The sequence below is a fragment of the Bubalus kerabau genome, chromosome 19 (genome assembly GCF_029407905.1).
Source record: "Bubalus kerabau isolate K-KA32 ecotype Philippines breed swamp buffalo chromosome 19, PCC_UOA_SB_1v2, whole genome shotgun sequence".
NCBI lineage: Eukaryota > Metazoa > Chordata > Mammalia > Artiodactyla > Bovidae > Bubalus > Bubalus kerabau.
In genome coordinates this window covers 39,719,990-39,788,549 of record NC_073642.1, presented here as the reverse complement: position 1 = coordinate 39,788,549, position 68,560 = coordinate 39,719,990, and the positions used below count along the sequence as shown (strand labels likewise).

Below are 68,560 nucleotides of genomic sequence, written 5' to 3'. Positions count from 1 at the left end.
TACAACACTGTGTTTATGTACTCCCCAAAGTGTATCAAAGCTCAGATCCAGAGAAATAAAAGAAAAGTCAAACAAAACAAGCATTAGACTGCGTAAAATAAGGTATGGACAAGGCAAACAGGTGAGGCATTGTTTAGGTGGCTAAGGTAGATCAATATCTATTCTTGCAAGCCAGGAATCCTGCCTGCTTTCCTCTGGTGCTCTGCAGATCATCTTACGGCTTGCAGACAGACTGTCGCCTAAAGCCAACTGACAGACAACCTATTTCACCCTTGTAAAAATCATACCCATCTTCTTTCTTTGTGGTTCACTAAGGACAGAAAAAAAATACAACTGCCAAAATAATTATCAAATTAGCTTTACCACGCTTTAGCATCCCTTTCATTAACTTACTTACAAAAGACTGGTTCCTAATATTTTATCATATATAATTTTAATCTACTCAATAAAAGGTAAGTATGTTATGAGCATAACAAAGTGTGCATGTGTGTTTGTGTGTGTATGTTTGTATGTGTAAGGCCACCAAATTCATTGAAATAGTAAACATATATAAAGTTGTACAAAATAACCACTCTATTATCATTAGCTAATATCAATATTCCTATCATAGTTTTTAAAACATAACAGAGGTATGCAAAAAGTATCAATTAGAAACTGAGGATATCAGTGTTTGTCATTGTAATTCATAGGTTAAAGGGGTACTGTTTCAGTAATTTTGAAAACATTTAACCAGCTCACCATAGCTCAACTTTGAGTAAATAACAGAAAGTCAGATTATGTTTTGTGACATAGTACCATTAATTTTCATTCTTCTGACAAACTACAAGTTGAGGCATAACTGTTAGTTAGCTTTCCTATGTAAAGTTTTAGTTCTGAAATCAGGTTTTAGTTCTGATTTAGTTTAGAAAATCAAAACTAGAAATATTTGCTTAAAAGTAAGTATTACACTTTAGTTATATCAAAAATAACCAAAATATAAAACCTGTCTTCTGGTGCCATAGGACTCTAAAAGGTTATACAAACTTCCTTGCAAATTGAGCATTTTATAAAATTTTTACTTCACATATATTTTTTAAATTTTTTTCTACTTCATAAGTTTAACCAAAAAGTTCAGTTCAGTTCAGTCGCTCAGTCATGTCCGACTCTTTGTGACCCCATGAATCGCAGCACACCAGGCCTCCCTGTCCATCACCAACTCCCGGAGTTCACTCAAACTCACGTCCATCGAGTCAGTGATGCCATCCACCCATCTCATCCTCTGTTGTCCCCTTCTCCTAGAATACCTTTACTGAAGTAAAAATAATGTAATTGCTATAATAACAAAATCTATGTGTAGATGAGAAATTAAAACAAAGGCTCCTTAACAAAATATAAACTATAAAAAAGATACACAGTCCTCTTAATTCTGCTTTGGCAAACAGGAGATATTTCATATATTTGACTCCCGAGTATAGCATTTACTGAGACTTGTTCCTTTCATATGTGTATAATAACTTACAGATTTCATTTTAAACAGATTTTTATATCAAAACTCATCCTGCTTTATTTTTGCCCACTGGGTTGACTAATGAAAGGAGTGACAATTTTAATAAAATATTTAAAATACCAAAAATTAAGACAAATCTCTATTGTAGTGGTTATAGAGATTTTGTCTTAATCTTGAAAGTGGAAAAAGTCATATTTTGTAGGCTGTTGCATATCATATCTCTGAATAATAAGAATATGTCTTTTCATCGCTTGCTACAGTTTTCTGCTTACCTCTTTATGGTGGAAGAAATGTAATTTACTTGTCAGATTGAAAGGTTTGATATAAATTTTTATCCTACCTTTAGAACTAGCATTTCTGAAACTCTACATTGTAAACAAATGGCATGTTTAATTAAACAACTACTAACAAGAGTATGTAGTAAAGAGAATACGTGAACAAGAGAGTATGATTAGATTAATTTAATAGCAAGCTCTGTGACTAGAATTTAAAGAAACCATTTTTAATTCAGCAGGGATATATGATTATACTAATTTAAAATCAAGATGTAGTTGGAATGTAAACAAAGTATTTTAAGTCCCTCTCCAGAATATCAAAAGAGTTTTCTTTAAAAGTTAAAACTAACATGATTTAGAAGATATTAGTTTACATTAAAATTTCTTCTGTAACCTACTAATCTACATAAAAAGCTAAATTTAAAGTCAACTGATAGTTTACTGTGATGCTAAAAACTCATTTTAAATAAAAACAGTTGTGATTTTTCCAAGGGATTCATTTTACTTTTCTATAGGATTGCTTTTTCACAGCAACAGGTTAGCAATTCTGAAATATACTAGCTCTCTGTTCTAATAAAGAGTGAAAACATAGTGAGGTAAATTCAGCTGAATAGTTAGGCATACTATAATGTACATGATAACATATATGCATACGCATGTGTGCTTCTGTGTGTATGTAAATACATATTTAATATATAATATCTATAATTTTCTGAAACCCAAGAATTACTTTTACCTTCAAATTTCAAAATATTAAATAGATTTGCTGTAATCATTCACAGGCACTTGATGCTGAAGGTCAGTCCATTTTTACTCATTTGTAAGAACAAAGAAAAATAAAAAACCATTGGGTTCTGACCTATTTAAAGCCATAAATTGTTTTTTAAAACATGCATTGTCAGGATCATAATTGTCTTATTTGTGTTTGTTTAGATAGATAAACAGATGAAACATTTCGATGCAGATGTGACAGTCTCAGTGCTGTCATTTACCTTTCAAGGATCATAGAATTTTTGCTTTTAACACATTCCCTCGAGTACCTACATGTTTTCATTTTAAACCAGTAGTTGAGAAAACATGTCAGATGCTAAATTCAAAATCCACCATGCAGGAAACACAGGGAAATGTAACAACTGTTTTGGGAGAAAATGTCTTGAAGTCAACTTACATAAAATGTTTAATGGTTTGCCAATGAATTATAATTAGCATTTATGTTACAACTGAAAATGCTAAACAATTTCTGCTTAACTACTATAGGGCTGAAGTTATTTCTGTCAAATATATAAAATCTTAAAATATCTACATTCTATAATATACAAGTTTAGTGATACAAAAGCAGAATTTGTAATATCAATTTATGAAACAAAAGGAACAAAATAGTTTGAAGTCTAGAGCACTTAAACCTTTTTAATACTTAATACATTACATGAAATCTTATACAGAATATGTGGAACTCAAAGTAATAATTTCTGATATTAATATTCAATAACTTGTATGTCCAAGTAGACTGAAAACTTAGAAATTCTCTGAAAGGCTCATATTCAGTAGAGTAAGAGAAATTAAAGCTTTAGGATGCTTGTGTAAAGGTTAAAATAATTCAAGTTCTTTTCTCAGTAAATGCTTCCCTATCTTCATCAATTATGATTCTAAATAATAAAGAAAATGAACTGTATAATACAAACAATATAATCAATGAAATGTTATATGCAAAGATAGATAATGCAAGACAACTGAGCTTAGAATGCATAACACTTAAAATATTTAATCATGGCTTTATGTGACTACACACAATTTATTTCTACTTAATAAAATAATAAAAATGCTTTTTTCCTACTTTTTAATGTATATTTGCAAACATTTCCTCTCATAGAACTGTTCAATTAAATACTATGCATTTCCAATTAAGAACTAATGTATTTATGGATATTCATTTTTCAACATTTATTTATTTAATAAAGGCTAAAGCTGGTTAGGCTAACATGGAAACAAAAATTATTATGTTATTTTGAACTCTATGGCCTCTTTCAATTTGCAAACAGGTAATTATATGAAAAATTGTAGAATACACTAAAAAAGCAGTTGGAAAACAACAAATATTTCATAAAAGAATTATTAATTAGTGTTATAACCACTTAGAACAGAAATATGTGCATGAATATATAATCACCTAAAGAATTTCAGTCTTTAACTTCATTTAATTACTAAAACAGTCATTTAAGAATGTGCCTTGATGAGTATCACAAACATATCCTTTGGTTAAATATGAATAAAAGGAATAGTTTGATTTCTAATAAAAATAACAAAATATAAGACCAACTTAATATATGCATATCAATTATGAGAAAATGATTACATTATTTATACCTTCCAAAACAGTATCAATATAATTAAAAGTACTCTTATTGGAAATAAACCCATTAATATACATAGCCAATCTTTAGCAGATTATTGGTATTACTACAATGTGAGTGTTAAATGCTAGTTGCTAACATTTGCGCCTTGTTGGATAAAGTGTAAAATAAGCAGGAAGTTTTAATCTATTTCTTTAACCATGATGAAAACCATCATGAAACATTAAAAGGCTGTCTTTTGGAGAGTGTCTTTTTGGAATCCCTGTGCTAAATGGGTTCTAATATAAGGAATCCTCTCATCAGTAAATGGAACTATAGAGAAAGTCATATTTGGAGAATCATAGCAAAGTTTGCACAGGGCATAGCTTACTGTCATAGCTTTTCTTCGTTGGAAAAATTCTTAAATCTAAGGTTGTCAATTTGCCACTTTTTGAGTACTGTAGTTACTTAGAAATAGCAGTTAACAAAAAAAAAACTTAAAAGCATTGACTTTTATACTTCATTCTAACAAAACAATTCACTATTTACTTATTTTACAGTTAATATCCATGCTAAATCTGAAAGTATGCTCTCCATAACAACTGTAATAAAAGAACATCAGGATAATGACACAAGATGATAAAAGCAAGGAAAATGTTCATTTGAGGATATAATCTCTTTTACATATACAAGCTTTTTTTCCCCACATATACAAGTTTTAAGTAAAAATAAAGTAGGATAAATGCTCCAAAAAAAAGTTATCCAGAGAATATCTATACAACAAAATTTATCAAAAAGTGGTAGAAAGTCTTCCTAGACATCGATCCCTGTTGATAAAGGATTTCTAACAGGGGATACAAAGCTCTATAAAATTATGTGCAAATAAATTTTGTAAGCAAGAGTTTCTACCATTTTCAACTAATTGATAAAAAAATAGAGCAGAATCATAAAACAGTTTTGTTGGTAAGGAAGAGATACTGCAATGTATTCAGCAAACCCATTTATTATTCCTTCTAAACATAACTAAATTATATTCTCAAACCTTCACTGCAATTACATTGGGCCTCACATGACTGATTTCAGGCCAATAGTATACGCATTACCTTTTGGAATTGTCAACAAGATTTCTTCCCTTCCTACCCAATGCAGAATACCCAGAGGAGGACTCCAGGGTTCTAGTACATGGCAGAGCCATTCTTGGGCCCCTGAATGACTGAATGGAGCTGGATGGAACAAAGACCCACTCTCCCTCTCTACCTGACCCACACAGGAATATGACATAAAAGAGTAATAGATCTTGCTGGCATTAAGCCACTAAGACTTGAGAAAGGCTAGATTACTCATTCATTTTTATCTATTTCTCAAATATTATGAATAATAAAGAAGGATATCAAAATAAAATTTGGTACTTCAGAGGAAAGCAAAAGTGGTAATTGTACTGGATCTAAATGTTAAGTGAAGGGATAGTTCTTAGAAACTATATGATTTCAAGTATTCTGCAATTGGTCCCTGTCAGTCTTGCCTCCCCAGTCATATGCTGAACTTGTATCATCTTATTATGATAATAATAATTTATCTTAGTGACAAAAGCTTAAAGCATTAGCTACCATTCATTTCATTTCATACCATACTTCAGAATGAGTGCTAAGCACTTTATATGAATTATCTCATTTAAGTTCAAAGTCACTATATAAGGAAGTTTTGACAATACATTTACAATGTAAAATTTCCTCATTTTACAGAGGAAACTGATGTCTATAAAAGTTAAGATAATCTTATAGCTAGTAAGAAAGAACTCAGAAAGTTTTTGACTCATATTAACGAAGATCATGGCATCTGGTCCCATCACTTCATGGGAAATAGATGGGGAAACAGTAGAAACAGTGTCAGACTTTATTTTTGGGGGCTCCAAAATCATTGCAGATGGTGACTACAGCCATGAAATTAAAAGATGCTTATTCCTTGGAAGAAAAGTTATGACCAACCTAGATAACATTTTGAAAAGCAGAGACATTACTTTGCCAACAAAGGTCCGTCTAGTCAAGGCTATGGTTTTTCCAGTGGTCATGTATGGATGTGAGAGTTGGACTGAAGAAAGCTGAGCACCGAAGAATTGATGCTTTTGAACTGTGGAGTTGGAGAAGACTCTTGAGAGTCCCTTGGACTGCAAGGAGATCCAACCAGTCCATTCTGAAGGAGATCAGCCCTGGGATTTCTTTGGAAGAAATGATGCTAAAGCTGAAACTTCAGTACTTTGGCCACTTCATGCAAAGAGCTAACTCCTTGGAAAAGACTCTGATGCTGGGAGGGATTGGGGGCAGGAGGAGAAGGGGACGACAGAGGATGAGAAGGCTGGATGGCATCACCTACACGATGGACATGAGTTTGAGTGAACTCTGGGAGTTGGTGATGGACAGGGAGGCCTGGCGTGCTGCGATTCATGGGGTCGCAAAGAGTTGGACACGACTGAGCGACTGAACTGAACTGAAATGAACTGAATATGTATAATATTACATTGGTGGTAATATTTGGTCCCAACCAAATATTGTTTGAGCAATTGTAATTCACTTCAACTACTAGCCTTTTTACACGTAGAATCATGCAGTTGTATGTTCATTTTGTAGGTCACAGGAAAGACTGACAGAAAGGGTTGACCTTTACAAACATAATTCTGTATCTGTCCCTCCTAGTAGAAACCTTATACTCTAATTTTATCAACATGCCAAAAATGTCTTCATCTATCAAAGGTAGATATACAATAATCATCAAAATAGTAATGTTTTGAATCAGAAATAAGATTATCCATAATTCACTTATGATGAATAACTTAAATGAAAAGAACTTCATTGAAAGCCTGGGATATAATTACTCACCTAAAAGTAACTACTATTTTAAGTGAAATATTTGAAGTTCATATGATTAGTATATATTCTAAGAACAAAAATTCTTCAGAAGCCAAATAATAATCCAAATATTATTTGGAAAATATAGATTCAGAATGAAGATATTTTTGTGGGTAGAATGTTTAACAGCATCAAGTTTAAAGAGCCTGATATACATTTACAACAGGAATGGGCTTTCATTGGGACTGAAGTCCAATGGAATTGAATCCACTCCCTCATCTCTGAACCATATGTGGACACACTTTCCCTTCATTGCTTCTGACTTCTATCTGCTTTCATGGCTAAAATTTTTTCTGTAGACATGCCAATACCTTCAATTTATGTCAAACCCTGCTGCACAGGAATTTGTTAAGACAACTTTGCACATCCTCCAGATGATTTGCGCTGATCTTGAAATTTAACAATCAAAAGCTGATCTTATCTAGTGTCCATTTCAAATTTCTTGCTAATACCTCTGTCATTTTAATCTATAAGGACAAAACACAATGGCAAGAACTCCAAGAATTAATTCCAGATAAGATAATACTCACTGAAAAATCATGCCTATTTGTGAGAAATGAGTTAGCAGCTGTTCTCTTTTTCTTTCAGTTAGGGTAGAAGCAGTATATCCACAGAATTTAGTTAATCATCTTAACCATCTTGATTGCTGGGATAAACCTCTCCAAATTCTTCCTACAAGAGATACTATGTTTCTCTTCCTAATGGTACCAAAGCCCACACTAAGAATATTTGAAATCACAGTTGGCATACAGCAGGGATAGATGATCCTAGGCCATTTACAGCCTAATCAATGAAAAACTAAGCTCCTTCGAGCTTTAGGCCAAAGTACCATCTATTTCAAGAGCAAAGTCCAGTGCCATAGTTGTAATGTTCTCTTATCCACCTAGAAAAGTGCCACGAGGAGCACTTTTCCACACACAAGTGTGTGGGAGATAGTAAATATAATAATAGGGCTAATTAACCCACCAGGGTGCTTCAAGACTGGAATGATTCAGTCAGACAGAAACAAACAATTTTTATTCCTTTATTATTATTTCTTCTTTATCTGTGGAATTAGAGGGTGGCAGGAAGACCAAGAATTCAGACCTGGGACAAATCTGGATGAACTTAGGATGCTATCCAGTAGTTAGGGTATATTGTAAGAAGTGTTCCAAAAACAAAAAAGAATGTTGAAGCAACTTTCTCTGGAGATGCATCATGTGCAGAGAGTCCCCGTGAGTATGTGTGCTTGCATCCAGCTTCTTCTCTTTGAATTGGAGGACACATATTTGGAAACTTCTGGCTGATACACCAATCAACAGTTCTTCTTTGATTCAAAGTGAACAACTGTTGCCATCAAGCTTCATCGCACTGACCTATGTGAGAAATCTCTGAAAATAACAACATGAAAAGGACAAGAAAATAGATAATCAGTACAAAAAAGGTAAAACTTCTTAATAATAAGAGAAATAGACAAAGATAAAAATTAATTTACAAAAACAAACACAGTTGTTGTTTAGTCACTATGTGGTGTCTAACTCTTTTGCAACCCCATGGACTGCAGCCCGCCAGGCTCCTCTGTCCATGGGATTCTGTAGGCAAGAATACTGGAGTGGGTTGTCATTTCCTTCTCCAGGGGATCTTCCCAACCCAGGGATCGAACCTGCGTCTCCTGCATTGGAAGGTAGACTCTTCACTACTGAGCCCCCAGAGAAGCCCCCAAACAATTTTAAACTATATTTGCAATTTTTAATTATGATGTTATAGTATATTACATACTAAATTGTATTTTTATTAGTAGAACTAATTCATAATGAAGGGAGGGAAATTCTATTAAAGTAAGCATTGTCTATGGTGTCACTGTAAAAATTTGATAAGATCTGAATATTCGAGCTATTTCAGTAAAGCAAAAAAGAACACAGGAAAACATGTTGTGTTTAACTGAACATGTGCAAAGTTACCCTCCTCAAAACTGATGAGTAAGGAAATTAAAATAATTTAAAAGAAAAAAATGTTAAAAGAGTAATCTTAAAAACATTATGCTACAGATTCTAAAAATCTAATTATCTTAGTTCAATTCTTAACCACTGCAAAAGATAAAACACAGCAAAAGAAACTAACTAGCTATCACTTGGTTCTGCTTAATAACAGTTTCCTAAATGGAGAAGGCAATAGCACCCCACTCCAGTACTCTTGCCTGGAGAATCCCATGGACGGAGGAGCCTGGTAGGCTGCAGTCCATGGGGTCGCTAAGAGTTGGATAGGACTGAGCGACTTCACTTTCACTTTTCGCATTCATGCATTGGAGAAGGAAATGGAAACCCACTCCAGTGTTCTTGCCTGGAGAATCCCAGGGACAGGGGAGCCTGGTGGGCTGCCATCTATGGGGTCACACAGAGTTGGACATGACTGAAGCGACTTAGCAGCACCAGCAGCATAGGTAATAATAAGCTGAACCATATAAATGGAGAGAAATCAGAATCACAGAATTCTGTAAGGAGAATAATACATTCCAAAGGAAAAAACTAAAGAAATATCTACTTAAACAACTGAAATAAAAGATAACTACTGTACTATATGAGCTTCCCAGGTGGCTCAGTGGTAAAGAATCTGCCTGCCAATGCAGTAGATGAAGGTTCAATCCCTGGGTCAGGAAGATCCCCTGGAGAGGGGAATGGAAACAAACTCTTGTACTGTTGCCTGGGAAATCCCAGGGACAGAGCAGCCTGGAGGGCTACATGACTTAATGACTAAACAACAACAACAACAACTGTACTATCTGGTAAAATTAATAAATGGGAAAAAAATCAGAGCAGAATTAAAGTTTTATTACATCTTCACTACCACTGAATCAGTACTTGAGGTACTAGTCCAAAAATTGTTTTTTTTTGGACAAATGACTTTTGTCTTGTGGTTTTTTAAAAGCACTATAGCTAGATAGTACATGCATAAATAAATAACAAACCATTAAACTTGTCCTAAGACTTAGAGATTACTTTCAAGAAACAATCAGCAGATGAATGGATAAGAAAGCTGTGGTACATATACACAATGGAGTATTACTCAGCCATTAAAAAGAATACATTTGAATCAGTTCTAATGAGGTGGATGAAACTGGAGCCTATTATACAGAGTGAAGTAAGCCAGAAAGAAAAACACCAATACAGTATACTAATGCATATATATGGAATTTAGAAAGATGGTAACAATAACCCTGTATACAAGACAGCAAAAGAGACACTGATGTATAGAACAGTCTTTTGGACTCTGTGGGAGAGGGCAAGGGTGGGATGATTTGGGAGAATGGCACTGAAACATATATAATATCATATATGAAATGAGTCACCAGTCCAGGTTTGATGCACAATACTGGATGCTTGGGGCTGGTGCACTGGGATGACCCAGAGCGATGGTAAGGGGAGGGAGGAGGGAGGAGGGTTTAGGATGGGGAACATATGTATACCTGTGGCGGATTCATGTTGATATATGGCAAAACCAATACAATATTATAAAGTTAAAAAATAAAATTAAAAAAAAAAGAAAAAAAGGAACAATTTCAGTTATAGTAGTGGAGGAATCTTCCATCCAAGTAACATGTTAGTCCTAAGTAGTTATATTCTAAGAGGCAGGATTTCACTTTCAAGTCCTAAAAAGTCATCATCATGAGGCTCTACTTTGGTCATGTAATAGCACATTTGATCCATTTTCTTTTCGGAAAATGGAAAATCAAAAGGAATAAAGTACTGGCTACACTTACAATGTTTTCTTTAAAGTCATGGGAAACATGGTGCCTACTGTTCATTATTTGAGTGGGACATTTGGTTTGTCTTGTCTACAACAATTTAATGGGGTAATACACAAAGATGAAGGCTTTACGCTTTAACATTTTTCAGTCAGAAAAAGAAAGCTCAGATACCGTGAACTACCTGTCCTGTTTCATAGGGAGCACCTGTATTACTGCCACACATCTGTGGAAGCACAGTATCAGCCAACTGTTAATCAAGGATCACTTCCCTTCAAAGTGACTGATGATCCACTGTTAAAACAGCTTATAAAAATAACTTCTCCTTCGAAAAGGTGCTTCAGGGTTTTCAGACACATCTCACTGTTCCTGCTAGTTTAATGCACGTTTGAAAGTTAATTTCTCATTAATATTTAAAGAAGAAATGACTTCAGAACAAATTTTTAATGATTCATTACATTTTAGAAATAAAATATTATTGGCATTATTTTCATCTCAATTACAAGGAATAACAGTGTCCAAGATTAAGATTAGCTTTTAAAACTGTTAATGAGCCCTGGCAATGTGAAAAAGATATGGATTAGGTAGATGTAATGAGATATGATTAAAGGGTGCAGGCACTGAAGGGTGTTGGAGAAATTCTTTTCAGAAAGAGTATAATTAGTGCCTGATAAAAGTACTTAGTAGATAAGATATTTGAAGAAGAAAGGTTAAGATAAACACATACTTTATGACAAATCTGCTGAATTTTTCCCCTTTGGTTCTCTTACATTCTCAATATTAGAAATTTCATACGTAAATAATGTTTGTCGAATATTTGATGCAATTCTACCAGACAATTAGAATGTTTTAATTGCCAGACACGGAGAGCAGAAAATGTGTTGAAACATCTTATTCCATTTTCAGTGTACATTTCTTTGTTGATTTATGTAATGTAGCTAATAATATGCAACCTACCCTAGTTTTAAACAAACAAATGAACTTCTAAAAAGCAAGCTTTCCATTAAGTTGCTAAGCAACTCCAAAGGCACATTTTATTAATTTAATAAATAACATGGAGATGACAAATCCTCAAGGAATATTTCTAACTCCATTTTATAAAAAGTAGAAAATCTAAGCAGGTACCCTTCTGATTTTCCTATTTCTAAGACTTCAGGGCTAAGAAGAGACACTGCCATTTTCAGAGGTACATTTGACTCACTAAACAAAACATTTCTTCCATCAAAGTTGTTACTATAATAGAAGTTAGGTTCTGGAACTGCTTGGGTAGCTTTCCAGAGTTAAGAGTTCATGCTTCATTCCCACTGAAGGTTTCTCAACCTCAGTACAATTGCTTTTGGAGACTAGGTAATTCATTGTTATCGGGGGTCTCTCCTCTGAATTGTAAGATATTTAGTGATATCTATCCTTGGCTTCTACTTACTAAATACCAATAGTGCCCCAAAGTTGTTACAACTAAAAATGTCTCCAGACATTGCCAAAAGTGCCCACATGGGTTGGTGGAGGTGTGTCAAAATCACACGCAGTTGAGAACCACTGAAACTGGATCATGGGTAAATATGCGAAACGAGAAAGGTTTCTTGAGCTGTAACTGGTGATGAAGATATCCTGAGATTAGTAACCATCAGTCAACATCTAACATCCCCTATCACCACCAACAATGAAGAAAAAAGGAGTAACACATATTCCAGTGGTCTGTGGCTCTTATCCTATTCAAGACTCCTTACTGATTTTATTATTTTGATGTAATTTCCACTGTATAAAAACTGAGAAGAAAGGGCTAATGATGACTCTGTCTACAGTCACGCTATAGAAATATACCATTCTAGAACTGCAACCAGAATCTTTTTTCATACTCTTTCTCCCTCAATTTTCACTATGCTCAGTTGCTGGCTAGAATCATTTTAAACATAGATCTCAATTTTAATCATGCCATCCTCTGCTTACAGGGCCACCACAGGTCACCATCACCTCTACTATCAAATACAAACTCCTCTGCATGATCTGCAAGGTTTCCTACAAATTACCCCCAAAACTCCATCTCATCAAATATCTTTCTCATTCTCCATTTACACTACCTTTACCCCCTTGAACACAAACAGCTTGCATTTTCAATCTTCCTATGTGCTACATAAAGGACAGATTCATTTTCTCCATGAAAGTTTTCCTAATTAATCCTTCCTGTATTTCTTATCAGTATCATATTTCGGTTAAAAGAATGACACGACTGCAAATTAATTTGTGAGGCAATTGTTTACTGAATGTTTTCAATATGCCAGACACTGAACATTGCTTAGTAGCTGTTTCTATTAATTTATATTCACATTATTTATGCCCAACTAGATTGTAAGTTCCCAGAGGATAAGAACAGGTCTTATTTGTATCCCTCTGATGCCTCTGAATAATGATGCTAATAAATACACTTTAAATTTGATTAGCAATTATAACCTTTCAAATTACTTTCATGGTTATTAGCTTTTTGGTTATATATTTTCACTATTTTACAGTCAATGAAAGTGGGACAGTAAATGCCCTAAGGACTAATCTATAGGTTACACAACTGGTGTGCGGGAAAATATGCATTTAACATGTGTTGACTGAGTGAATCACAACTACGAAAATTTCTCTCCTGGTTACATAAAGTTCTTACAGCATTTAAAAACAAATGCTATCATAAAGAATGAGAACAGCTGAATGATGCAAAAGACACAGTAGAATGATGCAGAAGTGATCAAGTTTGACAATGATTAAACGGTAACATAGCAGGAAAGCAAAAGAGAAATCTTAGTTTTTGCCTCAAATTGTCTACAAGAGATTAACTTCATAAGGCCTTGACCTCTTACCACAGAAGGTAAAACTTTAAAAATAATGCAAAATGTAAAGGAAAAGTCACAAAAGGGCTGATAAACCCCCAAATTCTAAAAAATCACAGCATTTTACCTCATACATATGAAAAAGTTCAAGAAGACACTTTCAATAACTCTAATAAGAGATTTCCCCCCACTGTTTTGAGGAGTCCCTAAAAAACATCAAAATGCCCATACAAAAAAAAATTATCAACCTTTCAACCGAATTCAATAAAATAACGGAAATGAAACGTCAGCTGATTTCTGAGAATACCTACCACCCCTAAGTACCATGTGCCTAGGGAAGCAGCATCATTCATTTGGGCTTTCAAGGTTTATTGCATGCCTACTAAGTGCAGGGACTGGCTGAGGCCCTTCAGGAAAACAGGCCTAAATCTCAGTTGCTGGTGTGAACTGGTGTGGGGAATTCGGAAAGGGGAAAGACCTGAAAAGGGGAAAGACCTGAAAAGACAAAAAAAGAGAAAGATTTTTCTTCAATGAGCTTTTTCTTTAAACCTCTGGCCCTCCTCTACTCCGCCCGCCCCCCTCCCAAGTTTAAGGAGGCGTAGAAATTAAAGTCAAAAAGAAATGAATGGAACAGATAAAGTTCCCACCGGCCACGGAAAAGTTATATAAAACAGCTCTCAAAAATATTCTTCAGCAGAGTGATTGGGCGGGACCGCAGAAGCCCACGGGCCGGAAGTGCTGGGGAGGGGAGAGTCAGGGTACCCCTCCTCCCCCGCCGGGGGGACCGGAAGTGCAGGACCTGGGATGCGCGGGAGAAATGGGCCTGGGCAGGGCTTGACTCAAGCACCAAGACATCGAGGCCTCTTGAGAGTTCTCTGAGCACCAGGCCCCATCGCACCATAGCAGGCTTTCTGCAAAATAGGCATTTTGGAGCTTTTCCGAAGAGGTTCCTAGAGGTGGCGGTAACCTTGACGGGAGGTCTGCAGCGAGGATCCGCGTTCTTCTCCCATCTTCTCCTGGGCAAATCTGCGATCCCTCCTCCCCCACACCGGTACTCGGAGGAGAACGGACGCCCGGGACCCCAGTCTCGCGGGCGGGGTTGGGGTGAAATCCTGCTCCGCGTCGGCCGCTCGGTGCTCTCTTCCTGAGGGAGAAAGATGAGTGGGCGACGGGGCGGGGTCACGGCGGGCCGGATGCTAGAAAGCTGGCCCTCTGGGGGTCCGAGGCTCCGACGCGGCCGCTGAAAATGTATCTGAGGCAGGGGCTCGTAGCGTGGGCTTTGTTCTGGCCGCCTTTTCCAAGGCCGCGGCCGAGACGGCGGAGCCGCTGGAGGACCGGGCAGAGAATACCGACTCCGGCCTCGGCGGACGCCCGGGGCTCGCGCAGTGCTTTGCGACCGGAGGAGGAGGCAGAGGGGGCACCGAGGAGCCTTTTTGAAACTAAATTGTTAAGAATGAAAGTTGGCTCCAGTGTTTTTATCCGGGCATCTAGAAACAGTAGAAACTCGGAGTCTTGTCTCTGTCTTCTCCGATCCCGAATTAATTGAAGCTCTCGGCCTGGCCTGCATATGCGGAGCGAGAAGCCAGGGAGCGCCTCTCTCTTCCACCCTCTCAACCTCTCTCTTCCCTCGTCGGAGCGCCCTCTCCCCACGGAACGAGTCGCCCCCGCCCCTACCTTCATCCCACACACTTCATTGGACCGTCTCGGCAGTCCCTGACATATTTCACAGAACACAAAAGGACCTGTGCGCTCCACTTCACTCGTTCTCAGTACTGGGCGACGTACATCAGAATAGGAGAGCTGGAGAGTTTCTTACTGGTCTTAATATGATTAAAATGCACCGGCCCTGTGTGTTCCCAAAGGCACAAAAGGAAAAGTGTTTGGACTCAGTAGTGATGGTCAGTGGATCGCGCAACGTCGCTTACCACTTTTAAGACACCCCCACCCCCACCCTAGGCGTAAACTGAGAATTCAGTTGTGAGAGGAAATAGCTTTCGAGATGATTTTTCATCACATTAAATGTATGACACTTCCGCACTCTGCTCTCTCTGAATGTCCAAAGATGGGATGGAAACTCTAGGTCAATTTCCCAATGTTAGTGACCAATAGGAGCCCTAACTCCCCTTCCTGCACTGCCTGCTCCCTCTCATCTTGGGAATGGAGAGAAACCCTGGGGTCTGTAGGACCCTAACCACTTCTGATTGTTGAAAGCGGGAGGAGGGATGGAGGAGAGAGATGGAAAGGGAAAAACACACACACATTTTTGTTCATTTACACATTTCCTGTGCAGAACAAAAAAGTCCCACCATCAGCAAAAGAAGTCTCTTCCTCCAAAATAGCAGCCAAAGAGGGAAAATTAGAATATGCATAAATTTCTTCATTTTCATTCTCTCAGAGCACGATTTCCGGCAGATTTGTATTTAAACTGCTCGATTAATCCCAATTTCTGAACAGCATTTTACTTAGCATCTTCCCAAAAAACTCACCTAGAGTATTGCTCTCCTCCCGCTACCCTGTTTTGAAGCCACCTCCTTCCCTGTCCTCCAGCTGCCAATGAGGATTTCATTGATAAGACTGTCACTTTATTTTTCATGTCCATTGTCTTCTTTTCAAAACTGGACTGATGCATTGGATTGCACTTTAATACAAGCCCGCTACTGTCGGTGAAACCATAACTGCAAAACGAGAGCCTAGTGGAAAGGATCTGTTTTTGAAATGTGTACCCAAAAGAGAATAAACAGGATGAGACCAATAGACCTTTGCAGCTACTCTCTTGGCATGGAATTCTTTCCTTTTGTACACAGGTCACACCCGCCCACCGTTAGTAATAGTTAGGATGCTTGGACATTTCTACTCTCAAAACTTCACCCCATCCTCCATTTTTATGGAGTGTGATAGTCACACAACCTTCTTCAAAAGAGTATTACTCATAAATATTCAGAGTGTCAATTCATTAAACACCCCCCACAGCCCATTTTAAAAATATTTATTGTGTCACTTGTGCAATAGATCTACCTGTATCTGCCTTGAAAAATTCTTTGTTGGAAAAAATGTTAGCATCATTTGAAACCATTCCTTTTCTGTGATATAATAGTTTTATTCGGGCTTACCTCTCTTGTCTTTGAAACTGTATATATTTCTTTTATTTAATAGAATATGAATGTTTAAAGAATGAAATGACTACATCTTCATTTACTGAAAACATAAATAGATCTTAACTCCACTCACTGCTAAGTTCCTCACTCCTGCATACCCTGAACAGAAAGAAGCCTATATTTGCTTCACAGTACAGTCTAAGCAGAATGTCATGGTTCTGGCTTTCCTTCAGTGTTTACAAATCACAAACACCAATTCTTGGTGGTTAAAAGTTAGAAATACTAATATGTTTAGTTCTTAGTTTCTAAAGTGTACATGTTTAAACTATATTCAGCATAGTACGAATGGAATATGTGCATACGCATTTATATTTGTTGGCTAATGATGTTTTTAAGATACTGGGTTATAGAAGCCTACTAATTTTGTTAAATGGGTGCATAAACAGTGCAGGTGAGTGTCTGCATAACTTTTACTACTTTTTGAAATGTCTGCTTTTATTGTTTCTTTACTGTCAAATATTCCCATTATAAATGTATTAATTTAGTTTATTTTAGTTAGGCATGTCTCCAATGACTCAGGTTCTCAGATATGTACAACTAAAACCTAATTGTTTGAAAATAAATTCGTAAAAGCCATACTTTGGGAATGTACATAACAGGATTGAGGGCTACTTTTACTGACGTTGTTGGTTTCTTTTAATTTTCTGATTGAAACAAACGATAGTTGTCTTTTAATCAAGGAAGAATTCAAATGAATAAAAACAATCACAATAACTGAGAATATTTTCCATTAAATGTTTTAATTAGAGTTGGATTTTATATGGAAAGCTCCAGTTTGATTTCACATTGCAGAGTTGTACTTCCAGAAGAGTGAAGAACTTAGTAGTTATTAGTTATTATCAGTGCACAGAGAAGGTCTTGGGGGGTGCCACTGAAAAGCAGAGCGATATACAGTTGCAACCAAAGTTGTCTTTCTCCTGCAGCAAACTGAGCATCACCTCAGTGAATTTATCCCTAAAAATGAAAGCTGCTCATTCTCTGCTCTTTCGTGAGAAACAGTCTCATGAACTGTAATATTTTCATACTTTTTTAAGTGAAAAGACTAGATAGAAATGAAAAAAGATCCTTCAACCTCCCTGCTGTGAAAGGTGAGGAGATAGATGCACTATACGTAAGACCAGCAGGGGAGTTGCGTCCCTTTTTTTCCCTCCCTTTCTTCAACTACCATTTGGTTTAGTTATGGATTGTCCGTATATGATAATATCTAAAGAAAAGACTTTTCTTGAAGACAAAACTGGCTATTGATAGTATGCCTTTCTTTTTGTAATTGTGTTTTAAGAAGGCATGAAGATCTTTTCTCATGTTTTCAAGGCTACACTAATTTGCAGGAAAACAGAACAATGCAAACACATCTTACGATCACCCTTCTTTCCTTTTAAACTGTCCTTCTGTTGCTAAAGTTCTTTTCCATTTGGTCCTACCCAAATTCCTTCTGCTGGGCTGCCAAGGAATTTCTCTTATTTTTTGCTCTCCTCTCCCACAACGGCCCGTCCTCTTCTAACCAGCTTTCTTCGTTCCCCTCCAAAATGAAAGCAGTTACCCAAACAACCTGCTTTGACCCCAACATCTGCCTGACAAACACTGAGTCTTAATTCTCTCGCTATCCCCTTTTTATTTTCTTTCATTTCCTTTTTCTTGGGGGTGGGGTGCATAGGGGGCTCAGGACATGGGGAGAACTTTGGGCTGAGAGGAGAGTTAGATGCCTGCAGATACAAACTCAGTGGCAGATTCCTTCCAGCCTCATCTCAGGAACTGGTGGCTGTTCTTGTACCTGGAACAATAAACCTTGACAGGTTTACAACTGATAAAAGCACGTCTCCCTCCTCCTAAACAGATGGGTCAACTTTACCAGCTAGATTATCACCAGGTACTAACATCTTCCACCTGGTCTCCTTCCTCCCGCTACTTCTACTCCCTCCACTTTACTGTCCTCTTTGCATCCCTCCATTTCTAAAGAAATCAGAGCTCATCCTGGAGGCCCTAATTTCTAATTTTTGTGTCACCCAATGACCTGAGTTACTTAGGGCCAGAATTCTCTTTTGATTCATGGAACCTTAGTTCCTATGCCCTTCTCAAACTTCTTAGCTTTGTGAATGTGAGTCCCAAATATGACAACTTGACCATTCACCAGAAGAGCTCCAGCCAGAAGGTACCAGGTCCTTCTACTCAAGAATCCCTTCACCTGTCTCTGCTTCCAGGCCAGTCCTGGGTTGATTTATTTGGCAATAGTGTCCAAGGGGGACATGCCCATAGCAGTGAAGAGGGGACACAAAAGTACTCAGTGACACTAAAAAGATCCACCATGTTAGACCAGGGGAGTCAGTTAGAATACAAGTTGGGCAGGAACAGATCATCCATCTAACCAGTGATAAAAGAAATCAGAGGAATGTCCAACTGCAGCCATGAAACACAAATTTCAGACTGAAATAGATTCCGTCTTCATCCTGTTGGCCAGAAAAAATATTTTAAAATTGTTTATGCTATTATTGTTTGTATTATTATTATTAACATTTTATTTTTGTCATTATTGCTGCAGTTTTTGTTATTGTTGTTGTTGCTGCTATTATACTACTCAACAGAAGTTTAGAAAGATTAGTCAGATTAATTAGTTTATTGGTAATTTAAAGCTGAAAACTAGTAATTAAGCCAAAAACTAAAAATGATCAGTGATGATTCATACCAATGTAGGATTTGGGAGGAAGAGAATCTAAATTTTGGATATAAAATTTGGCAGCTGTGAAATAAACAGGACTTGGGGATCAGAACTATGGTAATTGGAATATTCTTAGCCACTTAGTCTCTCTCTCTCCCCACAACGTGCTCCAAATTCAGCTAAGATCACTGTGATTTGCTTGATAAAGGGGAAAAAATACATTTGTTTTTGTTGACAGAGAACAAAGACCCCAGGTTTGTTCTTCAGTCATTTGCATTTGCACGTGAATTCCTTCTGCTTAGGACCATCCAAATACCTAAGATCTCTCCTCTCTAAGTTTACCTGCTTCATCTCTTTGCTCTTATTACACATCTCACTGAAGAGGGTGCATCATATAAGACAGGTATACAATTTCAGCCCTCTCCACAGACACATTCCATGGAATATAAATTCAATAATGCAATTCTCTGCACAACAAGCTCTCTGCTATCTTTCAAATATAATTAATGTTTTGATAGTGCAGTTCTTTAACTACATATATACACACAAAAACAGACGCACCCTCTAGCTTTGCTGTTTGTGAATCTAAAACAGAAATGGATTCGGCTCTTTCAGGGACTCCTAAAATTCCTCAACTCAGTCAGCCTACAGAGAAGAAATCTGTTTAGGTAATAACTGCACAGTCTGTTGTATGTCCAAAAATACTTAAAACAATAAAAATGCAAGCCCCTAATTTTTGACAGTCATTTTTGTCAAATTTCCTAGTAATTAAAGGCTATTCTGAATTGATATTCTGATACAGACATTCACCAGATAGCAGTCAAAATCAACAAAAACACTGTCCTAACCTACTGGTTGTCTTTTCCAAGTTTTGATGATGGAAACTGAATTTCAGTACCTTCCATTTATCCAGTTGGTGCTAAATTGACAGAGATGTATAAAAACTAGCAACCATAACAACGGCTTCCACATGAGACTGCTTATTCCGCCAGATACCTCAGTTATATGTTTCAGATGGGTTAATCCACCTAATTACAGTTGGTTGTATATGGACATATTTGTATGTGAAATAGATGGTCAGAAAGACAGATACATAGATAACCACCTATGCAATAGCAGTTTAGTGAGCAAATGCTGCTGAGCTCCTATATTCAAATGTACAATATTCCTAACATTTTATTCCTACAAGCTGACTACAATTATAAGAGGATGAATAAACTTCAGACTGCGGGACATGATATGTTTTCAGTCTTAGAAGAAAAACATGTAATCTGTAATACTTATTCCAATGAAAATATAAACCTTAATCTCCCTATATTGTTACTGAGTTGAAGGAGCTAGTTATTTGGAACTGATAACACTGATTTCCAAGCATCTGGGCCATTTTGTTTGATTTGTGAATGTATATGAGGTGCTGGCAAGGGTAACACTTCACACATTTCTGCACAAAATTTTTAGAGAAGATACATAAAAAGAATTTTTTAAAATAATCTTTTGAGGTTTTATTTTCTTAGTCGTCATGTGGCAGTTGATGTTTGGAATTGTGAAAGAAGGTAAAAGAATGATCAAGTAAAGAAGCACATGTGGCTAATTCTAAATAAGTAGATCTTTTTACTAGACATGAAAGAAACAAAAATATTTCCCCAGTACAGTTGTGCAAAAAGAGGGGAGAGTGTGATTTGTGGAGCTCACTGTGCTTTTTGTTATTGTTTTAGATGGTGGTGGCCCATCAGGGTTCCTTTAACATTACTTTTCTCCAAACTGTTTTCCTTGAAAGCATAAATGTGAGAACTACTTAGCCCTTCATTCCTTCACAGGCTAATGTATAACAGCAAATATTTCCATTAGATTTTCAATAGAAAAAAGTCTTTACAGGTTGGTAGTTCTATTTTAATACAGGACCAAATGATCGATCCCAGTTGTTTAGATGCAGTTAACTTGATTTTTGCCAATACTGAGCTGCTGTGTGTGTGTGTAAGATTTTTACAATATTGATCAGCAATGATGTGTGAGCTATAAAAAAGAAATGTTATGTTTTTTAGATTTGTTCTGATTTCTTTCTTGTTTTCTCCTTTTTGATTTGTTTTTGAGGCAGTGACACAACTACTTCTCTGATTCCCAAATGAGATTTTGTTTGGCTCAGGTTAATATTAAAGAAGATCACATACACGGTTGGAAAATATTGTTATTTTTCTTTAATGGGGAAAATTGGACTCCCGCGTGTCAGATCTGTGGTTTTCTGAAGGGCAATGGAAATGGTACTGACATCACTTTGCACTTTAACAATCGGATTTGGTCAGGGTACAAGTTGTTTGTTTAACCCGACAGCTCGGTGCACCCCGTCGCACGCTTTGCACACTCATTAAAACGATTATTCACGACCTGTCGAGTGTTTTCGGGTTCATTCACAGGAAAGGCTTGGAGCGAGCGAGAGCAATTCAAGTCAACACTGTCCACTACCCCGACGCACGTGAGGACGAGCTGGTGCGTGCGTAGGAAGGCGGGGGGGCGGAGTCGGGGGGGTTGGGGTGACGCCTTAGCTCTAAGTCCGGTTCATCTGATGCTCAGGAATCTCAGTCTCGAAAGAATGCTGAGTGCTTGGTCCTAAAGGGCCATATCTCTGTGTTAATTTCAAGGGCTTGGCACGGGACAGAAAAATATAAATAGACAAACAAACCTCAAAGCTCTCCCTCTGCTCCTCCTTTCAACCTTCCACAAAGCTTAAGGTCCCAGGGCTCGCCCACCTTCTGCCTGCAGCCGCCTGACTGCGAGGCTCCACCTCTCAGAACACCGATGCTGAGGATAAGTAGTTTCAGGAAAACTCACCAGGGTGAGGAGAGTTAATTCCATGTCTCAAGGCCCTTTCCTTCTTAAGAAAGAATTCGATTAATTTTTCTCTATATTCTTCGCGGATACCAGAGAAAGGGGGAAGCGTAAGAAACGAAGAGAACTATTAACCGTATTTGGTAGATGAATTCCAAATTATTAGTAAGGAAAAATTGATCCTCCAGACTGCAATAAAAGATCTGTAAAGTCAGAAGCAAATTGCCCTCGATGAATCTGGCCACTGTTCCCCCCCATTTCCAAGTCATCTCTCAACATTTTGTAATGACAAGAGAAGCACATGCATCTCAATCTCCCATAAAGAAAACAAGGCCTGCTGTCCCTTCTACCTGATTCTACTTTATTCCTTCTAGAGTACTGCCTTTTACATATGAAAGTCACACCCCTTGGCCTTTAGTTGTCCTATTTGTTCAAATCAACTTTGATGCATAACATTCACATGTGAGCTTTTAGTTCAAGAGAAATGCCAATCTTCATAAGGTATAATTGTAGACATACACTAAATAATAGAATATATGCATTTAATATGTACCGAAGAACCTGAGAATATCCTGTTTCAGCATACCCCTGGCATACTCTAGAGGTGATAGATGTTTTAAAACATTGCCACTTCCATATTCAAAATCCATTGCTCCTTGATTTTCAATACCATTAGTAAACCCAATGGTCACTTTATTGTCATGAGAGTAACCTAGTCATGTCAACGGAAAAAAAAAAAAACCTAATTCATCAGTTTCATTCTATCACACCTAACATTATATAATCATCTGTTTTCCTGTTTTATAAAAACAAGCACAATGTTTGAAGAGAAGAATGGAAGCTTTTGAGTAGTGTGAGATTTTAATCAGAGACAGATTCCTAATTGCTAAAAAGTAAGTATGAATAAGTAATTTCATAAAATCTTTGGATTGCCATAATTCACTACCAAGTTTACTTAAAACTGATCTGTCAAATGTGTTTCCTATATAAGCTCTTTCATTAAAACCAACCTGCGATAATAATCAAGAGGCAGATGCTGAAATATGTAAGTAAATAACTGAAAGTCTGCATAAATAAACACAAATCAATGCAGTAATAGACCACACCATCGATGCAGGAATGATCGATTTTAGTCTTCCAGCTGCAATCAGAGCTCCCAATGTATAATTAAAAGTATATTTTTCAGCTCCACTGCTGCTACTACTACTACTACAATTACTACTACTGAAAATAAATAAATAAACAAGCCCTGTTCCCACTTCTACCTGATTCTACCTTATTCCTTCTAGAGTATATTTGATGGGGTGGGAGGAGTGCTCTATTTTTTCTAACAAAGCTTTGCCAAACTTAAAATTACATCATTAATTATAAAAATTATAAAAGTATTAAATAATAAAATTGCCATCTTATTCATGTTCTGAATTTTCAACCTTCATTATAGCCTCTAATTATTCATTCAGCACATTTTAATGGGTAAAAGACATACAAAGTGCTCATTAGTTTTAAAGATTTTTTTAAACTACTATGGTACCTTTGGCTTTATAGGTTCTTTGGGCCTTTTGTTAAAAGAGTAAAAATGTTATTTCCTCAATATACCCTGGGAGTTCTTATGCCTATGCCTGCATATGCAAGCAGTCTGAAACAAGGAAGGGGGGAAGAGCATCTGCGTTATTCCAAAATTGTTTCATAAAGTGATTGCAAAACAAACAAGTGTCTGTCTCAAAGAAATAAATATACTTTGGATTTCTAGAAATTCACATCTGAAACATTTCAGATTTTGCTTAAAGTTAAATTTCCTTTTTGAGAATATTTATCCCTGGAGGGCAGAATTAATTTAAATTAGCAAGTACCGGTGTATGATGAGTTTGAGTATTTAGGTTCTGTAATGAAAATATGGTGTTCACATTTTTTTCTTAATCAACAAAGATGCTTATTTACATTCATCCCTGAATTAGTGTGGTCCTTCTGAAACACAGGCCTCAAATTTTTTCTTATTTATGAAATTCAGCTTCTTTGAAAGTGATTTTTTTCCTTGTATGATATCACTAGCACATAAATATCCACTTTTATTATCTTTATATAATTATGTGACCAAACGTTCTCTTTGACTCCTCTCCTTTCCATCCAGGAAACAGGATGCAAGGGCAACTGAACCCAAAAGGAAAATATCACCAGTTATTGTTTAGAGCTAATTTAACAGATAATTTAACTTCAAACAACAATGATCAGGTCATTAAATTTCAGAGCAATGAGAAAATGAAAGAACTGAGAGATAACTCAGTTTATCTCTAACCCCACTACAGTTTTTAGTTTTCCTGCTCAGTCAACAGAATCAACAACGCCTTGCCTTCCAGACCCGGAGCTAGATAGGTTTGCACCTTAAATACATTCTGATTAAAAGGATTAGACGATATGAGGAGAAGAAAAGGGGAATACAACTGAGGAAGATGGCCCCAATTTGAGGAGTGCTGTGTAAAAAAATTCAACCTAAATCGAAACTGAATATCCCACACATGTCTGGCAGTTGAACAATCTCTCTCATTTGGATAATAATCCCTAAATCTTGCAGTGTGCAATGTGCTTTCCTCCCTTGCAGCTTTTCCGCAGGGCCCAAGAGGAGGGCTGAGATTTATATGCCTCGGGCAACACACCATGAAAAGGACATGGGACATCCTATCTCCTCTCTCTCACAAGCATAATTTTGAGAATTACTGGCTATTTTAAATGTCTTTTCCTGATCTCAACAATTCTGGAATTTCTGTCTACCTCAAGTTTTGATAAAGGGCAAGGTGAGGATGGGGTTGAGTCATAGAAATTGAGTCTTATGGAAGACGGGGAGGGAACAGTCGGAAATGTTGAGCTCCATTCTTCATGGTTCTTTCTTTTCAAAGCTAAAGATCACTGCTGAGAATCCCCCTGGCACAGGCAGGATGCTCTGCCCACCTAACCCCCTGCCTCCCTTTCCCTGGCCCAGGGACACCTTTAAAAGTGTTGAGGGAATTCCTACCCCAAAGGGTACCTCTTCCTGTAAGAACACTTCACTTCGGACCACAGGTTTGGGCAGAAAAGAAACACAGGGTAGAAAGCGAAATGGAAGAGTAGACAGTGGAAAGGAGAAAAGGTTTCTACTACAGAGAAAACAGTTCTATCAACTAGCAAGTGCTAAGATCTGAAACCGCACCAGGTAAACAAAAAGAAACAACTTTGAAGGGGAAGAGGGCGGGTGGAGAACACGGAAGAAGAAGAAGAAAGGGAAAAGGTGGGGAAGCGCGTCGACCAAGCTTCTGGAGTCAATTTATCTGGCATCAGCCGGTGTCGAGCTATCAAACTCCAAGCTCCGCTTTGTCCTGGGCAAGAGCGCCCTCACCTTGCTGCTCCCTGCGCAGCGCCCGGCTTCCCCTCTGCTGGCATCTCTGCCGCAGCGTCCCGGGAGCGCCTGTCCACCGCGCCGCCACCGCCGCCGCGACTCGGCCGCCAAAATCACGTTTCTACACAATTCCAAAATCCGAGAAAACCACGCTGCCGGGTCCCTGCCACAAGGACCTCAAGTTCCGCCATCGTGCTGAAGTCCCCGAGGCGCCAGAAAGGCTACGGGAAACCTCGGCGAGGGCTCCAAACTCGCTTCGGGCCGACTCAACCTGTCTCGCGCGCCCGCAGCCACTCTCGGGATACCCTGGCTCTCGAGCTTACACCGCCGTCTCCAAAGTGTGCATTAAGAATCAATTATTAGCCTGAGATCCCAAAGCCGGGAACTGAGATATTCCCAGCAGGGACAAAGTCAAGCCCAGAACGGTGCTCATTTCCTTATTCCTTCGAATAAGGGAAAGAGAGCCTCCCACCCGCGACTCTACCTGGAGCAACGCCGCTAAAGCCGGCAGGGACCCTCGCCCGACCCAGGCCAAGGAGCTGGGAGCGGAGGGCCAGCTCTGGGGGAGGTGGGCAATGTTGGTGTGAAAATAGGGGGAGGAGGGACATCCCACCAAGAAATAAAAAGAAAGAAAGAAAAGGAAAAAGAAAACTTTAGAACGAAGCAAGCCCTTGGCTCTCGAACAAGAACCTTTGTCTCAAATAGGAGGAGCAAATACATTTATACAGGTTTGAACCTTAAGTCTCCTTAGTGTCTTCTTGCAGTTTAAGACTCAGAAATCCTTTTCCATGAAATAAATTACTTTGCCCTTTGGAACCTAGTTCAGTCTCGCACTACCCTGGCTCCGTATAAATTCTTCTCCTTTCCTCACCATCCCTTTTTTCCATGTCTACACCCTTTTTACTTAGGGATCCACCGTGACTCTCTGCCGCCGAGGGGGAAAAAAATCATGCATTCTTTCAGCTACTTCTGATAGCGCGCCCTCTAAGGAAAAAAAAAAAAAGTGTTTTTTGTTTGTTTGTTTGTTTGTTTTAAGAGTACTTTAGTCCTGGACCTCAAAGTCTCAGTTTGAGCCTTTGTCAAAATCAGCCGGTCGGGCACAGCTACCCCGCCACCCACATCCCGGTAAAGCACTTTCACTTACCGATCTTGGGGTAAGAGCGCTTCCAGTCCTGAAGTCTTTTTCTTCGGCATCCTTCGGGCAACATCAGGCACAGTCTTGGATGGAGGGGGGAAAAAAAGATAGAAATTGGAAGGCAGAAAAGAGACTCAAAATATAACACTACATCATATATTCCCATGAGCCACCTTGGCCTACATCCTTAGGAAAAGGTCCCGGTGAACTGACCGCTGGAGTGGAGAAAAGGTCGGTTTGGGGGCCGAAAACCAAGAGGTGGATTATTTTAACTGCTGGTGGTTGGGGGGGGGCGGGGGGGGGTAGGGGGGAGGGGAGACTCTGGAGGGAGGGTAGAGAAGGGAGAATGATTGGGATGGGAAAAGAAAGCTTTTTTAAAAAAAAAAAAAAAGCGCGCAAAAGGAAATCAAGAATGAAGTACTGTGAAAGATAGCGCCTTTGAACTCTTACAGGTTGGAAGCTCTTAGGGAGAATGCAGACGTGTATGCGCGAAAAGGAGAATCTAGATGACCCCCTATTCTTTCTGTCATCTCCAGGATCTGGCCTCAAGTAGGGGCGGGGGAAGAAGGGGGAATTTTAATTTCAGTTTCACCTACCCTACTTGTTGGAATGGATGCGCAGATTTTCATGCTGGAGAGTCCCATCTGTCTGGCAGAAGCTGGAGTAGTGTTGGGGGCAGGTTATCTGGTGAAGTAGGAATGTACAGGAACCCCGCCCTCTAGGCACAGTTACACAACCCCAGCAACCCGTCTCAGCCCCTTTCTAAAACCTCTAATGGTCTTCACCTTCACCCTTTGTTAGCCTATTTCTCAAACAGGCATTGAGTCCCAAACACAACCAGCCAATTTAGCTATTCATAAAATTAATTTCTCAAAAGCAAAATTACTTCATTGCATGCAAGTTCTTCAACGATGTTGTAGAAAACAGACTTTTAAAAACCGTATTTATATATTTAGAGCTCTAAATATTTTGGATTTCTCCACCTACTTGGGTGAAATAACCACCAATTTAAATATACATAATTAACTCAAACACTACAAGTCTCATTTTCTTTTTTATCTCTCTACCCTCAATTTGATGCGATTCATAGAAACCACATGAAATCTTCCATAAGCATAGATATTTGTATTAAATCTTGTTAGTTCCAGGCTTCATATTCCAGTAATTTCCAATTTTGAAACAAGTTGAAGAAACATTTGGAAGAATCTTTTCACTGCTCTAGCTTAAGTAAGTCACTTTCTCAATGTTTTATATATTAATAATTTGTATTAACTTGTAGCAGACAAAATATACCTGGAAAGAAATTGCAATTTGAGATGTCAAATAAGTTATGATCACTAAGCACTTATAGTTCCAAAATCTCAAAAAGAGCAACCTTCATCTCATTAAAAACAGTTATAAGTATAAAAGAAGAAAAGCTTCAAAAAGTTTCAAAATGTTTTTCCAGCATAAGTTAATTTTAACTGGCAAAGGTTGAAGATAACAAATATCAACACAATGTTACAACCAATTTGTTGCAAAAAAAATCTATTAAATGCCATGCTAGATTTCTGTATGTTTTTGAAGATGATAGTTTGAGGGACGATAGGACTCATTGAGATAAATGAAATGTTCACATTGGGCTTCAGGAGGCCTTCACAAAGTTCTTTCTCTCTGTATATCCCCCTTAGTATCTAGTATGCATATTAAACAAACTAGTCTTACTTCTAATCATATCAGTTGTATATGTAACTTGGACACGTATAGAACTTTTCTACTCCAGTCCTTAGTTGCTAATCAATTCAAAGAAGTCGATTTTACTTTTGATTTCAGAACATTAAATTTGCCACTGGAATTCTATTTCTTGATCATGCAAATAAACAATCAGAAATAAGTTATTTAATATGGCCAGAAAAAAATACTTATGGGGGAAATCTGTCTTTTCTACATATGTCCCTTTACCTCAATGTGAGTCCAACTGTCTTTGTAGCTTTTGATAGGCAAAAGACTATATTTCTTCAGTCCCAGTACATTCTTATTCTACAAATAAAACCCATGGTGAAAGCAAACAATACATCATCACCTTTTCCAGTCTAAACACATGCTTGTCTTTGAGCTGTTTTGGATCACAAATGTGTAATAGGAATTTCCTTTGCCTAACTTCATTCACTTGGACGCTATAACTATTTTTATTATCAGTCATACATTTGGCTTCTAAAACAATTTATTTGTGGAATTTTCTTTCATGCTTCATCCTAAAGAACTGTTAAATTTCAAGAAACTTGGACCTCTGGTGAAAATGCTCTCATACTAAGAAAATAGAACCTTGTCCTGTCTGCTTAAAGGAGATAATTAAACTAGCTGTCTTGGTCTATTTTAGTTCTTTCCCCATTTGTGTATATTTGGTTCCAGCTCTTTTAATTTTTTCCTGGCCTTATTCTGTCTTTCTTAGATCTCTCTCTCCTCTCCCTCATTCATTCTTTCTTTTTGGTAGCAGACTTTTTTTTTTTTTTTTTTTTTTAAGGTTCAAGATCCTCTTTCCCTTTCTTCCCTCTAGCTATCTCTTCCTCTATCTCTCCATTCCACAGGCCACCCATTCCCATATTCCAATATTAACTATTCTATAGTTGTATTTCAAATCTGTTTCAGTCAGCCTGCTTCTCGCCTAGGTGTTTTTTTGTTTTGTTTTTTTCCTGACAGACTCTCTAAGTGTTTGCCGATAACATCTTGGGGACAGATTATTTTTCACTGGGTCCTTTGTAAGAAGTATCCAGCTTATTGCATTACTGCAGAACACATTTCAGACTATACAATTGTAACAAATGAACAACTTGTCCTCCACAGACTCACCACAGGATCCAATTAGTTACTAAACCTTTTAGTTAGGTTTACTAATTATTTTCTGGAGTCACAGCAATTGGACTGCTGAAACAACTCAAGAAAATGTTTTCATTTTGCTTCAGATTTATATCTATATGCATATATGTGCATGCATATGTATACTGCAAGTTAAAACAAAATTATGACTAAGCAAGAGGACAAATTTCTAGATAAAACTACACAGACATATTTAAAAGGGAATCAAGAAATACCTCTATAATGTAAAAATGAAAGAAAAGGAGAGAGAGGCATTTTACTTCTTCTGAACATCTGGAGCTTTAAATTGTTATAATTTAAAAATAAAATATAAACATTGATCTGCAAGTCATTACAACAGGTGATCACTTCAGCAAAATCTATATTGCAACTTCAGCACATCTTTATTAGAACTCTTTCATTGTGGGTAAACAGCCACAAAAATAAATGCTGACTTAGAAAGTATAAATACAAATATTTAAACAAAAATATTTGCAGCATTCATAGCGCAAATTGTACCTGAACTGAAGGGCTCTGTGTGTCTATATATATTACATATGTGTGCATTATATTCACTTCTATCTAACCATATACATATATTTATTTATAATTTGCCAAGTGCTATAAACAAGATACCTCAAACAAAATATATAAAAAGCATTCTATCAACTGATTTGAAAATAAACACAAGGTAAATAGCTATGCACATAAAATTAAATAATCTCTTTTTGCTGTATATCTACAGAAACTTAAAGATATCAGCTGAAAAGCCTGTATTTTGTTTAAAGCTAGCATTTATTAAATAGCCTGCTCCTTGTAAAATTTGACTCCACAATGGAAGAAATATCATTTTCATTTGAAAAGTCTCAGTTCAAATGAAAGGAGCAGTTTAAATTTCAGTTGGCTGAAAAAGCCTTTGAATTCCCTAGAACTTTAATGATCTTTTAAAAATTAGTTCTACTTAATAAAAGAGACAAAAGTATCAAGATATATATGAATTTAGCCTATTTTTTTATTTCTGTGTGTTCATAGTAAACATTTTTGTAAGTGACAAACACGGGCATATGACCACAGTATCACAATCAAGAAATTTTAAGACAACATTAACAATCACTCAAATTTATGCGGCATCTGCGCAACACAGGTTACATATTTGCAAGGTTTACCTATAAGTACAATAGGTATTAACATTTCACTACATTTAGAAAAAATAAAAGTGACCTGTTAGTGACCACATACATCAAAATATACACAACACAAACTGAAGGCAATCATTAATTTTGTCCCCTTCCGATTCATTTGAATGGGCAGTGCTGCCAACTGAAACAACTTTCCTTTTTTTTTTTTTTTTTTAAATACTTAGTATACCAAGTGCATTTTCTAGAACCCAATCTTTGGTCTAAAAGTAAACAAAAAAAAAAAAACAAAAACAAAAACAGCTTTTTAAAGAAAAGGACAAAACAATAAATGGCCAAAATAATTTCTTGGGCACCTCTACTACGAATGCTTCTTAAATACAAATTACAGTTTAACATTTTAAAACTCTCCCCATAATTTAGGTTGTTCTCAAGGTCTGCATCCACCATAAAGATCCATGATAATTTATAATACTGCACACATGGAAATCTGGCGGCTCTTAAGGATAGACTTGTCAGGTTTGAATGAAAATGGCAAAGCAGTCACTATTTAGATACACATTCTACTATAATTTTGACTTCCAAACCTTATATTCTACAATGTATTCTCCCCACATTGCACCTCGCTGACACTCCACACCTTGTTAGAATAATAAACAACCCTAAAGACTGAACAAACGTACAGAAATGGGGGGGGGCTTAATAAAAAATACCTGGACTTATTTTTTTAATTATCATTTACAATGCAAATGTGTGTAAAACGTTCACTTACAGTCTGGTCCCAGGGATGTTAATGTATTAAAGGGTTGGAAGAAGACCCCTGATTTTGATGTGTGAAATAATCAGACAGTCCCCCGGACAGTCCCGTGGTGAAACTTGGCAAAGAGGGTCTTAAAGACTCACAGGGCAGGGTCGAGGGGGCCTGCGGAGACGTGGACGAAGACGCGGCCCGGGCGCTCATGGACGTGCTGCTCTGCGAAGTCATTGACGGGTGCGGGACGTGGGGGAAAAAGTAACTGGTCTGGCCCGCGAGCAGGTTGACCGAACAGGGGTTGAGGGAGTAGGTCCCGGAGCAGGGCACCGACAGGCCGCAGGGCACCGAGGCGGCGAGCGCGGCGGCCGTGAGGTGATGCGTGGCGTAGGGGATCTCCCCGTTGACCAGCCGGTCCACGCTCAGCCCGTTGGCCGTGGAGAAGGAGTGGTTGTTGCCCAGCGAGTTCTGAGTCAACACGGAGCTGTAGGGCATGGGGTGGCTGGGGTAGGCCGACGTGGTGCCGTTGTAACTCAAAGTGCTGCTGGCGCGGGGGTGGTGCAGGGACAGGAAGGGAGACATGGGCCAGTAGAGGGAGCCGGCGCGGTCCATGAAGGTGAGGCCGGTGGAGGTGAGGCGCGCCCCGCGCTTGAAGGCCAGCTTGGCCCGCGACGTGGTGGAGCGGCGCCGCAGCTTGCCTGTGGTGCCGCCGATGAACACGTCGTCGCTCGACGGGTCCAGCATCCAGTAGTTGCCCTTGCCCGGGTCGTCGTAGTGACGCGGCACCTTCACGAAGCACTTGTTGAGGGACAGGTTGTGGCGGATGGAGTTCTGCCAACCCTGCTTGTTCTCGCGGTAGTAGGGGAAGTTCTTCATGATGAACTCGTAGATGCCGTTGAGCGTCAGCCGCTTCTCCGGGCTCTGCCGGATGGCCATCATGATGAGCGCGTTGTAGCTGAACGGCGGCTTCTCGTACTTGCCGTTCTTCTTCTCGCCCTCCTTGCCCCCCTCCCCGTCCTTGCCGCCCTCGCCCGCCCCCTTCTTCTCCTCCCCCCCGGCGCCGGCGCCCTTTTCCTTCTCGTCCGGCCCGACGGGCGCCAGCTCCCCAGGGCCGCCGCCCGGCTCGCCCTTGCCGCCCAGCCCGTCCGCTTTGGCCCCGTCCAGGGCGGCGGCCGGGGGCGGCGGCGGCGGGAGCAGCAGCTGCTGTGGGCCCTTGTCGTCGTCGGCGGCCGGGGCGCCCCGCGCCTGGGGTGGCTGCGGTGCCTGGGGCGGCGGCGGCGGCGGCGGCGGAGGCTGCTGCTGCGGTGGCGGTTGCGGGGCGGGCGGCGGCGGGTGGTGATGATGGTGGTGGTGGTGATGGTGATGCTGGGGGTGGTGGCTGTTGTGGTGGCCGTGGCTTGCGTGGTGGTTGTCGTTCTGGACCGCCTCTGGCACCAGGCTGTTGATGCTAAACGAGGACTTGGGGATCATTTTCACCTCTTTCCTATCTCCCATGTCCAGCATCACCCAGTCGTCGGGGGGAAACGGCGACGGTGGCGGTGGCGGCGGCGGCGCGGGAGCCGGGCAGCGGCGCAGCGGGCGGCGGCGACCGGTGGGTGCCGAGGGGGGCGCGGGCGGCGGCGGCGGCACTGAGCGCTCCGGCAGCAGCGCAGTTGGACCGCAGGCTCCGGCGCTGGCAAGTCATGTAGCAAAAGCAGCAACCACCCCTCAGGAATTAGAAGAAAAAAAAAAAAAAAGGAAAAGAAAAAAAGAAAGAAAGAAGAAGAAAAAAAAAAAACCACCACCGCCCCGGGGGTGAAGCTCCCTCGCTCCCAACTCTACTTCTTGGTCTCCCCCCCACCCCCCCCGCTCCCCCCCCCTCTGCTGCTTCCTCCTCCTCCTCCTCTCGCAGCAGCAGTCACAGCAGCAGCAGCAGCAGCAGCCCAAAGGGGGGGAGAGCCGGGCGGCGGGCGGGCGCGTCCCGGAGCGGCCGCGGCGAGGCTGGGGAGACAGCGATCGCGGCGGCTATAGCCACAATTAATTTTCCGAGCTACAGGCGCACACTAGGGCTGTAAAAAAATTTTTGGTTTAACCTTTCCTACCGCTGGGCCAATCAGAGCTGGCGGCGTGCGGGAGCGTCTCTCCCGCCGTCGACCAATCGGCGGGCCCGGGCCCACCCACCCCCGCCCCGCCCCGCCCCGCCCCGCCCGTCCGCCCGCCCGCCCGCCTGCCCGCCGGCTCCCGCCCCCTCGGGCGCTCGCCTCCCCCTTTCCGCCGGCTCTGGGCCTCGCGGCCGCGCGGAGCCGCGTAGGGATACTCCGGCGGGAGCACGCTGCGCCGCGGCCCTTCTCTGCGCCCCCTCCTCCCCCGCCCCCCCCGACTACCTCCACTTCACCCCTGCCACCCCGCGGGTCTGCTCAACCGAAATCTCCCTCTTAGGGTAGATCTCTCCCATTTTCGGCTTCCTTCTCACTATACTGAGTCATTTTCGTTTGAGCGTCAATATTTGTCCTTATTGATTAAAGTTTGTATCCAATTTTATTTTTAAAAGCGGGGGCGGTGGCGGCGGCGGCGGAGAGAAGAAGTGGGAGTGCAGGGAGAGGGCAGGAAATGGAGGAGGAAGAGGCAAGGCACTACTCCGCGGGGTCGGCCTTGCAGGCCCGGGTCCGGCATTTCTGAGCCCGTAGGAAAACCGTGCGTGTCGTAGGTAAAGCTCCTACGAGGCTTCGGAAGGTCGGGGAGGAAAGGCCCACCTCGGGGTTGGGGGTGGGGGTGGTGTCCTAAACCTTGAGGGAGGAGGGTCCGGGAGAGGTTTGGAAAAGAAGAGATGAGGAGGAAGTGGGCTGGCGAGCGCGGGGCCCAACAGGGGTTACTTACTCGGTTCCTGCGGCTCGGGCGGCGGCGAGCTCGGAGGTCGGGCGCCGCCGGGAAGCCGGGCCTGGGGCTCCCGGCGCTGCGGCGGCGGCGGGCGAGGGCGGCTCAGTGGTGGGCGCCTATGATGGCCTTCCGAAATAAGGGGTGCTCAGAGAGAAAACAATACCAAACAATCTCGAAATAAACCAGGTAACACATGCTCTGTCTGTGCGTCTCTTCCTTCCCTTCTCTCCCGCTCCTGACCTTCGCTCACGCTCTGGGCGACTCGGTGCCGTTTTCTTCTCGCCGCTCCAGCGTCTTCTCAGCTTCTAATCCGAATTGGAAGCGAGTAGCCCTGAGCGATCACCCTGGAAATGTTTTCATTTTGCTTGTTGACATTGGAAAGGGGGAAAAAAAAGGGTGGGCGTCTATTTCTTTCCGGTGTTTTTTTTTTTTTTTTTAAGCCTTCCTATTTTCACTCTTCTTTTTCGTTCCGTTTCTCAAATGTTTTTAATTTGTGCGGGCCTTAATCCTGAAATAACCTCATGCTTCAGCCAGCCCTTTCCCATCCTGAATGCTGCTGGAGGGCACCCAGGAGCCTTGGGAACGTGCGTCCCACAATTCCAGCTTCTTGGGCTTTAGGACTGGAAGGTTCAGTTGAGGGTTGAAGTGAGTGGGGAGATTGTGATTCGAGGGCTTTAAAGGGATCCCGTGGCCAGGGGCAGGGCTAAGGCCCAGCATTTCCCAGGGATTGGAATTTGGTGCGAAGCACACTGATCAAAGGCTGTTTCATCCCACATGGGCACGAAACACACCACATTTTACGGAGGATGAAGGCTGAGAGAAGAGGGAGGTGGAGGAGCAGCATACGTGAAAAGCACCTTTACCTCTGTAAGGTAAATAATCATAGAACGTAAACCTTTCTTCACTTTGATAAACTCTCAATTATGACAGATTTGGTTATTTACAAAAACGAAGAAAAAAGCGGTGCTTGTCTGTGATGTGAGAAGTTCGGTTCTAATATTAAAAAATGAAATTGATGAATACTCAGGTTGACAGCTTTTCTACTCTCCCCATCCCACCCCACCTTGAAATTATGAGAAAGAATAAATGCTGAAGGGAATAAGAGACAATTACAAATAGCTAATGATTTTAAAATATGTATCTATGAGGAATGGCAATAAAGGAGCTTTGAACATTCGACTAACCTCAACTATCCATTCACTGTATATATGTGTGTGTGTGGGTTCCCCCTATGTCTACATAATTCCTTACTTGAAACTGTATTTACATGTGGGGAAATTCAAAGGTTCTAGCGATCTCCGTTGATGGTGACAGGGCCCCAAACTCTTGACTTCTAAGCTTCGTATTTTTTACGGAGCCGGGTGAGCTAATGGGTTTTTCGGGCCCGGCTGGAGAGATCTGTGGGCCTTCCTCTTTCGGCTCACTTTTCCTCCTCCCACCCTTCTCCCCGCCCCAAGCCTGTTATTCCTACTTTTCCTCAACTCGCATTCCTGCCTCCTCCCCTCTTCCCCCTCCTTCCCCCTCACTCCCCCCACCCTCAACTCCCTCTATTCCTCTCCCTCTCTCCATTCCTCCACCTACTCCTCCCCATTCCACCCCCCCCGCCCCCCCGCCCCGCAAAGCCCCCCTCCTCATCACCACTTATAATGGCACACAAGGGCTCCCTCTGAGGTGGACGGCCCGGTACGTTTTCGTAGTCGGTCTAGCGTGAAATGATTCGGTGTAACCGGATTCTTGGGAAAGGACAGGTTACGTAAACATTTACTGATGTGGAGTAACTATACTATTTGTACTCTGATATGCAGGAAGGAAAGTGTTGATTAACACAGAAGAAAAAAAAAGCGAAATTAGCTGATTGCATGCTCATAAGTGCAAGCTGTCATTGAACTGCTTTTAAAATAGACACAGCTGGGTGTTTGTGTTGAAAAATTTCTTGTGTTTTTGCTAATACTGAAATAAGCATGATTTTGTATACCAAACATTTTCAGATCATTAAAATTTGTAATCTGTGCTGGTTTTAAACACAAAGAAAAGAAACAGAATCATTTCGATGTAAAATTTGCTGATATTATATTAACTCAATCAGGTCTGTACAAATTGTGCATTGTGCCTCCTAAAATCTGTTTGATCAATTTAATACACAAAGTGCCAAACGTGGGTATTGTTTGTTAACATTGGACATTTTATTCAAATCCGAGCTCAGCAGCAAACTGGAGGAGCATTCCTTGAATACAACACTAGCACTGACTGATGAATTTTTAATGTTTTAAGGTGTTTCTTAGGTCGAAGCTGAGTGTTCATTGTTTTGTAATCCTGCATAAAATTTTAGCAGGTGAAAATAAGTTTTTCTTCTGTTTACTTTCAAATAGCAAAAACTGGGGTCTACTAATGAGAGCCGGATTAATCTGATTTTATGTGCCAGGAGCATATATTGACTGGGAAAATGTTTTGCATGCAGATTTAAAATGTGTTATATTATTTCAAGGGTTGCATGGATGCAAGTCTTAAGATATTTGTGGTAGGAATAAATAGATTATAGTTTAATATAATCATATTAAAGATATATTGTTCCCAATGACAAAGGTTATTTGAAGTGGGGGGGGTGAGCTTGAATTCCTTCTAATAATTTTAATTAGACTTTATGATGAGATAGAATGATATATGTATGTACATCTATATTAATCTATGGGCTTGTTCAACAAAACACGCACTGTTTACTCAGCAGCCCACATTTGTCTCAGCAATGGCTTCTTTTTAGAACTGCTACTACATGAAATGGAGGGGGAGGGGGTTCTTGGACAGAGTATTGTTCAAGTTGAAAGTCCCTGGATAGAGCTTTGTATATCCTACCGGCCAATTTGGGTGCAAATTGGATTTGAAAGACTGCCCACATCCACCTCAGGCCTCTTTCCTCAACACATGAGACCCTAACTCTGTATTTCCACCTCATGCAGTCTCTGTGTTACCTTCAGAAGACAGAAGGCATCTGGTGGTCTCAGATCTGAAAAAAATTCTCTATCACTTTAATATTGTATCATCATCAGCTTAATCTTGAGCTCTCATACACATGGATCTATAAATGTACAGTGTTAACGTCAAAGCCTAAGTTAGAGCAAATGTAATTTTCTGGCATATATAGTGGTAAACTTCTCCTCTGTCTGCCCCCCCACCCCCATCCCCCTAAATGAGGACAGGCCTTGTAAAGAGTGAGCAGATCCAAGGGAAGAATTCCTTGGGAAATGAATTAGATTATTCCATCTCTAGTTTTAATTAAATAGTCAAGGCTCCACAGCCAACTTGCAGGGAGCAGCACGTTTGGTTTTTCCATTTGGCGGGGTTACCCTGAGTCTTCCTTAGGGCCTGTTTCCCGCTTTGGTCGGTGCTTTGCTTCTTTCCCCCTTGTTAACCTGCTGGTTAAAGGAGGGCGAGCCATCTTTGCCTAAAATCCACCCTGCTCTGGGCTCCCTGGATAGGGTGTCCTTGGAGCAGGCCCAGCGCCAAGCTCTGGATAAAGCTCTCTTCCTGCAGATGCAAGGGGAGTCTCTGGCCCGGTGACGTTTGGGAGTGAGCGGAACCCTTACGGAGACATCCAGGTATTTCCAGAGATCCCGTGACTATTGAGGTCTGCTCTCGCTCAAGCCAACTCGTCTGTAATCCCTTCCTAACAGCAGGTAATGGTGCTAACATTTAGTGATTATAAGTTACTCTTTAGCGTGTTGTATTCTTGTTCTGTGGGTTTTGGTTACAGGTTATACGATTAGGTTTGCGAGAACAGTAGTGAACTAAACTTCTCAGTGAGAGGTCTTCACACCAGGGAAGTGTTACTTTTGTGCAGCAGCCCTGCCTCATCACTCATTAGGGAGCTGCAGGTTGTCAAGCCGCTGCTCTTAGAGCGCGCGCGCGCGCGCGCGCGCGCACCCTGAATATCCCCAGGGGCGCGCATATGTGCGCGCGCAGATGCGCTCGCGTGTACAACACACACACACACACACACACACACTCCCCTCACTAAAACTAAATTAAGAAGCCGATGATTAAGACAAGTGTCTACTAGGCCTGTCATTTCAGCATCCTTCCATCATAACATTGTGGCACCGGCAATTTTGCTTGAGAACCTCGAGAAAAAAAAATCCATGGGAGAGCCTTGTATTTGAGTGTCGAGATGCTTAACTTGTAAAAGCTAGGGAAACACTTCGGAAGCGAGAAAGTCCAAAGTTAAAAAAATTAAAAAGAAGAGAAGCAAGAGGAGGTCTGGATAGAGACCCTGGGACTCCCCAGGAAGGTTTCTGTGACTCTGCCAGAGAGGTTCCAAGCTCTCTGGAGGCAAGCACGTACTCATCCAAAGGAATCATCTTGGGACCTGCAACAAAATACACTCCGGAGAAGCTTCTTCCCATTGCTAACCCTGCAGACAGCCAGGTATGGAGAAATCCATAAGGAAATATCACCACCCTAACGTCGAAGGACCTTCAAAAAGTCTCTCTGAACAACCTTTCAGTGGAACACTGCACAGATCTTTTAAATATAAAATGCCCCCTAGCCCTTACTTGTTTCCCGTTATTTGCCAGCGTGCTTGGGATCTCTGATTGTGGACAATTTGCAGAGGGAGTTGAGTCCTGCTAGTGTTGAGCACAGGCCTATTCCATTTTTTTTGATCTGATCCAATTGGGAGAATAAGTCCCACACCTTTTGGGCAATCGCACCCTGAGAGGCCAGTTTCTTTTTTTCTTCTAGTTGCCCTAGGAAGAGGCTCAGCCCATCCTTCAGAGGGGTCAGGAAATGCGAAAGGCAAAGACAAAGAGTTGAAGGGGTGATGATAAGCGGGAATGACTGAAGCTAGTGTTGGGTCCTTAGCTTTAACCCTTGAGTCTATCTGAAAAGGGAGGAAGTGAGAGTTGGCCAAAGTCAGCACACAAGGCAATGCTACCTTGGATTTTCCATCAGTGGGGCACTGAAAGAAGAGGGGGAAATGACTTCATAAACATATAGCAGTCTGAAAGAAGAACTTACAGGCCTCAAAATGCTGAGCCCCTGGAGTTCCAGCTCCTTACTGTCCCCTCACTGTTCTCTTTAATTAGTTTGAGCTTCATTTTGATTTCCCACAGGAGACTAAATAATCTACTTTGGGAATGCTAACGGCACTCATCAGAGAATGTGGGGCATCGGGTCTCCTCTTTTCTGAAGCACCGTTCCAAAGGTCCCCCAAAACTCCAGTCGTTGAGAGAAAAGATGAAAAGGTGCGGCTTACTGGCAGTTATTAGGACAGTCGGCTCCAAACCAGTCACTCTAAATAGTTAAAAAGTACACGAAGAGCACCGAACAAAACAGAAGATAGATGAGTATGTTTTAGACAATGCTCGAACCCACTGATGGCTTGTGCAGGAATGACGAGGGAGAAAACTGCCTGCGCTGGGGTGAGCAGGCCAGGAGGCAGGCGGAGACCCCTCCATCCCCAAGTCCCCCTTCGCATTTGAAAAGTCATATGAGACAAAGAATACTATTTACTTATCAAATACATCCGCTTCCTTTCTAAAAACCCAGGTGGACAAACCCATGAGCCAGTTTTTACTTCTTGTCTATCTCATACCCACCTGCCTTCCTCACTCTCGAACTGCAGTTCCTGTATGTCTTCCCCTCCCCCTCCAGCTCGAAGCAGTGGAAGGTATGTTGAAGCAACGTTTTGCAAAAAGTCCCGATCTTCTGCCTCCCTCGCTAACCCCTGGAGGCTGTAACGGCGACGGTACCGGCGAGGAGCAAAGCGGAATACTGGCTCCCTGGCCTTGCGCGCTGCTCCTCCCCGCCCGCACCCGCGCGCCTGCCCCGCGCTCCTTTGTCGCCCGTGCCTGCCGAGCGCAATCCTCCTAGAAGACTTGCTTTTAGGTTTCATTTCCGGATTTTCCCCTCTTAGAGTTACCTTTTAAGCCCAGATGTCTCGTGTTTGCACATCATGCCGGAAGCAGGCATACAGATCAATATTTTTGGGCTAAGAGGTCATCTGCCACAGTGAAGGCGGAAAAAAAAGAGCCCAGTTAAAGGTTTTCAGCTTATTATTTGTATAAAGCACAGCTCAGGGTTAAAAGCCGGTTTAAGTTAACTTGAATATTCAGTTACATGGAAGGGGTGATGGGGGAGAGCAGTTATAACCCTATTTCTCTCCGGCCCTGGCCCTTTCGAAGGAGGCGAAGGCAGGGAGGAGAGGAGCGGCCAGGGTAAGGCAGATGCAGGATAGCGTCAGGAACAAGTGACCGTTATCATGTGCAAACAAAACAACTCTACTCTTCCGGTTCAGAATCTACAAAAAAGGTAGTGGTGGTGATGGGGGGTGGGGTCACTCTTATTTTAAAAACAATCCTAGATAGGTTCTTGTTTAGTATCTTCCTTCTAGGCTTGTCCTAAGCACTCTGGAGAGAAAGTACCGGTTCAAGAAGAAAGCCGGGTCGGCAAGTTTGGCTCCCGAGCGAGCGTGTGAACTATGAATCACCACGGTGAAGATCTTTTCCTTTTTTTTTTTTCCCCTCACCCTTTTCTTTTCTCTTGGAGCGTGAACTTGTTAGATAAGATAGATGAGGCCACAGGGAAATGGGATCGCTGAGAAAGCCCGGCTCCTTGGAGAGCAGCCTTGAGGCTGGCAGGCGGTCGCTGAGCGCTGCTGCCTTGGACAGAGCTGAGGGGCGCGGGGCTCCCTCCCGAGCGGTCCCAACTCAAGTCCCCGCGGCCGCCCGCGGGAGGCACCCCGCGCTGTGATCGTCGCCTAGGTAGCCTATCCTTTGGCCTTAGGGGAAACACCCCAGAAGACGAAAAGCCCCTAGCTGAGCTGAGTATCTGCTTTCCGGCTTGGAACACTGAACGCGGCCCGCAGGTTTTCCTAGAAATCCGAAGTCCGGACCGCAAAGCCATCGGAGGGTAGGAGACACTAGATTTTAAAGAAGTCTGGAGTCACGCGTGAACACTGTTTTCCCCATTGATTAGAAGTGGCTGTCTTTTCCTATTTATATATACTCCACATGCTATTGATTACACACGGCGATTTACTTGAAGAAATGCTTAGAGTATCTTTAGCACACGCTCCTCTGTCTTTGTCCCTCTCAAAGATTTCAGCTGATAGTGTGGCTGGTTGGGATCAATTAGCACTGGATTTTGCCCCGGGATTGCTCCCCAGGGCGGACAAATGGAGCCAACTCATCTCCAGCGACTTTTTTTTTTTCTCCCACGTGCATATCCACGCCACAGCTTTAGAAGCAGTTCAAAATCCCCAGCCTAGGTTTCACTTGATTTTGTTGTTATTGTTATTGATAAATATTGGGTCATACACAGCCACTTGTCAGAGTCTTTGGCTCCAACTGGCGTTTGCAGCTCCTAGAGGGGCGTTTAGTTGTGTGCTAGGAACTGGAGAGATTTGTTGGGAAAAGCATTGCATAGTCTCTGCTCTTTTAGTTGCAGACATGGCCCCTTAAAATCCTACTCTTTTCTGTCTGCTGTCACGTTTATTTCTTTATTTGTTTAGATATGTGAACGCTGGGTATATGTGTCACCCTCCCCCCAACCCTGTATCATCTAGTTGAAATTATCTTTAAAACAAAAAACTATTGATCTCGGTTTTCTAAAGTATATCTGAACCTAAAAAGAACATAGGCGAATAGACAGATAATTGTTGTAATTGCTGGGGGATGGTTGGGTAGGTAGGACGTTTGGGGGTTGTGTAATTGGAGTAATATATACAGTTTATCTTTCCACGGTGCTGTATATACTCTTTCCCTTGATACTTATTGCACACGGACTGAGCCCATGGTCGGCTTGTCTTGGCATGTTTGAAGCCCCAGACACCCAACAGTATCATTACAGGAAAGAGACAAAACCCCAAAGACTAGAGGCAGGGAGGCATCTAGTTTGAGGTGAATGGAGAGTTTGTCCTGGCGTTGGACTTTTCGGGTAAGCGTGCACCCACTGGCTCAGACAGCCTGGCAGCGCAGAGTTCAGGTCTTCCCTGCATCGAATTTCGGGGAGGGGGGGTTGGGGGGCGGTGGGAAAAGAAACAGCTGATTTTCGACATTTCAAAGGGACTCTTTCTATTTATCAGTGTTACCGAAGTGTACGTTACTGGTGAAACAACAAAACAAGCATAGAGCTGCAATTTTCAAGAAAATAGGATCTCCAAATATAAAAATAAAAAAAGTAGCAGATAAGATGTATAATTCAATCAAATTACACAAAATTGCTTGAAAATCCAGAACAGTAGCGATCCATTATGCCTCTGTTTTATTAGTGACAAGTACAATTACTCTAAAATAAAGAACACTGGTGAATATATAATTGGCTGTAATCATGTTAGTGTTTGAATAAAAATGACGGGAACATTTAACACTTTGACAACAAAATGTTCAGAAATAACTTATTTATTCAAACAGTTTTTATTTTCCACCAAGTGAAGGAGAAACACAGTTTGCTTAGAAAAATCAATGACTTTTCCCTGCAATAAATAAATATCCAAAAGAGGGAAAAACAGCCCCACACCTCTATATTATTACTATTATTATTTTTAACCAGCAAGAAGCTTAATCCTGTTTGGAGTCAGCACCGCCTAACTGTTGTTGGGTACCAACGGCCGCCACCTAGAGGAAGAGCTATGCAGTTCAGCCAACGCCAGCCCGTTTTCCGGCGGTGACCTCGGGAATCAAAGTTAATATTCCTTTGCAAATTGCTCTCCAAACTAACTCCCCCCTCCCCCACCCCTCAGTCCCCTTCCACCCTACAACATCGTCATAATATTTTCTTAATAATTGCTCTGTGCAATTGACGGAAGCGCCTAGTCTCTGGCAGCGCGATCCTCTTCCAGCAAAGCGCTAGAGCGCGCCGGGAAAGCAGATCAGGGAATATTGGGGTCTGGAGAGAGAATCCACTTTTGACCACAGTTCGTCCAGAGCAGCCTGAATTCAGGTCTGAAAAGGCAACAGTTGATGCCGAGACCCCACATTCCAGTGCTTTTTGAAGGGCGTTCTTAGGGAAATTACACAGCCCGGACCCGGGTCCCCCTGTCTGCCAGTTGTTCACCGCGGGGCCTTTACCCCCGAATTCTCCCCGGTCCACATCACGCCCCTCCCCGCCGCAAAGGCGGAGTTGTGCGGCCCGGGTTCTTTTCTAATCAAACCCTCGAGCCCAAAGAGTCCTTTGATTTTCCTAAATGAGTTGTTTGAAGTTCTGAGGTAAAGGTGTTGGGAGAAAACCATGTTTGGAGGGGTCACCCATGTGGCCCGGGAAGGCCGAACCAGGAGAAATCCCAGGTCTTTACACTGAATCCTGGAGTTTCGAGAAACGTCCACATTTTGCAGAGTAATTTGAGAATGGACTCCGAAGGGACCAGGGACGATTTCGGATTTTAGTTTTGGCGGCTCCCATCTATCGGCTGGCTCATCGCACAGAGAAAGCCAGCCTTACATCCGGATCTTGCCTGCTCTCAAGCAGATCTTGGGGAAAGGAGATGCTAAGCGGATGCGAGGGGCTAGGAAAACTGAAGTTAGGGGGGTGCCCTGCTTGGTAGCGAGCAGCGAGCTGTCTGTCCACAGCCGCGCGACTACCCTGCATGCGTTTCTACCCGCCCCATCCGTCCAAAGTTTTGTTTTGCTTTTCTTTATGTGCCTAGAACATTGTTCAAGCTGAAAGTTTGCTAGAAAGCCGAGGGAAAAACAAGCTGAATTCGTATGGGGCAAATAAAAACCCCAAACCAAAACCCTACCCTGATAAATAATTGGACTTTAATTTGGCTTAATTCCTAAAGTTTTCCCTTCCCTTTCTTCCTCCCCTCTTTGCTTTCCTTTCCCAATTTCTCACCTTCCCCATGCCTATCTTTATTCTGTCTCTACAACCTATCCAAATAGTGTGACAGAAAAGACGCAGCTCGAGGTGGGTGGAGGTGACCATTTCTATGCTGAGTTTCTCAGAACCTCCCTACTTGTCAGTTCTCAGCCCCGACGCTGCCGGAGTTTAAAGGAGACATCCCAGAGACAACCTCAGAACCATGGACCTCTTTTTCATACTGCAGGAAGTACTTTCTAAATAGTCGAAATATAGATACAGCTATATCTCTCCTAAAACGGATGGCCCAGTACATGCCTCCCCGGTGGTGTGAGGCAACGCCCCAAAACCTAAGAACTTAAGTCCCCAGAATCTTTTCGTTTTGTTTTACATCAAACTAGCGCTTTCACTCTCAACTCCCAGGTCTATCATTCCTTTCCCGCATTATATTAACAGGCGATGTTAGCCTTCCCCTACGTGTTTAGGCTGCTAATGCAGTCCACTTAACGCAACAAAAATGCTCATCTGTGGAGATTTTCCCAAGGCTAGCCGCGATGCTGGCTCCTTCTCTTTTCAGGGCACGTCCATTACACCCCCTACTCTTCTTTACTTGAGGTGGGGACTGAGAAGGGGGTCCAACCACTGTTTGCAAGGGTAGGAGGGCTCCCCTCCCTCTATCTCCTGCCTGCCAATACACCCGAGGGATAGTGAAATTTTGGTTTTCTCTTAGGAGCCGAAGAATCTGGAAGCTTCAGCCGTGGCACTTGGTTGCCTCTTTGGTTAACTTGCCTTCCTCTTTCTTCTCACCTCAGTGTGTGAAAGCAGTTCAGGATTGCTCACAGCCTCCTCTGCTTCCTTCTTAGCTCCTGCCTTCTGAAGAGAACTCTGCTGGCTTTCTTTTCTGTTTTGGCAGGAAAGCTGCGTTGGAGATGCTCTCTGTATCAGATTGTTTGTGTGTTGTGAACGCTTGCTAGTTTTACTAACTTTATGGAGGAGACTGTCCTGGGCTTGCTGGCATTTCCTCCCCCAGCCTCTCTTTGTAGGAGACTGTCCTGAGGAAGGAATCACCTGAGCTTAGCTGATGGCCTTTGTCAGGTTCTCTTACTTCTTAAAGTCTGGCCAGAGAAAGTCCTGTGTCATCAGGATTCATATGTATCCAGTTTCCAAGGTGAAGGATATTAGACAGAAAGAAAAATAAAATTAATATATAATAAGTATTTTTTTCAGTTTTGGTTAAAAGATGATTACCTTTATTGCTCCCATTTAAAATATTTTAGTTTTTTTTTTTTAAACCTAAAAAAATATAGATATTAGAACAGAGCTTTCTAGCTCTGGCTCTACCATGCTTTTCTTATGGCTTCTTAGCAAGTTACTTCACCTTTATTGGTTTTTTTTCCTTCATCTGAAAAATAAGTGATCTGCATTCATTAATATAGAAGATATCATCCACTCATCAAAATCGCAAAAGCAGTTAAGTTAAAAACAATTTCCCAAACCCCAAGAATTTTTTTTTTTTTGAAAGAGGTTAAAAAAAATGTTATTCAAACAGCAGCAGCGACATCTAGTGACAATAGTGCTCAGTAGTAACTGTGGAAAGTTTACTGAGGAGTGGGCTTTCAGAGTGAGATATCTCGGGTTTTCTAATAAATCTTAATTGTCTGGCAAACAGTACTCTTTTGTATTCAAGGAGATCTTACAGAGTATAGATTATGGCAATGAGAAAAAGAAAGATGCTTGCCAACCTCAAGTGTGCATATACGGCAGTTAAAAATGATTAGAACATTCTTTTAATGTTTTAAATTCCATGTCAAGAGACTGTTATTGTTGTTCAGTCGCTCAGTCATGTCTGACTCTTCGCAGCCCCATGGACTATACAGCACACCAGGCTTTGCTATCTTCACTATCTCCTGGTATTTGCTCAAACTCATGTCCATTGAGTTGGTAATGCCATCCAACCATGTCATCCTCTGTTGCCCTCTTCTCCTCCTGCCTTCAATCTTTCTCAGCATCAGGGTCTTTTCCAACGAGTCTGCTCTTTGCATCAGGTGGCCAAAGTTTTGGAGCTTCAGCTTCAGCATCAGTCCTTCCAATGAATATTCAGGACTGATTGCCTTTAGGATGGGCTGGTTTGATCTCCTTGCTATACAAGGGACTCTCAAGAGTCTTCTCTAGCACCATAGTTAAAAAGCATCAATTCTTCGGCCTTAGCCTTCTTTATGGTCCAACTCTCACATCTGTACATGACTACTAGAAAAGCCAGAGCTTTGATTATATGAAGCTTTGTCAGCAAAGTAACATGTCTGCTTTTTAATACTCTGTCTAGGTTTGTCATAGCTTTTCTTTGAAGAAGCAACTGTCTTTTAATTTCAAGAGACTAGTTCTAAAAAATAATTTTATGGATTGTGCTTTATTTAGCTAATATTCCAAATTAAAATCAATTGTATTACTGCACAAATACTTAACAAAATTGGAAAAAGTTAGAAATTTCCAATATTTCCTTCCATTTGGATCAACCATTTAGATGATTTCAGATTGCTGTCTAGTCAATATCATGGAACACACTAAAAATAATTCCCTCCTTTAAGTCATCATATTTATATACTCTGTGTATATCACCTTGCTTGAAATATTTTTAAATTCAAAGAAATAGGATTCCCATTACTAGATAGTCTTCATCTCTTTCTGTATCAAGGATTATCTGGGCACAGGTGAAGTCTTAGTAATGGCAGAGACTGCATAGCCTAAGACATTTCAGAGTAACTATGTTAGCATTTTCTTGGCATTTCATACTTTAGACAGAGGTAAAGACTTCATCTTATTCTCTGTGAGCTTATAAGCTGGCAACGTGTGTGGGCATAGTTTGTTCATGCACTCTCTGAAGTGTGTGTTTCAATTCCTAATAGCAAAGCAGATGATGACTGCTGGAATGTATGGATCCATGTTTTATAACTTTAAAGGAAGCCAACTTTGTTTATTATATTTTACTTTGACCAGTACTTTCTGCGTTTTTACTATGTAATTTCGCCACTGATTGACTTACTAGATATTTTAGCCAGGTAGTATCTAGTCTAATAAGACAACTAGACACATAATTAACCCCAGGGAGAACTTAAGCTAGTCACACCACTTTCTTTCTTTCTTTTTTTTTTTTTAATTAATTAATTTTAGTTGTGTTGGGTCTTTGTTGCTACACATTGGCTTTCTCTAGTTGTGGTGAGTGGGAGCTACCCTTTGTTGTGGTGTACGGGCTTCTCATTGTGATATCTTCTCTTGCTGCAGAGCACAGGCTCTAGAGCATGAGCTTAGTAATCGTGGCACATGGGCTTAGTTGCTCTGTAACATGTGGAATCTTCCTCGACCAGGGAATGAACTCATGTCCCATGCATTGGCTGGTGGATTCTTATACATTGTACCTCCAGGGAAGTCCCATGCCACTTTCTTGACCTTAGCTTCCTTAATTACAAAATGAGGAGGTCGAACACCCCATGTCCCTTATTGCTCAAAACAACTGTAAATCAATAACTCTCCAGTCCTCATTTGCCAGGACCCTCTTTGGGTAACTCTGTGGTCATTTGTGACTCTTCAGTATAGATTCTGAATTCTCCAGTTAGGCATCTTGTCAGAAATTTCAATTAAAGGAACTGAGGATTCCTAGTTCTTCATGTCCTGCCCATCTCCCCCTTTGTCTGATTTTTAGAAATGGCAAAAATATTAGACTTTCCAGTCAACACTTACCAGTTCGTTGGCATTCACTCAGCCCTCTGCTGTCCATCCAGAAAAATCACAGTGTGGGAATGGAACAACTGAACACAAAGCTGGGGCAGATGTATTTGAGTTTATCTAACATGTTCTCATATCCTCATGGTAATGATTATTTATTATTATTATTAGCCAGAGCCAAAGTATTCTGGCTGCAAGCAGCCTACATTTCCTTCCCGTTTCTGTGGCCCTATGAATACATTTCTTCAAGAGATGGCAGTAAAATGTCTCCCATTTCTATGTGGCTTAAAATACCATCACATGTATTTCTCAAGGAGAAGATTGTTCACAGGAGGCACATATTACCCTATGATGCAAATATGGTGGTGGTGGTTTAGTCGCTAAGTCATGTCCAACACTTGTGACCCTATGGACTGTAGCCCACCAAGCTCCTCTGTCCATGGGATTTTCCAGGCAAGAATACTGGAGTGGGTTGCTATTTCCTTATCCAGATGCAAATATGCTCAACATTTAATATAGGCTCCAGGGAGGCTCAAGACATATATGAGGAGAATCAAAACTATACTGACCTGGATTGACAGAAGGAATAGATTCATCATAAAGAAAATTCTGAATCTCTCAAGGGCTTATTTTTAAGATGCTTTTTGCTTTTTCTTTTCTCATCTCTCTAGATGTCCTCCTGCTCTTTATACAATTCAGACTGGTAATAAAAGTACCCTATATTGGTATAAAATTAGCAAGGCATATTTTCTTTTGTGAATTCCTCTCAGATTCAAGAGACAGGTATTATTTTACTTTAGAAGTGAGGAAATTGGCCTAGAGAGACTAAATTACTCACCTGATCTCGTACCTCTAGGAAGACCCAGAGCAGCCGCATGAATTCTGGCCCCACTAGGTTGCATCTTCCTGCGGGTGGTCTTCAGGGTTGACGTCCTCACACTGGAAACCAGGTTACTGACTGGCCTGCTGCTGTTCCTTAGGCCTCACCAAGATCCTACCACATATATTTGAGAAGTCTCAACTTTTAGGGCATTCTTGGGAACCTTGCACCATGATAGAATCTGTGCTTGTTACTTTTCACTCATGTATGATTTTCTCCTCTTAATGCTAACAATTTTATATTATCTATATTGTTTATATTTTCTTCTTGAGGGATAATCTTTGTAAAAAGATAGCAAAAATAATGTTAAAACATAATATTTATATTTTCTACAGGAGGGACAATCAATGAAAAAGGTTATACTCAAAACATGTTTGTTAACGACTTAGGATCCTGGATTTTGGAATTAAAACAAATGTAAGACATCCTCTGATTCAGCAACTCTGGAGAGAGATCACTATCTTAATCAGTGGCTCTTGGGATCTGTGCTGAGTCCCAGTTTGAATTATCCTGAGTGTTCTGGCCTTGTTTCTTGCCCATCTCCCTTCCTTCTTGGCTTCATACATTAATGTATTTGGGAATTCCATTCTTGCTGGCTACCCTGTGGGCTGGCTTTCCAAATGGGCTGCCTCTTCAGTAGCAGGCGGTAGATCTGGCGAAGGACCCTGCTCTCAACTGGGAGCTGTTTTCTTCCTCTTAAATGTTATTTTGTCTGAAGTAGCTCTCTGCTGCCCTCCACTGGCACTCAGCCACTAGAGCTAGCAAGCCTTCTGCTTCTCCACAAACACTGCCTCTAACTCTCCAAACGAGTTACCAGAGTATTACTAACCACAGGAAGTCCAGCACTACGTGTAGTTTTTATAGCAGGAAACATAGGACCCAGGCCTCTTCATGTCCACTTATACCTCATGTTCTCGCTTTCTGAGAAGGAATTTGCTGATGGGCTGTGCATGAGTATCTGACTTATACTAATTTCAAGTATTTGTGCTGGAGTATTTGGAAGGGATTACTTGAAAGTGTAAAACTTCTATTTAATTACCAAGCTGAAATACACTTCAATGTATTGAAATGTATTGAAATACACTTCAAATGATACTTGGCCACAAATTTCTGAGCGTGCTGTACTTAGTCTTAAGTAATAAGCAATTCTATCTTATTGCTATAAAGATATAGTGAATTGTATGAAATTCCTAAATGATATGTACAGTTTCCATTCATTCAACAATTATGTATTAGACACACGCTATGTGCCAGACACTCTTATTGGTGCTGAGAATACAGTGCTGGATAAAGGAGATGCAAACTATAAAAACACCTTCTGCCTTTACTGAGCTTGTTTACTATTTGAGAAAGATGACTATTGAATGAATTAATAAGCAAAATGCCCTTTGAGGGAATATGACACCACCATATCTAATAATTCCTGCCAGAAAAACATTTCAGGGATTCCATGTTTTTAAGAATATCAGTATTAAGATTGAGAGTCATAACCAAAGTTAGATAGGGACTTTTGCTACAAATATTTAATGTGTTATTCCTTCATTCATAAATTTATTATAAATTGAGTATGGGTCTATTAAAGCAACTGATGCACATGAATGTATGAATCCTTCAGCTGCAAAGATGTTTCATCTTTTTATTCTATTATAATTTTCTCTTCTGTTAGAATGTCTGATGTTTGCCACCTTGTCACCCCCTGCGATTGCTGCCTTAATTATGGGGTCTATTACTGTCTTTGCTTTTTCCTTTTTTTTATTAAGTTCTCTTCCTATGTTTTTTGCTTAGATACACTCTAGATACACTCTATCACTCTAGATACACTGCAGATACACTGTATCTAACTCATAGATACACTCTAACAGAGGCTTGCATGTGTGCTGAGTCGCTTCCATTGGGTCTGACTCTGTGTGACACTATGGATGGCAGCCTGCCAGGCTCCTCTGTCCTTGGGATTCTTCAGGCAAGAATTCTGGAGTGGGTTACCATACCCTTCTCCAGGGGATCTTCCTGATCCAGGGATTGAACCTGCGTCTCTTATATCTACCTGCATTGGCAGATGGGTGCTTTACAACTAGCACCATTTGGGAAGCCCAGTCTAACAGATATCACTGGTAAAATTGAATAAGTTTTTCCTTTCTAATGTGGAAGGACCAATCATAAGTAAACAGGTATAGTTACTTGGTCTTCTGTAATATACCAGGACTATTTGAGATGAATGTCTATCCCAAGTTAAACACAGATGGTTTGGGGAAAACAAAATTAGTATGGATATTAATTACAGTTACAACTTTCAAAAAAATTCTATATTGGTTGAAGAGGTCTTCCAAGTGTGATGTCAGGGACCGAGGGTCACAACAAGCTGCTTGTCCTTCCTCAGGAATAATGCAGTTGCCTTTACCCAGGTTCTGAGCCATCCACCAGAGATATATAAAGTACTTGTCAGAAAAGCAGCTTCTAGGTCATGGCATCTGGTCCCATCACTTCATGGCAAATAGACGGGGAAACAGTGGAAACAGCGGCTGACTTTATTTTTCTGGGCTCCAAAATCACTGCAGATGGTGATTGCAGCCATGAAATTAAAAGACGCTTACTCCTTGGAAGGAAAGTTATGACCAAACTAGATAGCATATTAAAAAGCAGAGACACTACTTTGTCAACAAAGGTCCGTCAAGTCAAGGCTATGGTTTTTCCAGTGGTCATGCATGGATGTGAGAGTTGGACTATAAAGAAAGCTGAGTGCTGAAGAATTGATGCTTTTGAACTGTGGTGTTGGAGAAGACTCCTGAGAGTCCCTTGGACTGCAAGGAGATCCAACCAGTCCATTCTAAAGGAGATCAGTCCTGGGTGTTCATTGGAAGGACTGATTTTGAAGCTGAAACTCCAATACTTTGGCCACCTGATGTGAAGAGTTCACTCATTTGAAAAGACCCTGATGCTGGGAAAGATTGGGGGCAGGAGGAGAAGGGGCCGACAGAGGATGAGATGGTTGGATGGCATCACCGACTCAATGGACATGGGTTTGGGTGGACTCAGGGAGTTGGTGATGGACAGGGAGACCTGGTGTACTGCGGTTCATGGGGTTGCAAAGAGTTGGTCACGACTGAGTGACTGAACTGAACTGAAACCATCTCAGTCACATAGGAAGCTAGATAGTTTCATTCCCTTATTTTTTTTTTCAGGTGTTACTTAATATTTTATTATTGCTTTTAGTAAACACAGAAAACATGTTACAAGTTGTTTTAATTAAGAACTTAAAAACTAAGAATTTAAAAGGAGACTCTTATGCAGCAGTTATTTCAATCTATATTTTAAATATCACTGGATTCTCAGTTTCAAATTTATCAACATGAAAGGCAATTTTAAATTACCTCGCTGTTTCGTAAGCTGTCTTAAGGAATAAGAACATGATCACAATGACATTAGTGAGAAGGAAAAAGTAGGACATCAAGTTGTTACAACTTAAAAATTTTTGTAGGTTCAAAAGATCATCTTTACCCCTAAAGAGAAAGAACAGAATGAAACCCTAACCAACCAATGGCTTGGACACAGGAAGGGGACTCCCAGTTACATCATATTGACTCATTCATTGTTCATGCACATTAAAAACACTTTAAAAAATCTTATTCATTGGTCCTCTACTTAAAAGGGGGGGAAATACTGGCCAATATTTTTGAGTGAGCTTAGCTGTCTAGCTGGAGAAGGCAAGGGCAACCCACTCTAGCACTCTTGCCTGGAAAATCCCATGGGCGGAGGAGCCTGGCAGGAGCTCCTGGGTAGGAGCCTGCAGTCCATGGGGTTGCTAAGAGTTGGACATGACTGAGAGACTTCACTTTCACTTTCACTTTTCACTTTCATGCATTGGAGAAGGAAATGGCAACCCACTCCAGTGTTCTTGCCTGGAGAATCCCAGGGACGGGGGAGCCTGGTGGGCTGCCGTCTCTGGGGTTGCACAGAGTCGGACACGACTGAAGCTACTTAGCAGCAGCAGCAGCTGTCTAGCTTCAGAGTCTTAGCCAGAGCTGACACATATCCAATGTCTTTGGCCATCAATTCAATAATTGCTTTATATATCATTGATGGCTAACTTGAAATGTGTGTGTAACACATTTATACTGTTGCCTGGGTACGTTCCTTGTACTAACTCTGAAACAACACATTTGTATTTGTCTTCTCTATCCTTTTCACTGCGAACCACTTGTTGGTCAAGTTAAGTGGTTTGTTGATTTTTGAGAGAAGAGTTCTGAACTTAGGAAATGTTCTTAAATTTTAGAGGTTTTGGCAATTTGGAGTTTACAAAATCAAGGTTTTGCATTATTGATTTGAGGTGATCAAATGGAAGAGGTGAGGGGTTGGAATGTTTAATTGAATTGGACACATTGTAAAGTGAACCATTATTTAAAAGACTGTAAAGAAGGAAAAAGTGCCGTGAATTTATGTGACATGCCATGAAAGTGTGAGAAGCATCCACGCCTCAGAGATGTTAAAATATAAACATCTCAGAATCACATGAAACATGGTATTTCTTAATCTTCGTTGAGATGGATTCAGGTAAAATGATAACATAGCTTCTTGGGATGACACGTCTATGATATAGTAACTTCATAGTAATACACTTCATGATATAGTAACATGAAGAAAAAAAGACTTGACAACAGAAAAATCCTTATAATAGAACAATTATGTATTTTCATGAGTTTGCAGATGTTTTAAAAAATAATTTCTGAAAAATCTTTAATTTTTAATTGAAATTCTGAGAAATCTCAGGATTTCAAAGTAAGATGTTTGTATTAAAAGAAAAAAAGTATTCCATATTTTGGCAAAAACTCCATATACAGGACTGATTCAGGGTTGTTGGGTGAGAATCTTCATCCTTCCTTTGGAGGATTTTTCTGACTGGAAATTTCTAGTTTTGTTTTTATGGTGCAGTCTTACAGTATTGTCTTCTATTAGAAATACATGCCTTAATTTCACTGTAGCATGTGAGTCAGGACAGCAGGAAGAATCTAAAGCCTCATATGTCCTTATATGAGGTAGAAATGTGTATTTTTTTATTAATAAATTATTTTATAAAATATCTTTAACTTTTGCTTACTTTTAATTTTATACCACCCCCCCCCCCACTTTATTTTTAGTCACACTGTGCAGTTTATGGGATCTTAGTTCCCCAACCAGGAATTGAACCCAGATCCCTGGGCAGTGAAAGCACAGAGTCCTAACCACTGGACTGCTGGCAATTCCCCTGAGAAGATCCCCTGAAGGAAGGCTTGGCAAACCATTCCAGTATTCTCACCTGGAGAATCCCATGGACAGAGGAGCCTGGCAGGCTACAGTCCATGGGGTTGCAAAGAGTCAAACACAACTGAGCCACTAACACTTTGACTTTTTCACTAGCTTAACACAGACTTGCTGAGAAAATTTTCCAGTATATTAAGAAAAGAAATATAAATCACCCACTAAAACAAAACCTAAAGATAACTTCAGTTAATATTTTGCATAATTTAAAAGAAACAGGCCTTTTCCTTTGCAGAAATATACATATACTATATAGTACACTTTAAATAATTTAAATCATTCTGTGAATATGTTTTGTGTTCTCCATTTTTTTAATCAGTGTCTTACCATGAATATTTATTTCCTCATCAGTATTTTTATTTCTGAAAACTACTATTAACTTTTAACTTATTTTTGTTATTTTATACATTAACAATGAAAATATAACAATTGTCTATTAACCGTTGCTTCACAATTAGGTTGGTTCTAATTTTTCATCATCAAGTGACTTTAGATGTACATCTTTGCACATAGAGATAGTTCTCTTAAAATGTTTTTCTTAGGGGAAGAATTTTTTCTGGGTCCCATAGTATAAATTTTTGAAAGACACTGTATGTGCCAGGACTTCACTGGTGGTCCAGTGGCTAGGCCTCCATGCTCCCATTGCTGGTGGCCCGGGTTTGATCCCTGTTCTGGGAACTAGATCCACAGGCTGCATGAAGATCTCATGCAAGAACTTCGCCCTAGGAAGCAAGAACACACTTTTTCTCTAATCGTTCCTATTTTTTCTGTTAATTCATCCCCCAGATGCAGAAAGGCATTTGTTTTTATGCTCACTATCCATGCATGAATTATGTGTTTACAATTTTGAAATGCCTCAATAGATATTATATTAATATTGGAGCCAACAGTGATGAAAAAGCACAATCCAATATCTGCCTGCTTGGTGGTGTGTGTTATACGGATCTTAAGGTACTTGAACATCTTGGATCAGAGACGCTAGATAGTTGACAACTTGTTTGTTAAATCTGACAGGGTTATATTTATGTTTCCTTCAATGATTAGAAGGATCATTTTAAGCATAAGGATATTGTAGGCAGCTTTATAAATGTAGCTCATAAAAAAAAAAAGGTGTTTCTTAAACTTCTTTCATAGCCTGTTAGAATTTACTATCACTCCTAACTACTTTAGTTGGCAAGTATAGAATGTTGTTCTAGGTTTCATGTGGGTGTCTGTTATTTCTTCCACTTATGCTACTTCAGTTCAGTTCTGTTCAGTCACTCAGTCATGTCCAACTCTTCGAGACCCCATGAATTGCAGCACACCAGGCCTCCCTTTCCATCACCAACTCCTGGAGTTCACTCAGACTCACGTCCATCGAGTCGGTGATGCCATCCAGCCATCTCATCCTCTGTCGTCCCCTTCTCCTCCTGCCCCCAATCCCTCCCAGCATCAGAGTCTTTTCCAATGAGTCAACTCTTCACATGAGGTGGCCAAAGTACTGAAGTTTCAGCTTTAGCATCATTCCTTCCAAAGAAATCCCAGGACTGATCTTCTTTAGAATGAACTGGTTGGATCTCCTTGTAGTCCAAGGGACTCTCAAGACTCTTCTCCAACACCACAGTTCAAAAGCATCAATTCTTCAGTGCTCAGCTTTCTTCACAGTCCAACTCTCACATCCATACATGACTACTGGAAAAACCATAGCCTTGATGAGACAGACCTTTTTTGGCAAAGTAATGTCTGTTTTTTAATATGCTATCTAGCTTGGTCATAACTTTCCTTCCAAGGAGTAAATGTCTTTTAATTTCATGGCTGCAATCACCATCTGCAGTGATTTTGGAGCCCCCCAAAATAAAGTCTGACACTGTTTCCACTATTTCCCCATCTATTTCCCATGAAGTGGTGGGACCGGATGCCATGATCTTTGTTTTCTGAATGTTGAGCTTTAAGCCAACTTTTTCACTCTCCTCTTTCACTGTCATCAAGAGGCTTTATGCTACTTATGGTGAGCCATTTCTTGGTATGTGGGAGTGGGAGAGGCTTTAAAAATTACTTAGTTTAGGGGCTTCCCTGGTGGTCCAGTGGTTGATGGTCTGCCTTCCAATGCAAGAGACGTGAGTTCAATCTCTGGTTGGGGAACGAAGATCCCACATGCCGTGGGGTCAAATAAGTCCTTTCGCTGCAGCTAAGACCCAGCATAGCCAATAGTTAATTAATTAATTTAAAAAATTACTTAGTTTGGAAATGGGTCATTACAGATTTTACTACTTTACAAATGACTGCGAATTGAGACCTGACAGGATATATGTGTTTTAGTAGTTGAAAAGGACTGGAAACCATCATTTAGTAGAAAGACCATTGAACATCACAAGACGTAAATCCTAGATTCTATTCATTATTGGTCTTTCTAGTGGCTCAGACAGTCAACAATCTGCCCACAATGCGGGAGACCTGGGTTCGATTCCTGGGCCAGGAATCCCCTGGAGGAGGAAATGGCAACCCACTCCAGTATTCTTGCCTGGAGAATCCCAAGGACAGAGGAGCCTGGTGGTCTACAGTCCATGGAATCGCAAAGAGTCACAAAGGACTGAAAAATTAACATTCTATTATTAGAATAGATACTTAATAACTCTGTGATAAAGAGCTTCTCCTTCTAATCTCTCTTACTTTCCTTTGACCTAAAATATATTTTGAAACACCTTCCGAGTCTATCTCTGAAATTTATTCATAGCAAGTGAGCAAGTGAGATGTAATGATGGAGTTTTGTAAATAGAAAAGTTAATATTCTGATTTTACTTTTGGATTCGGTTTATGTTAGGACTCTGAACGTCGCACAAATACTCCAAAAGATAAGAATATTTATTGTCACCAACTACTCACTGTTGCTTGATCTAAAGTCCTCATATATTCTATAAGCATGTTGAATTCATTGTTTGACTATGACACTGTTCCTTATGTACTCAAAATAAGTATCACCAGAAAATCTTTGCAACTTAAAAAATTTATATACTTTATATGGTGTCTAAAACTATTCATGCATTTTAATAAAATTGAGTCATTCTTAAAATATGAAATTTTAGTATAAATTCACACATCAACTGGGAAGGCACAGTTTCAATGCAGCTGCTGTACATTTTCTTCACAGCTTATTTGTAATGTCATTAGTCATTGTTAGGTCTATTAGTCAGAAGTTTCAAATCTATAAGGTGGTTGTCATATTTAGTAATTATTTTTTTAAATACTGACATACAATTAAGTGTCTTGAAATTCAGCTTTATTCACAGATTTTCCCTTCTTTTGCAAAATCAATTTGGATAATCTCAAAATAACAGTGCCTCTCTACACTCTGAGCATTTTAGATGTGTCATCATATTAATTTTTTGCCCTTTACTACTTCCATTAATTAATTTTGCCCTTTAACTTTTGCTGATCAATGTGGACTAAATTGTAATTGCAACATTTCTATGAAATAATACCAAATTAAGACTGATAGTGGCATGCTGTGAGTTAGAGGGGTTTTAACATTTTTGAGCTTGATGTGATGATTTAATACTGGATAGACTTAAAACCAACTTTAAAATATTCTTTGATTTGAATTATTTTAAAATTAAAAATTTTTGAAGTATAGTTGTTCAAATTTATGTGTTACAGGAGTACAATATAGTGAGTCACAATTTTTAATGGTTATATTCAATGTGTAGTTATTATAAAATATTGTCTATATTCCCTATGTTGTACAACATATCCTTGTAGTTTATTTCATACATAATAGTTTGTATCCCTTAATCTCCTCCCCATATTGCCTCTCCCCCTTCTTTCTCCCCACTGATAACCCCAAGTTTGTTCTCTATATCTGTGAGTCCGCTTCTTTTTAAACTGAGAACCACCATTTGATTTACATTTAAATTCTAGGTGTGATGAATTTTGAATATTATATTAGGGTTAAAATTCCCTTGCAGTGTCTGCTAAACACTGGTGGTTGGAGACATGTAGCTTTATGTGATCACTAGCCCACTAGAGTTAAAATGTATGATGAGGGAATGAAAGAATTAAATATTTCATGAATGTTTATATTCATGCTCACAAATGGATCAAAATACTGATTTTAATCTAGATTACCCAATAAGATTGATTATTTATTAAGTGAATATACAATTATTACTTAATCTGCACCAGATAATGTACCAGGAGATGAGGGTAGAGTGATGAATAAAATTTAATTTCTACTCCAAAAGAACAGTCTGGTTGAGGAGATGAACACATAGTCATATGTGTACAGTAAAATTAGGCCATATTGGAGGTATGCATTGAATACTATGCAAATACAAAGGAAAGTCACTTAGATCTTCAGGTTTAGGAAGGATATGACACCCAAACTCCTTCAAAAAGTTTTTTTTTAATTATAAATGGAATACATGAACATATAATAACAATTAAACAATTTAGAAGAGTTTGTGATTAAAGTAAAAGAACTGTTTCTATTCAACAGTTTTTTGGTTTCCTAAAGGCAAGCTCTTTTGAATATTTTTGATTGCGTTTCCTTTGGTGGTTCTCCAGAATATTAAATCATATGATTATACATTCTCTGTGTATTTTAGGGTTGTTTATCTTTCTATTACTTCTGAAGGTTAGTTTTTTAATGATAAATAATATACTGATACACTACTAAGGCGGAGAAGGTGATGGCACCCCACTCCAGTACTCTTGCCTGGAAACTCCCATGGACAGGGGAGCCCGGTGGGCTGCCGTCTATGGGGTCACACAGAGTCGGACACGACTGAAGTGACGTAGCAGCACACTACTAAGAGGTGATATTATTGCCTGTACTATTTTGTTCACTTTTTTACTTTCATCAGTCTCCACCATTTGTCAACTGCCTTGTATTTTTATTTTTTAAGATTGAAAAAGAATAGATATATTCATATGTATAACTGAATCACTTTGCTGTACACCTAAAATTGATGGCTTAGCTGGTAAAGAATCCGCCTGCAATGCGGGGGACCTGGGTTTGATCCCTGGATTAGTAAGATGCCCTGGAGAAGGAAAAGGCTATCCAGTCTCGTATTCTGGCCTGGAGATTTCCTTGGGGTCGTAAAGAGTCGGACAGGACTGAGCGACTTTCACTTTCACTTACTAAAACTAGCATGTTATAAATCAACTCCAATATATTCCAATATAAAATAAAATTTTTTAAAATGTCAGCATTTAAAAATACTGAAAATTTTATTTGGAAAAAGCTTCTTAAATAGTGAAAAAAGAGATTGTTATATTTCTAATTTGATATGAAACAGCAATCAACAGAAGCTTTTCATTCTTTATTCATAAATTGACTCTGAAAATTTTCACTTTTTAACTGTGTTGGGTCATGTACTCTGCTGTGCGGAATGATGTTTCTTTTCTCCTTATCAATTGGCTAAAATCATGCCAAAGGTTTACTTTCTCCACATTTGAATTATGGCTTTTTACATAACTTTGCTTTATTTTTTATTAAACTATAGTTGATAGTTTACAATATTTTGTTAGTTTCAGGTTTATAGCAAAATGATTCTGTCATATAAATATTTATTTGTATGTGTGTAATACATACATGTGTAATACATTTATACATATGTTATACATACATGTCCTTCTGGAGAAGGAAATGGCAATCCACTCTAGTATTCTTGCCTGGAAAATCCCATGGAGGACCCTGGCAGGCTGCAGCCCAAGAGTTGGACATGACTAAATCTACCTAATACATACATACTCTTTTTCAGATTCTTTTTCATTATAGTTTATTGCAAGATATTTGGTACAGTTTCCTGTGCTATATAGTAAATCTTTGTTGTTTATGTATTTTATTTATAGTGGTGTGTATCTGTTAAGTGGTGTGTATCTTGGAGAAGGAAATGGCAACCCACTCCAGTGTTCTTGCCTGGAGAATTCCATGAACAGGCTACAGTCCATGGGGTTGCAAAGAGTCAGACATGACTAAGCTACCAACACACACATCTGTTAAGCTCATACTCCTAAAGTATCCCTCCCCTTCCTTTTCCCTTTGGTAATCCTAAGTTTGTTTTTTATATCTGTGACTTTGTTTCTGGTTTGTAAATAAATTCATTTATATTATTTTTAGATTCCACATAAAAGTGATATATAATATTTGTCTTTCTGTGTCTGACTTCACTTAGTGTGATCATCTCTAAGTCCATTCATGTTGCTGCAAATGATGATGTTTCATTCTTTTTTTATGGCTGAGTAATATTCTGCTGTATATATTTACCACATCTTCTTTATCTTTTCATCTATTGATGGACACTTAGGTTGCTTCCATGCCTTGGTTATTATAAATAGTGCTGCAATGACCATTGGGGGGCATATATCTTTTTGAATTAGAATTTTTGTCTTTGCTGGATATATGCCCGGAAGTAGGATTGCTGGATCATATGGTAACTGTACTTTTAGTTTTCCAAGGAACCTCTAAGGGCTTCCCTGGCCTGGTGGCTCAGACAGTTAAGAGTCTACCTGCAATGCAGGAGACCTGGGTTTGATCCCTGGGTCAGGAAAGATCCCTTGGAGAAGGAAATGGCAACCACTCCAGTATTCTTGACTAGAAAATTCTATGGATAGAGCAGCCAGGTGGGCTATAGTCCATGGGGTTGCATATGCACAGAGCCGGACATGACTAAGTAACTAACACAAGGAACCTCCATACTGTTGTCCATTTTGGCTGTACCAATTTTATATTCCTACCAACCATGTAGGAAGGTTCACTTTTCTCCACACCCTCTCCAGCATGTAATACTTGTAGACTTTTTTCTTCTTGGCTGCGCCTCATGGAAGATTTTAATTCCTTGACCAGGGATCAAACCTGTGCCCCCTGCATTGAAGCACAGTGTCTTAACCACTGAACTGCCAGTCAAGTCTCTATTTGTAGACTTTTTAACATGGCTATTCTAACTGGTGTGAGGTGATACCTCATTATAGCACAACTTTGTTTTATTCCCCTTCGGGTTAGCAATTAACTTTTCTCTTTTGTTTGTAAAAAAAAATGTTATATGCATGTTACATTTTCATATATGTTCCTTATATCTTCTCAAGCTGAGGTCTTTTCCTATATGCCTTCCTCCTAGCACCATCAATTTATCTACTCTAATCTGAAGCAGTTGCTTTCTAGGGCTACTGAATGGCCTCTTTCCAGAAATTTCCTTTGTTACTTTCCTGAGTGGGATCCACACATTCTAAAGCCCATTTCTCCTCTTTCTCTTTTTAAATTTTGTCCCTTATTTTTCTAGTCAGCATCATAAAGTAACTGTTTGCATAAAGATATATGGTAAATATATATTAGCAAATGTCTGTATTTTGCTCTCACTGTGTGTGTTTGCATGTCAGAGTGTGTGTGTATGTGAAAGAAGGAGAGACTAGATATTGGACTATATCATTTTAGAGTCAAGAAATTTTGCTGTAAACCGAAAGGCATTTATCAATTTTCTTGACATATAATGGTGGTGATAGACCTAAGTCAATACATCCTCATTCTATTTTAGATAAGCTGTTTTTAATCTTGAAAACTTTTAGAATCATCTCTAAGTGTGGGTCTTAATTACAATCATTTTACTGTTACTTTGTACTTTATTTTATTTATTTTTAATATAAATTTATTTATTTTAATTGGAGGCTAATTACTTTACAATATTGTATTGGTTTTGCCATACATCAACATGAATCTGCCACGGGTGTACACGTGTTTCCCATCCTGAACCCCCCTCCCATCTCCCTCCCCATACCATCCCTCTGGGTCATCCCAGTGCACCAGCCCCGAGTACCTTGTATCATGCATTGAACCTGGACTGGCGATTCGTTTCACATATGATATTATACATGTTTCAATGCCATTCTCCCAAATCATCCCACCCTCACTCTCTCCCACAGAGTCCATAAGACTGTTCTATACATCTGTGTCTCTTTTGTTGTCTCGCACACAGGGTTATCGTTACCATCTTTTCCATATATATGTGTTAGTATACTGTATTGGTGTTTTTCTTTCCGGCTTACTTCACTCTGTATGATAGGCTCCAGTTTCATCCACCTCATTAGAACTGATTCAAATGTATTCTGTTTGATGGCTGAGTAATACTCCATTGTGTATATGTACCACAGCTTTCTTACCCATTTGTCTGCTAATGGACATCTAGGCTGCTTCCATGTCCTGGCTATTATAAACAGTGCTGCAATGAACATTGGGATACACGTGTCTCTTTCAATTCTGGTTTCCTCGGTGTGTATGCCCAGCAGTGGGATTCCTGGGTCGTATGGTAGTTCTATTTCCAGTTTTTTAAGGAATCTCCACACTGTTCTCCACAGTGGCTGAACTAGTTTGCATTCCCACCAACAGTGTAAGAGGATTCCCTTTTCTCCACACCCTCTCCAGCATTTATTGCTTGTAGACTTTTGGATAGCAGCCATTCTGACTGGCATGAAATGGTACCTCATTGTGGTTTTGATTTGCCTTTCTCTGATAATGAGTAATGTTGAGCATCTTTTCATGTGTTTGTTAGCCATCTGTATGTCTTCTTTGGAGAAATGTCTATTTAGTTCTTTGGCCCATTTTTTGATTGGGTCGTTTATTTTTCTGGAGTTGAGCTGTAGGAGTGGCTTGTATATTTTTGAGATTAGTTCTTTGTCAGTTGCTTCATTTGCTATTATTTTCTCCCATTCTGAAGGCTGTCTTTTCACCTTGCTTATAGCTTCTTTTGTTGTGCAGAAGCTTTTAATTTTAATTAGGCCCCATTTGTTTATTTTTGCTTTTATTTCCAATATTCTGGGAGGTGGGTCATAGAGGATCCTGCTGTGATGTATGTCGGAGAGTGTTTTGCCTATGTTCTCCTATAGGAGTTTTATAGTTTCTGGTCTTAGGCTTAGATCTTTAATCCATTTTGAGTTTATTTTTGTGTATGGTGTTAGAGGTGTTCTAGTTTCATTCTTTTACAAGTGGTTGACCAGATTTCCCAGCACCTCTTGTTAAAGAGATTGTCTTTAATCCATTGTATATTCTTGCCTCCTTTGTCAAAGATAAGGTGTCCATAGATGCGTGGATTTATCTCTGGGCTTTCTATTTTGTTCCATTGATCTATGTTTCTGTCTTTGTGCCAGTACCATACTGTCTTGATGACTATGACTTTGTGGTAGAGCCTGAAGTCAGGCAGGTTGATTCCTCCAGTTCCATTCTTCTTTCTCAAGATCGCTTTGGCTATTTGAGGTTTTTTTGTATTTCCATACAAATTGTGAAATTATTTGTTCTAACTCTGAAAAATACTGTTGGTAGCTTGATAGGGATTGCATTGAATTTATAGATTGCTTTGGGTAGTATACTCATTTTCACTATATTGATTCTTCCGATCCATGAACACGGCATATTTCTCCATCTATTAGTGTCATCTTTGATTTCTTTCACCAGTGTTTTATAGTTTTCTATATATAGGTCTTTAGTTTCTTTAGGTAGATATATTCCTAAGTATTTTATTCTTTTCGTTGCAATGGTGAATGGAATTGTTTTCTTAATTTTTTTCTGTTTTCTCATTATTAGTTATAGGGATGCAAGGGATTTCTGTGTATTGATTTTATATCCTGCAACTTTACTATATTCATTGAGGAGCTCTAGTAATTTTTGGGTGGAGTCTTTAGGGTTTTCTATGTAGAGGATCATGTCATCTGCAAACAGTGAGAGCTTTACTTCTTCTTTTCCAATTTGGATTCCTTTTATTTCTTTTTCTGCTCTGATTGCTGTGGCCAAAACTTCCAAAACTATGTTGAATAGTAATGGTGAAAGTGGGCACCCTTGTCTTGTTCCTGACTTTAGGGGAAATGCTTTCAATTTTTCACCATTGAGGATAATGTTTGCTGTGAGTTTGTCATATATAGCTTTTATTGTGTTGAGGTATGTTCCTTCTATTCCTGCTTTCTGGGGGGTTTTTATCATAAATGGATGTTGGCTTTTGTCAAAGGCTTTCTCTGCATCTATTGAGATAATCATATGGCTTTTATTTTTCAATTTGTTAATGTGGTGTATAACATTGATTGATTTGTGGATATTGAAGAATCCTTGCATCCCTGGGATAAAGCCCACTTGGTCATGATGTATGATCTTTTTAATGTGTTGTTGGATTCTGATTGCTAGAATTTTGTTAAGGATTTCTGCATCTATGTTCATCAGTGATATTGGCTTGTAGTTTTCTTTTTTTTGTGGCATCTTTGTCAGATTTTGGTATTAGGGTGATGGTGGCCTCATAGAATGAGTTTGGAAGTTTATCTTCCTCTGCAATTTTCTGGAAGAGTTTGAGTGGGATAGGTGTTAGCTCTTCTCTAAATTTTTTGGAAGAATTCCAAGGCTGTGAAGCCTTGTGGACCTGGGCTTTTGTTTGCTGGAAGATTTCTGATTACAGTTTCAATTTCCGTGCTTGTGATGGGATTTTCTATTTCTTCCTGGTTCTGTTTTGGAAAGTTGTACTTTTCTAAGAATTTGTTCATTTGTTCCACGTTGTCCATTTTATTGGCATATAATTGCTGATAGTAGTCTCTTATGATCCTTTATATTTCTGTGTTGTCTGTTGTGATCTCTCCATTTTCATTTCTAATTTTATTGATTTGATTTTTCTCCCTTTGTTTCTTGATGAATCTGGCTAATGGTTTGTCAATTTTATTTATCCTTTCAAAGAACCAGCTTTTGGTTTTGTTGATTTTTACTATGGTCTCTTTTGTTTCTTTTGCATTTATTTCTGCCCTAATTTTAAAGATTTCTTTCCTTCTACTAACCCTGGGGTTCTTCATTTCTCCCTTTTCTAGTTGCTTTAGGTGTAGAGTTAGGTTATTTATTTGACTTTTTTCTTGTTTCCTGAGGTATGCCTGTATTGCTATGAACCTTCCCCTTAGCACTGCTTTTACAGTGTCCCACAGGTTTTGGGTTGTTGTGTTTTCATTTTCATTCATTTCTATGCATATTTTGATTTCTTTTTTGATTTCTTCTGTGATTTGTTGGTTATTCAGCAACGTGTTGTTCAGCCTCCATATGTTGAAATTTTAATAGTTTTTCTCCTGTAATTGAGATCTAATCTTACTGCATTGTGGTCAGAAAAGATGCTTGGAATGATTTCGATTTTTTTGAAATTACCAAAGTTAGATTTATGGCCCAGGATGTGATCTATCCTGGAGAAGGTTCTCTGTGCACTTGATAAAAAGGTGAAATTCATTGTTTTGGGGTGATATGTCCTATAGATATCAATTAGGTCTAACTGGTCTATTGTGTCATTTAAAGTTTGTGTTTCCTTGTTAATTTTCTATTTAGTTGATGTATTCATAGGTGTATAGAGCTTCTCCATCTTTGGCTGCAAAGAATATAATCAATCTGATTTCGGTGTTGACCATCTGGTGATGTCCATGTATAGAGTCTTCTCTTATGCTGTTGGAAGACGGTGTTTGTTATGACCAGTTTGTCTTTGCCCTGCTTCATTCCATATTCCAAGGACAAATTTGCCTGTTACTCCAGGTGTTTCTTGACTTCCTACTTTTGCATTCCAGTCCCCTATAATGAAAAGGACATCTTTTTTGGGTGTTAGTTCTAAAAGGTCTTGTAGATCTTCATAGAACCGTTCAACTTCAGCTTCTTCAGTGTTACTGGTTGGGGCATAGACTTGGATTACTGTGATATTGAATGGTTAGCCTTGGGAACGAACAGAGATCATTCTTTCATTTTTGAGATTGCATCCAAGTACTGCATTTTGGACTCTTTTGTTGACCATGATGGCCACTCCATTTCTTCTGAGGGATTCCTGCCTGCAGTAGTAGATATAATGGTCATCTGAGTTAAATTCATCCATTCCAGTCCATTTCAGTTCGCTGATTCCTAGAATGTTGACATTCACTCTTGCCATCTCTTGTTTGACCACTTCCAATTTGCCCTGATTCATGGACCTGACATTCCAGGTTCCTATGCAATATTGCTCTTTACAGCATCGGACCTTGCTTCTATCACCAGTCACATCCACAGCTGAGTATTCTTTTTGCTTTGGCTCCATCCCTTCATTCTTTCTGGAGTTATTTCTCCACTTATCTCCAGTAGCATATTGGGCACCTACGGACCTGGAGAGTTCGTCTTTCAGTATCCTATCATTTTGCCTTTTCATACTGTTCATGGGGTTCTCAAGGCAAGAATACTGAAGTGGTTTGCCATTCCCTTCTCCAGTGGACCACATTCTATCAGATCTCTCCACCATGACCCACCCATCTTGGGTTGCCCCACGGGCATGGCTTAGTTTCATTGAGTTAGACAATGCTGTGGTCCTAGTGTGATTAGATTGACTAGTTTTCTCTGAGTATGGTTTCAGTGTGTTTGCCCTCTGATGCCCTCTTGCAACACCTACCGTCTTACTTGGGTTTCTCTTACCTTGGGCGTGGGGTATCTCTTCACGGCTGCTCCAGCCTAGCGCAGCCATTGCTCCTTACCTTGGACGAGGGGTATCTCCTCACCGCCGCCCTTCCTGACCTTCAACATGGGATAGCTCCTCTAGGCCCTCCTGTGCTGGCCCAGCCACGGCATGGGGTTGGTCCTCCCAGCTGCCGCCCCTGGCCTCAGGCTTAAGGGTGTGGGGTATCTCGTCCTGGCCACCGTCCCTGACCTTGGACGTGGGGTAACTCCTCTCATCGCTGCCCCTGACCTCGGACTCTGGGTATCTCTATACAGGCAGCAAAAGCAAGACCAGGAGCTGACTGTGGCTCAGACCATGAACTCCTTATTACCAAATTCAGACTTAAATTGAAGAAAGTAGGGTAAACCACTAGACCATTCTGGTATGACCTAAATCAAATCCCTTATGAGTATATGGTGGAAGTGAGAAATAGATTTAAGGGCCTAGATCTGATAGATAGAGTGCTTGATGAACTATGGAATGAGGTTCGTGACATTGTACAGGAGACAGGGATCAAGACCATCCCCATGGAAAAGAAATGCAAAAAAACAAAATGGCTGTCTGGGGAGGCCTTAAAAATAGCTGTGAAAAGAAGAGAGGTGAAAAGCAAAGGAGAAAAGGAAAGATATAAACATCTGAATGCAGAGTTCCAAAGAATAGCAAGAAGAGATAAGAAAGCCTTCTTCAGCGATCAGTACAAAGAAATAGAGGAAAACAACAGAATGGGAAAGACTAGAGATCTCTTCAAGAAAATCAGAGATACCAAAGGAACATTTCATGCAAAGATGGGCTCGATAAAGGACAGAAATGGTATGGACCTAACAGAAGCAGAAGATATTAAGAAGAGATGGCAAGAATACACAGAAGAACTGTACAAAAAAGATCTTCACGACCCAGATAATCACGATGGTGTGATCACTGACCTAGAGCCAGACATCCTGGAATGTGAAGTCAAGTGGGCCTTAGAAAGCATCACTATGAACAAAGCTAGAGGAGGTGATGGAATTCCAGTTGAGCTATTCCAAATCCTGAAAGATGATGCTGTGAAAGTGCTGCACTCAATATGCCAGCAAATTTGGAAAACTCAGCAATGGCCACAGGACTGGAAAAGTTGGGTTTTCATTCCAATCCCAAAGAAAGGCAATGCCAAAGAATGCTTAGACTACTGCACAATTGCACTCATCTCACACGCTAGTAAAGTAATGCTCAAAATTCTCCAAGCCAGGCTTCAGTAATATGTGAACTGTGAACTTCCTGATGTTCAAGCTGGTTTTAGAAAAGGCAGAGGAACCAGAGATCAAATTGCCAACATCCGCTGGATCATGGAAAAAGCAAGAGAGTTCCTGAAAAACATCTATTTTGCTTTATTGACTATGCCAAAGCCTTTGACTGTGTGGATCACAATCAACTGTGGAAAATTCTGAAAGAGATGGGAATACCAGACCACCTGACTGCCTCTTGAGAAAACTTGTATGCAGATCAGGAAGCAACAGTTAGAACTGGACATGGAACAACAGAATGGTTCCAAATAGGAAAAGGAGTACGTCAAGGCTGTATATTGTCACCCTGTTTATTTAACTTCTATGCAGAGTACATCATGAGAAATGCTGGACTGGAAGAAACACAAACTAGAATCAGGATTGCCGGGAGAAATATCAATAACCTCAGATATGCAGATGACACCACCCTTATAGCAGAAAGTGAAGAGGAACGCAAAAGCCTCTTGATGAAGGTGAAAGTGGAGAGTGAAAAAGTTGGCTTTAAGCTCAACATTCAGAAGACGAAGATCATGGTGTCCGGTCCCATCACTTCATGGGAAATAGATGGGGAAACAGTGGAAACAGTGTCAGACTTTATTTTTGGGGGGCTCCAAAATCACTGCAGATGGTGACTGCAGCCATGAAATTAAAAGACACTTACTTCTGGGAAGGAAAGCTATGACCAAGCTAGATAGCATATTGAAAAGCAGAGACATTACTTTGCCAACAAAATTTCGTCTAGTCAAGGCTATGGTTTTTCCTATGATCATGTATGGATGTGAGAGTTGGACTGTGAAGAAGGCTGAGTGCTGAAAAATTGATGCTTTTCAACTGTGGTGTTGGAGAAGACTCTTGGGAGTCCCTTGGACAGCAAGGAGATCCAACCAGTCCATTCTGAAAGAGATCAGCTCTGGGATTTCTTTGGAAGGACTGATGCTAAAGCTGAAACTCCAGTACTT

At 40.2% G+C, this 68,560-nt stretch overlaps 2 protein-coding genes and 2 long non-coding RNA genes across 6 annotated transcripts; 1 reads left to right on the top strand and 3 right to left on the bottom strand.

Annotated features, from left to right (window-relative positions):
* Nucleotides 1–8,002: 8,002 nt before the first annotated feature.
* LOC129633927 (uncharacterized) lies at nt 8,003–15,208 on the bottom strand. The gene is made up of 4 exons (XM_055555892.1): nt 15,033–15,208; nt 14,328–14,967; nt 13,840–14,023; nt 8,003–8,364 (listed from the first exon to the last, which is right to left on the bottom strand). The coding sequence occupies exons 1-3, from the start codon at nt 15,206–15,208 to the stop codon at nt 13,952–13,954; spliced, it is 888 nt and encodes a 295-aa protein (XP_055411867.1). The 3' UTR covers nt 8,003–8,364; nt 13,840–13,951.
* A 2,232-nt stretch (nt 15,209–17,440) lies between these two features.
* Nucleotides 17,441–34,377, bottom strand: LOC129634018 (uncharacterized). 2 transcript variants are annotated; one of them, XR_008705370.1, is made up of 4 exons: nt 34,240–34,377; nt 27,258–27,319; nt 26,671–26,744; nt 17,441–19,127 (listed from the first exon to the last, which is right to left on the bottom strand). It is a non-coding gene; the product is annotated as an uncharacterized LOC129634018 (long non-coding RNA). The 2 variants fall into 2 exon arrangements; XR_008705371.1 differs by lacking the exon at nt 17,441–19,127 and adding an exon at nt 21,528–21,940.
* Nucleotides 30,487–32,886, bottom strand: FOXG1 (forkhead box G1). The gene has a single exon (XM_055555981.1). It carries the CDS (start codon nt 32,884–32,886, stop codon nt 31,423–31,425), a length of 1,464 nt encoding a protein of 487 aa, XP_055411956.1. The 3' UTR covers nt 30,487–31,422.
* Nucleotides 34,378–34,971: 594 nt separating the features above from the next.
* LOC129634017 (uncharacterized) lies at nt 34,972–42,963 on the top strand. 2 transcript variants are annotated; one of them, XR_008705368.1, is made up of 3 exons: nt 34,972–35,111; nt 37,768–37,910; nt 42,784–42,963. It is a non-coding gene; the product is annotated as an uncharacterized LOC129634017 (long non-coding RNA). The 2 variants fall into 2 exon arrangements; XR_008705369.1 differs by lacking the exon at nt 42,784–42,963 and adding an exon at nt 39,345–39,900.
* The last annotated feature ends 25,597 nt before the right edge of the window (nt 42,964–68,560 follow it).

What these genes read in the sequence shown, in the direction of transcription:
- LOC129633927 (XM_055555892.1), bottom strand. Translation starts at nt 15,208, where the DNA reads ATGAAGGTAGGGGCGGGGGCGACTCGTTCCGTGGGGAGAGGGCGCTCC. An exon ending in AGACAGAGACAAGACTCCGA is followed by an intron (nt 14,968 to 15,032) that starts GTTTCTACTGTT and finishes TTAACAATTTAG; the next exon opens with TTTCAAAAAGGCTCCTCGGT. An exon ending in ATTTCTCCCGCGCATCCCAG is followed by an intron (nt 14,024 to 14,327) that starts GTCCTGCACTTC and finishes TTGTCTTTTCAG; the next exon opens with GTCTTTCCCCTTTTCAGGTC.
- FOXG1 (XM_055555981.1), bottom strand. Translation starts at nt 32,886, where the DNA reads ATGCTGGACATGGGAGATAGGAAAGAGGTGAAAATGATCCCCAAGTCC.